Genomic DNA, 72,089 nt, shown 5'->3' with positions numbered 1-72,089 from the left:
GATTCTGTCAATACAAAGTTATTATTAAATAAAATAAAATTAATTTTAAAAAAACTGCTTATTCACATCTTTTAACCATTTATCAATTAGAAAATGGATCTTAGTCTTGTTAATTTGACTTTGTTCCCTATATTTTTTAGAAACCTATTTACTTTATTTATCAGAGAAACTTTCTACAAAAATTCCTCCCCTCTAGTTTCTAGCTATTCTTCAAATTTAAGTTGCATTGGTTTTATTTGTACAAAACCTTTTTAATTTTATGTAATCAAAACTATTCATTTTACTTCTTGTGAGCCCCTCTCTCTATTGTTTATTCATGAGCTCTTCCCCATCCATAGATCTGACAATTTTTTCCACGCTCCACTATTTTGCTTACGATATTTTATGTCTAAACCATCTGCCAATTTTAGCTTATGTTGGCATATAGTATAGGATGTTAGTTTATGTCTAGTTTTTGCCAGATGACTTTCTAGTTGTCCAGGCAATTTTGTCAAATAGTGATTCTTGCTTGAAGAGCTGGGATGTTTGAGTTGGTCAAGTTTGCTTTTATATATTGTGTACCTAATCTATTCCATTGATCAACTTATCTATTTCTTAACCAGTGCCAAATTGTTTTGAGGATTATAGCTTTGTAATAAAATATGACATTTAGTCTTGCGGATCCCCTTTCTTTCCTAATTTTTTTCATTGATTCCCTTAATGTTCTTAAACTTTCATTCTACCAGATGGATTTTGTTATTCTTTCTAGTTCTATAAAGTACTTTTTTGGTAATTTGGTTGGTATAGCACTGAATAAGTAAAATAATTAATATATTATTGTCATTTTTATTTGTGCACCCATAAGAAATTAATATTTTTCCAATTATTTTTATATCTTTATTTATCTGAAGAATGTTTTGCAATTATGTTCATGTAGTTCCTGTGTATATCTTGGCAGGTAAATTCCTAAGTATTGTATATTGTCTGTAGTTATTTTAAATCAAATATCTGTTTCTAAGTTTTCCTACTGGATTGTATTGGTAATACATATATTTAAAGAAATTGTAAAAAGAAAGCTGCCCAAATCTCTTAGAACTAGAGGCAAAGTGGAAAGAAATCCCAAGTAAAAACTCCCAGGAACATTATAACTAAAATCCAGGGCTTCCAGATAAGAGGGAAAAAATACTGCAATCAGTCAGAAAGAAATAATTCAAATACTGAGGAGACAGAATTACACATAATTATTCATGTGATATATTCTCAAAAAGGATTGAAGAGCTTGGAATATGATATTCCAGCAGGCATATAGACTTACAGCTAAGAGTAACTTACCCAGCAAAACCAAATATAATGCTATGAGGCACAAATGGATCTTTAATTAAATATTTAATCAACTAAATAAATCCAAACATTTCTGATTATCATTGCATAGAGCTACATAGAAACTTTGAAATTCAAATGCAGAAATTAAAAGAAATGTAAAATGGTTAACACCAATGAACAGTTATAAGAAACTAAACAAAGATAAATGACTCATATTCAAATATGGGGAAGTGATAACATGTCCCTCTTAACTCTATCATCATCAGGAGTTCTAGAAGGAGTCTAGACAAGGCCTAGAAATAGCTGTCATAATGGAAAAGAGAGGGAAAGAATACAATGTGGAGAAAGGAGGAAGAAAAAGAAAAGTTAAGGATAACTATCTCATAATCAGAGTGCATAAATAGACAAGGAGAAGGGGGTAGTGAGAACCTCACTTATTTGAAATGGTAAAAGGAAGGAAGAATATATGCATATAAAATTGGGTATAGAAATATATTTCATTCAAAAGGAGAATTCTAGAAAAAGAGAGAAGAAAGAAGAGGAAATTAGAAGGAGAGTAGGTTAAGGGAAGGATTATTCCTACAAAAAGTAAACATGTACAAAATATTTACATCTCTTCTAGAGATGCCAAAGGATGGGAATCTGAAAGGTACCCATAAATTTAAAAATGGATAAACAAATAATGCTATATAAATGTGATTGAATTCTATTGTACTCTGAAAAGTGGTAAAGATGATAGTTTCAGTGAAAACTTAAAAGAATTATATGCACTGATGCAAACTGAAGTAAACTGAACCAGGATAATGATTTATACAATGGCAACAATATAATAAAGACAAAAAACTTTGAAAGAATTAGGGACTCTGATCAGCGTATAACTAACCATAATTCCAGAGGACTAATGGTAAAACATGCTATCTACTTCCTTGTGGAAAGATAAAGAGTTCAGCATGCTGAATGACTTTTTTTAAAAAATATGGCTATTGCCCAAATTTGTTTTGCTTATAAAGTTTGTACAGTCAAGCAAAATATATTTCTGCATTGGACATGTCCAAAAACATACATCTTATTCTGATTGTTGGGCCTTAATCTGTCTACAAAGAAGTGGGTAGGACGGTTTATCTTTAATCCTCTAAGAGTTTCAGTGGATGATTCAGTAGACTTGGAGTCAAGAAGACCTGAATTCAAATCTGCCTCAGACATTTACTAGTATGTAACCCTGAGCAAGTCACTTAAGTGCCTTCATCCATTGGAGAAGGAAATAACAAACCATTCTAGCATCTTTGCAAAGAAAACCTGGATAGTATTGGTGTGGTCCGCAGGATCATGAAGAGTTTGACACTAATGAACAATAACATTTTATAATAAAGGTTTTTTATTCTTTCATTTTTAGCTGGGAGTGAGATATAGTTGTGAGAAAGTGGATTTATGTTTATTGGGGAAAATGCAATTAAAAAATTTTAAACTAGAAAAGTAATAAAAATGCCTCAAATAGAAATTCTGAAAATCAGAGCTAAACAAAACTGAAAATAAAATCTCTGTTGAATTTTTGAATAAAACTAGAAGGTTTTTTAAAATTATGAAAGAATACAAATGTGGGATATGCTGGCAAGACATGCAACTGATTGAATTAAGGGATAAGGGAAAGGGATAAATTGATATGATTGAGATTTCAGACCCACACGATCAGAAACAGGGTGATGTCCTTGACAGAAGCAGAAAGTTAGGAAAACACTTTAACCATGTTCCTTTTAAATAAAGCACACTCTGCCAAGCCAAATTGCTGTCATGTATCGCATCCTACCAAGGCTTAATGATTCCTATGAAATTAGATTTGCATTCTTGCTTTAAGCACTATTTAGTTCAACCAGCTTATTCACCTTACCTTGTGCATTTGTAGACAGCTGAGGCTAAGAATTTTATTATTTACTATCTTCTTGAATTAACATTGATGTTCCTGAATTACTGATTTTCTCCATTGCTATTCTTCCCATATTGCGCCAGCTGGGATTCAGAGTGGAGAAACATTCCTTGAATCCCTTTTGCAGTTTTTTCCAGGAAGGAGACCAGCCAAACCCTTGGACAGAGATAAAAATTATTTTACTATGGCAGAAATTTAAAAATGACACAATCTTGCTGAATCCTTGCAAAATTTTACTTGTTCTCTATATTTTCTGGAAGTCAGATTTCACTCTTCAGTTCTCAGTTATTCTTGATTTCTAGTTCTAGTATGGGCTACCTCCCATAGTGAAGTATAGAAACTACTTGTTGAATATGTATATTCACATCATCGTGCACTCAGTCAATAGTCTTAGATTCATAATTTCTTTTCCAATTTATTAACTTTTTCACAGACACAACTCAACTTTCAATTGTTTAAATTTACGTAACATGTGCCTTCATGAAAAAAAAGCAAAAACAAAACCAAAACCCCCCAACAGCACCTTTAAAAAATATATATCAATAGTGTTCTGCTTTTTCTCTATGTCTTTGAAACACTAAATACTTTTATTTCTGAAAAAATAAAATTTCAGATTATCCAAGGGGTAATGGAAGACACATAAATAGACCTAAATAGGTTCTAAGATACTACCAACAATGACTTCCATTGAAAAAAGTGGCTTTAAAAATATCAAGAAAATATATGTTAGAAAAGTCATAAAGTGAGAGAGAAGATATCATCTATTTTTTTATGTATTGTTGACACAGGAAACTGAAATTATAATAACTACAGGAAGGACTGGTAGGTTACTTCGGAAATATTGCAAAGCTTTGCAGTAAATACTGTAAAAGTCTTTTCTCCTACTTTACTGAGAAAAACAAGAGTATTCATTATAAGCCTTTTCAATTCTATACATCACAATCTTTCTATATCCTCCTATTTTCATCTCTTTTGCTTCTCTCACTCAAAAAAGACATGATCTTTCTCCTTACCAGGGTCAATTCCTGTATTTTTGTCCTTGAACACACCCCAACTCATTCTCCTTGGAAATTATTTTAATTATTCTCTCTTCTTTAATCTCTATCAACAGGTTCCTTTACTTCCTTGTATTCCCTCATCTACAACATTTTAAAAAACCTTTCACATGACTGCCATCTCTTCAAGTTATCATCATATCTTTTTTTTCACAACCAAACCCCTAAACAAAATTTCAATATTTAATGCTTCTATTTCTTCATCTCCCACTCACTTCTCATTCTCTCAAAAATCTGATTTTCAATCCCATCATTTTACTGAATCTGCTCTCTTCAACATTACTAGTATTCCTCTCAACTGGTAACTCCAGTAGCCTTTTTCTCAGTTCTTATCCTTATCTTACCTCTTTAAACCTTCTGATGTTGTCAACTAACCCCCATCCTCTTGAAAATCTATCTTCCTTGAACCTCTCTAAAATCATTCCTTTCTTATTAGGATGAATTCTTGTTTAGATCTTTTATTGAATCACTATGTATCTCCCATGCTTTACGCATGGGTATCCCCCAGTCTCTATCATGGACCCATTTTTCTTTCCATCTATACTCCCCTCCTTACTTGGTAATCTCATTCGTTCCCATGGGCTCAATTATCATCTCTACACAGATATATATCTATATCTATATATGTGTCTATGTCTGTCTACCTATTTATCTATATATCCATTGTCCCACTAAACTGTCCTATTTATGTTGAATAGGGAGCACAGTACTTCATAAATGGTGGAGGTGATAGGTTAAAAATGTCTACATAAGAAAAAGCAATACATACAAATTTGGGAGGGAAGTTAATGAAGAAAGAAAACTTCCAGAAAAATAAATCATTAAACTATAGTGCTACATAATTTTCAGCAAAGCTTTTCTGACAGTTTTTCAGTTTCCTGGTGAATTTGATACATGAGAGATAGTCTATTATCTCATCAATTATCCATAATTCACAGATAAGTAGAGTGTGCCTTACAATCAGAAAGAAGGAGAAAGGATTTCATTTTTAAAAATCTTGTTTGAATGGCCAAGTCAGAAAGAAAAAGCTAAATCCTAAATGAGTCTGTGTAAAACAAAGAAGAATAATGATAATAATAGTAACTTTTATATAGCACTTACTATATGCCAGGTACTGTGTTAAATGCTTTACAAATAGTATTTCATTTGATCCTCATAACAAACTGGGAGGAAGATATTTGCATTATCCTCTGTTTTACAGATGAGAAAGCCAAGGCAGACAGAAAGCTTAAGTGACTTGCCTAGAATCACACAGTTAATAAGTACTTGAGGCACTCTATTCACTAGCTTACTGAAAAAAGGAAGGCTTGAATTATCACTGAGTAATTAGAATACTGTTTTATTAAATATCTTTGATAACTTTAAGTAAATTACAAAATACCATATAAAATATTATACAAAATTATGTAAAATAACTATATATTCAGACAGAAACCTATGTTTCATAAATAAAATGAAGATTGGATCCCAAGAGTCCCAGAGATTAAATCTTTCTACTTTATCTTTTCAGAAAGAATTTCCTGATAAACGAATCATGGGACTAAAAACTATTAACACTTAAGAGCTTTATAATTGGGTTCCTCAGTTCTGAAAGGATCATGAACTCTAAGAAAGAATGATTCAGATATTCTGACATTTAAACTACATGAAGTGATGTGGGAGATAATAACAGCTGGGTGAAAAGTAATGAGACTTTGACTAAGTGTCAGGAATCTTTATCTTTGCCACTAATCTCTACTTTGTCTCATTAGCTCTAGCTTACATCCATTCAAGCCATTTTTCTCCCTTTAGTTATTGGTTTTCATGGAGCATCAGTAGATACCAACAATTACTAGGTTGGGTTAGTTTTTAGAATGCTTGTCTAGGGTAGTGACACAATAGATAGAGTTCTGGGCCTTCAGTCAGAAAGACTCATCTCTTTGAGTTCAAATCTATTTTCAGACACTAGCTGTGTGATACTCTGAGCAAATCCCTTAATCTCTATTTTTCTCAGTTTCCTTGTTTGTAAAATGGAGATAATAATAGCACATACTTCCCAACGTGGTTGTGAGGATCAAATAAGATAACAGTTGAAATGCTTAGTGCAGTACCTGGCACAGAGTAAGTACTATATAAATGGTAGTAATTAGTAGAAGTAATAATAGAGTTCTTTCTCCAATTTTCAGAACGAAGATCTCCATCATAAGTGTGCTTTTTTTTTTTTATCCACTATGGTTTTGCAGCAACTTCAAGACATTTACTAAGTGGCTGCATCAATATTTAAAATAACAGTAGAAATCTGTTCTTAAGAGATTGTAGGGCTCCAAGATTCAAAACCACACAGTGTCATTGAGAGAATGTTCAAGTTTAGAGGTTGAAATTTTGTGCCAGGGAGCAGCTCGGGGTTTTTAAAGTGCTGTACAATTTCCCAGACATAATACATCCTGCTTTCTTTCTCCTATTCAGTTCTAGGCCCAAATCATTATCCATCTGGAGTGTCTGACCTAGATTTATTGTAGGTGCTAATATACTAACTTAGGAAACTGACTGGTCTTCAAATTATCTATCATTGACTAGAATAAGAATGTCAAATACTAAGCCTCATACACCTGAATTAGATTAAAATGTAATTGAGAAATATTTTAAAAATAAATAAAAATACAATAAAATTCTCTCCCTCCTGAAAAGGGAGCAAAAATGTGCAAAAATGTTTGTAGCATCTTTTTGTGGTAGCAAAGAATTGGAAAATATGTAGATGCCCATCAATTGGGGAATGACTGAACACATTGTGATAGATGAAGATAATGGAATATTATTGTTCTATAAAAAATGAACAATCTGATTTTAGAAAAACCTGGAAAGATTTATACAAATTGATGCTGGGCGAAACAAGCAGCATCAGGAATATATTGTACACGATAACAGCAAGAATGTGCGATGATCACCTATGAAAGATTTGGCTCTTCTTAGTGGTTCAGTGATCCAAAACAATCCCACTAGACCTTAGATAGAAAATGCCATCTACATCCAGAAAAAGAATTAAAGAGACTAGATGTAAATCAGTACATACTATGTTCACTTCTTTTTTTCTGTTTTTTTTTAATCTTTGCTCTGATTTTTATTTCCCAACATGATTCATAAAATAATGTGTATTAAAAATAAATAAATTTATTAGAAAAAAAATTCTCTCCCTCCTGATCTCTCTTTTTCCTGGCTTCACTGACTTCCTTTAAGTCAACTACAATTCTATCTCAAGTAAGTACTCCCTCACCTCTAAGGTTAAATCCAATTTACTCTGTATATATCTTGGGTTTTCAAAAAGTTATTAATTTATTTTTAATTTTAGGAATAAAACAAGCATTTCCATAATATAGTTTAATAAAAAAAAAAGATTGTACATGAACTGCAAATCTATTATGTAAAACTTGCTATTCCCTTTAAATATATATTAAAGGTATCATGTAAATTTCTTTTTTTTCTTCCCCTGCACCTCACCCAATTAATAAATGGTAAGGGATACAAACAGGCAGTTTTCCTATAAAGAAATCAAAACAATTTATAGTCACATGAAAAAAGCTGTAAGCCATTATTTGATTAGAGAAATATAAATTAAAATAACCTTGAAATGTCATTTTATATTTATCAGTTTAGCTAACATGACAGAAAAATAAAATAATAAATGTTGGAAGGGAATATGAAAAAATTGGGACACTAATTCTTTACAGGTGGAATTGTGAACTGATCCAACCATTTTGGAGAGCAATCTGGAATTATGCCCAAAGAATTATTAAACTGCCTATAATCTTTGATGCAGCAATACTGGTACTAGATTTATTTCCAAAGACGATTAGGAAAAGAACCTATGTGTTCTGAGATGTATATAACAGCTCTCTTTGTGGTGGAAAAGAACTGGAAATTGCAAAAATCTCCAGAAATTCTGGAATGGATGAACAAGTTGTGGTATATGAATATGATGGAATACCACTGTGCTATAATAAATAACAAACTCAATGCTCTTAGAAAAACATGGAAGGACTTGCACAGAGTGATAAAGAACAAAATGAGCAGAACTGAGAAAATATTATATACAATGATAGTAATTGTTTTAGGAACAACTTTGAGCAAATAAGTCATTTTGACTATTGTAAAACTCAAATTAACTATAAAGGACACGTGAAGAAAGATGGTATATCCATCCAGAAAAAGAAATGATAAATAGAAATATGTATAGAATAATTTTACATATATATTGGTTTATATATACATGTATATATAGATATATGTGTTGTGTGTGTGCATTTATTTTACATAATTATCTGACAGTTGTCTCCCTCATTAGAATATGGTCTCCCTTTGTCTTGGCTTTTCTTTGTATTCCCAGACCTTCGCACAATGCTTCACACAGGGAAAATATTTAATAAATACTTGTTGATTAACAAACTGATGACTGAAAGATTATTGGAGAGATATTAAGTAATCTCCAATAAGCTACATCATATTTCTAAGGATAACATGTGAAAGAAATTGATATGAGAGATAACATTCAGGAAAGGGATGAGCATGTAACAAGAATAAGAAATGTTATATGGATGGACCCCCCAAATGTAAAAAGACCTTTTGGAAGGTACCTAGCATGTTGAATGACTCCTCTGTGGAAGATCTTTGGAAAAATATGAACAAGTATGGACAGGATAAGAAAGCATAAATATGTTGTGATTTGTACCAATGAGATTGCTCATCATTTACATATTGATGAATAAATTTATTTGTTCTGAGCATGGTTATAGAAATACAGTCTATTATCAGTGTTACTAATATATGAACTATGTAAATCTTCAATGAATCTCACTTTTGATCATTTCTGAAACTCAAATCTTTAAAAATGTAAAAACTTGGGGGAGGGGAGGCAAGATGGCAGAGTAGAATTAGCAACCTAGCCAAACTCTCCCGATATTCCCCTCCAAACAACTTTAAAATAATTATAGGGTAGCTAGGTAGTACAGTGGATAGAATACTGGACCTGGAGTCAGGAAGACCTGAGTTCAAATCTGGCGTTAGACACTTAGAAAGTCACTTAAATCTGTTTGCCTAGTTTCCTCTCTTAAAAAATGAGCTAGAAACCTAGAAAAAATAACAACAAAAATCATCTGGAAGAACAAAAGGTCAAGAATTTCAAGGGAATTAATGAAAAAAATGTAAATGAAGGTGGCCCAGCTGTACCAGATCTAAAACTATATTATAAAGCAGCAGTCATCAGAAGCATTTGATACTGGCTAAGAAATAGAGCAGTTGATCAGTGGAATAGGTTAGATTCACAGAACAAAATAGTCATTAACTATAGCAATCTAGGGTTTGACAAACCCAAAGACCCCAACTTTTAGGATAAGAACTCATTATTTGACAAAAACTGCTGGGAAAATTAAAAACTCATATAGCAGAAACTAGGCATTGGCCCACACCTAACACCATATACCAACATAAGGTTGAATTGGGTTCATGATCTAAACATAAAAAATGAGATTATAAACAAATTAGGAGAACATAGGATAGTTTACCTCTCAGATCTGTGGAGAGGGAAGGAATTTGTGACCAGGGAAGAACTAGTTATCATTATTGATCACAAAATAGATAATTTTGATTATATTAAGTTAAAAAGGTTTTATACAAACAAAATTAATGCAGGCAAAATTAGAAGGGAAGCAATAAATTGGGAAAATGTTTTTATAGTCAAAGATTCTGATAAAGGCCTCATTTCTAAAATACATAGAGAATTGAATCAAATTTATAAGAATTCAAACTATTCTCCAATTGATAAATGGTCAAAGGATATGAACAGACAATTTTCAGATGAAGAAATTGAAACTATTTCTAGTCATATTGATCAGAGAAATGTAAATTAAGACAACTCTGAGATACCACTACACACCTGGAAGATTGACTACGATGACAGGAAAAGATAATAATGAATGTTGGCAGGGATGTGGGAAAACTAGGACACTGATACATTGTTGGTGGAACTGTGAATGGATCCAACCATTCTGGAGAGCAATTTGGAACTATGCTTAAAAAGTTGTCAAACTGTGCATACCTTTGACCCAGCAGTGTTTCTATTGGGCTTGTATCACAAAGAGATCTTAACGGAGGGAAAGGGACCCACATGTGCAAAAATGTTTGTGGCAGCCCTGTTTGTATGGCAAGAAACTGGAAAATGAGTGGATGCCCATCAGTTGGAGAACGGCTGAGTAAATTATGGTATATGAATGTTATGGAATATTATTATTCTGTAAAAAATGATCAGAAGGATGATTTCAGAGAGACTGATGCTAAGTGAAATGAGCAGAACCAGGAGATCATTATATATGGCAATAACAAGACTATACAATGATCAATTATGATGGATGTGGCTCTCTTCAACAATGAGGTGATTCAAACCAGTTCCAATTGTTCAGTGATGAGGAGAGTCATCTATACCCACAGAGAACTATAGGAATTGAGTGTGGAACACAACAAAGCATTTCCACTCTTTTTATTGTTATTTGTTTTCATTTTATTTTGCTTCACCTTTTCTCTTGTGCAACTCAATAATTGTATAAATATGTATGCATATATCGGATTTAACATATATTTCTACCATGTTTAACATATATTGGACTACTTGCCATCTAGGGGAGGGCGTGGAAGAAGGGGGGTAAATTGGAACACAGGATTTTGCAAGGGCTAATGTTGAAGGATTGTCCACATATATGTTTTGAAAAATAAAAAGTTTTAATTAAAAAGAAAAGAAAAGAAAAATGAGCTGGAGGAGAAAATAGTAAACTATTACAGTATCTTTGCCAAGAAAACTCCAAATGGGATCATGAAGAGTCAGACATAATTTTTAAATGACTCAACAACAACAACAAATAACCAACAAAAAGTGGATAAGGCATTTTTTTTTCCAACTAAGACAACATAGAAAGTTGGAAGAAGAGGTCTGTGATACTGGGGTGGGAGACTGGCCTGGAAAAACACACTGCAGCAACATCAGCAATAAGCTGTGAATGTGATGAGAATGGCAGCAGCAACTTTGAAACCTTCAGCCCAGAGAGCTGAAGATGGTTAGAGAACTGATCAGAAAGAGATTACAGGAGACCCTGTGCTGGCGCTGAGCATGGGACCAGGAAACTTCATATTTAGCAACTCTCTTGCCCACATACAGGTCTAGCTCGCAGATATAGGGCTGAGAGAAGTGTTTGTGGCTGCAGGGGGATGAGGAGGGGCCTTCCTGAGTACAGACCAGAGTACAAGATCAGGAGAGTAGTGACCATACCTCTCCCCAGATCACACCACCTTGGAACCTCAAAACTTGCAGATCCCCAGAATTAGCAGTGAAAACAGCAGTGCAAAAAAATCTAAAGCTTGGGACAGTAACTTGCCCCCTAGATGAGCAAAGCACAATTTTTAGTATAAAGTTCAAAGTCAAAAAAAAAAAAAATGGCTGGAAAAATGAGCAAACAACAACAACAAAAAACCCTGACCATAAAAAGTTCTGTGGTAATGGGAAAGATCAAAAACTCCTAAGACAATGTAAAAACAAATGTAAGTAAAACTTTAAAGGGAAAAAAAAACACATGCAAATTGGACACAAGCCCAACAAGAATGCCTGGAAGAACAAAAGAAGCAAAGAAAGCCATTTTAGCTTAGTAAAAGAAACACAAAAAATACTGGAGGAAGTGACATTAAAAAAAAAGTAAAATTGGACAAATGGTAAAAAAGGTAAAAAAAAAAAAGTTTACTGAAGAAGATCATTCCTTTTAAATTAGAATTGGGTGAATGAAAGCTACTAACTCCATTAAACATCAAAATCAAAAATAGAAGAAAATGTGAAATATCAGAAAAATAGTTGATCTGGAAAAATAGATCAGGGAGAAATCATTTAAGAATTATTAAAAAGCCATGACACCCCCCCAATAACCTAGACATCATGTTTCAAGAAATTATAAAGGAAAATTGCCACAATATCTTAGAACCAGAGGGCAACATAGAAATTGAAAGGTCTTCTTCAAGATTACCTACTAAAAGAAATTCCAAAATGAAAACTCTCAGGAACATTATAGTCAAATTCTAGAGCTTCCAGGTCAATGAGAATATATTGCAAGCAGCAGAAAGAAACCATTTAAATATCATGGAGTCACCATCATGCTACACAAGATTTAGCAGCTTTTATATTAAAAGAACAAAGGACTTGGAATAAATTTTCTGGAAGGCAATGGATCTAGGATTACAACTACCAATGACCTATCCAGCAAAACTGAGTATAATCCTTCAAGAGGAGAGTAGATATTTAATGAAATAGAAGAGAGGTTTCAAAAAGTCAGAGCTAAATAGAAATGCAAAAATAAGGAACAAAAGAAAAACAAAAAAGTAAACATGAAAGGGAAATCATAAGGTATTTAATAAGGTTAATCTGTCTATATTTTTATATGGGAAGGTAATATATGTAGCTCCTAAGAACTTTATCATTATCAGTTAGTTAAAAGTTATCTAGACAGAGGGCATGAGTGTAAATTGATAATGTTGGGGTGATTTTTTTTAAAAAGTAGAAAGTGAGAGAGGGATGCACAGGGAGAAGGAAGAGAAAGAATGGGGAAAATTATCTTACATAAAAGAGGTACATAAAAAAAAAGAGCTTTTACAGTGTAGGGTAGAATGGGGGGCACAGCAGGCAATGCTTAAATCTCACATTAATTGGAATGAATTCAAAGAGGAAAGTATATACACACTATACTCAGTTATAGACATACCTAAAAAGGAAGTAGGAAGGGAAAGGAATAAGAAAAAGAGATGTATGATAAGAGAGGGCGGCAGATTAAGGGAAACAATGATCAGAAGCAAAAAAGACTTTTGAGGAGGGACAGGGAAAAAGTGGCAGAGGGAGATTAACAGAGAGAAATCACAGTTAGTGACCATAACTGTGAATGTGAATAAAATGAACTCATCCATAAAAAAGAACCAGGTATCAGGCTGAATTAAACACCAAAATTCAACAATATATTGTTTACAAGAAACACCCTTGAAACAGGAAATCACACACAAGAGTTAAAACAAGGGACTGGAGCAAAATCTCTTATGCCTCAGTTGAAGTAAAATAAACAAAAAAGACAGGGACAACAATCATGATCTCAAATTATGATCAGATAAAGCAAAAGCAAAAATAGACCTTATTAAAAGTGATAATCACAGAGAGTACATTTTATTAAAAGGTACCATAGACAACAAAGTAAATAAAATTAAATATATGTTCATCAAATGGCAGATCATCCAAATTAATAAATGAAAAGTTAAATAGTTACAGAAGGAAAACAGTAAAACTAGAGACAGTAAAACTCAACTTTCCGTTCTCAAAGTTAAATAAATTTTTTTAAAAAGGTGGGGAGAAGAAATTAAGGAGATGAATACAATTTTAGGAAAGTTTCATTTGATAACCTCTAGAGAAAACTAAATGGAAAAAGAAAATAGTATATCTTTTTCTCACCTGTTCTTGACACCTTCACAAAAACTGACCATGGATCAGGCATAAAAACTTCACAACCTAATGCAGAATAGCAAATATATTAATTAAATGCACCCTTTTGAACCATAATGCAATATAAATTACATTCAATAAAAGCCTTGGAAGCACAGATTAAAAATTAATTTGGAACTAAATGATCTATTTTTCAAATAATAATGACAGCTTTTTATTTTTCAAGATATATGTAAATATACTTTTTAACATTCAACCTTGCAAAAAACTTGTGTTCCAAAATTTTCTCCCTCTCTTCCCCCCTTCCCTTTCCCAGATAGCAAGTAATCCAATGTAGGTTAAACATATGTAATTCTTCTAAACATATTTCCACATTTATCATGTTGCACACACACACACAAAATCAGATCAAAGGGAGAAAAAAGTGAGAAAAAAAAAAACAAGCAAGAAAACAATAACAACAACAAATGTGAAAATGATATGTTGTCATCCACATGCTGTCCCCATAGTGCTTTCTCTGGATGCAGATGATTTTCCCCATTCATGTCTATTGGAATTGCCCTGAATCACCTCCTTGTTGAAAAGAACCAAGTTCATTACAGTTGATCATCACATAATCTTATTGTTGCTGTGTGCATTGTTCTCTTGGTTCTACTTCACTTAACATCAGAAACTAAATAATCTAACCTAAGGATGAATGTATCAAAGAACACATAATAGAAACAATAAATCCATTAAAGAAAATGACAACAGTGAGAGAATATATCAAAATTTGAGCAATGCAGCAAAAATATTAATTAGGGGAAAATTTATATTTCTAAAAGCTTTTATCAAATTTTTTTAAAAAAGGAAGGAAAGAACAGATCGGTGAATTGGGCATACAACTAAAAAAGAAACTAAAAAAAGAACAATTTTTTCAAAAACCAAATAAACAGCAAAATGAAAATTCTTAAAAATCAAAGAAAAGATTAAATAAATTGAAAGTAAAAAACAAACATTGAATTAATAAATAAAACTAAGAATTTGTTTTATATGGGGCGGAGAAGCAATAAAATAGAGAAATCATTGGTTAATTTGATTTTTTAAAGAAGAACAAACCAAAAAAAAGAGTATCAAAATGAAAAGGGTGATTGTACCTCGAATGAAGATGAAAATAAAGCAGTTATTAGGATTTATTTTGCCCATTTGCATGCCAATAAAACTGACAACATAAATGAAATTTGCCTAGACAAAAGGGGAAATAGAACAATTAAATAACCCTATCCTATAAAAAGAAGTTGAACAAACCATAAATGAGCTCCCTAAGAAAAAAAATCCCAGATGGATTTACCAACAAATTCTGCCAAACATTTAGAGTATAGCAATACTATAATGAATTATTTGAGAAAAATCAGTAAAGAAGTCCTACCAAATTCTTTCTATGATTAAAAATATGGTTTTGGTACCTATATTATGGACAGCAAAAAACAGAGCAAGAAAATTGTAGACCAATTTCCCTAATGAATGTTGATATAAAAATATTAAAATACTAGCAAGATGATTATATCAATATGGCACTTTTGTGACAAAACCATGTTACATGCTATAACCACATGGGATTCATACTAGGAATATAGGGTTGATTAATAATGAGAAAACTATAAATGCAACTGACCATATCAATAACAAAAGCAGCAAAAATCAAGATTATATTAATAGATGCAAAAAAAAACTTTTGAAAAAATGCAACACTCATTCCTATTAAAAAACACTACAAAGTATAGGGATGAATGGAACTTAAAAATAAAAAAGATAAGTAGTAAATCTCTAAAACCAAGAGTAAGCATTATTTTTAATGGGGATAAATAAGAAGCCTTCCCAATAGATCATGGATCAAGCAAGAATGCCCATTATCACCATTACTAGTCAATAATGTTCTATGCTAGACAAAAAAAAAAAAAAAAAAAAGAAAAAAGAAAGAAAAAATTGAAGAAATAACAATAGCCAGTGAAAAAACAAAACTATTTCTCTTTGCAAATGATGAGATGGCATACATTGAGGACTTAGAGAATCAATTAAAAAGTACTTGAAATAATTAACAACTTCAGGAAAATTGCAAAATATAAAATTACATAATCATTAGCATGTTTATGTATTATCAATAAAACCCAGCAGCAAGAGATAAAAAGATCAACTGCATTTAAAATAATTACAGATAAAGTAAAATTTTAAAGTAAAATTTTTTCCTGTTAGATCTATGGATAAAGGAAGAATTTATGACCAAAAAAGGGGTGGAAGTGATTATGGGAAATAAAATAGATAACTTTGATTATGTGAAATTAAAAATTTTTTGTTCAAACAAAACCAATGCACCCCAAATGAAAAAGAAAGCAGAAACCTGGGGAAAACATTTTACAAAAATAACAGAGCCAAATTTATTTTTTAAAAAATCATTTTCCAATTAACAAATGGTCAATAGTTATAAACAAGCAATTTTCAGAAACTATCTATAGTCATGAAAAAATTGTTCTCAAATCACTCTTGATTAGAGAAATGTAAATTAAAACAATTCTGAAGTATCACTCATACTTATCAGATTGGTAATATGACAAAAGAGAAAAATGAAAAATGCCAGAAGGGGTATGGAAAATTTAAGATGCTAATTCACTTTTGGTGAAATTGTGAACTGGCTCAACTATTTTGAAGAACAATTTGAAACTATGTCCAAATAAAATTGAGCATAGCCCTTAACACAGCAATATTATTAGTAGGTCTGTATCCCAAAGAAATCAAAGGAAAAGGAAAAGAACCTATGTGTACTTGGAGCAGCTCTTTTTGTGGTGACGAAGAATTAAGAGTTGAGTGCATTCCTATCAGCTGGAGAATGGCTAAAAAAATTATGGTGTATGATTTTGATGGAATACTATTGTGCTATAAGAAATGATGAGCAGTACGGTTTCAGAAAAACCTAGGAAAACTTATAAAAATTGATACAAAGTGAAGTGAACAGTACCAGAACATTTTATAAAGTAATATCAATATTGTAAGATTGATCAACTGTGAGACTTAGCTATGTTGATCAATCCAATGATCCGAGACAATTCCAAAGGAGTCATATTGGATAATGCCATCCAGAGAAAAACTGGCATTCTGAGTGCAAATTAAAGAATAATTCTTTTCATTTTCTTTATTTTTCTTGCTTCCCACCCCCCCTCATCAGGACTAATATTGAAATGTTTTTCATGATTTCACATGATATGATTGATTTCATATTGCTTGCCTTATAAATGAGTAAAGGGCTAGAGTGAGAGAGAGTATTTGGAATTATAAAACATTAAAAAAAATTTTAAAGCAAAAACTTAGATATATCACAGAGATAGACCATAAAAATAATAATTAAGATAAATGACTAGTTGAGGATTTTTTTCCAAATTTCAAATGCAAACTCATTAGAGTTTGAAGAGAATGAGAATAAAAATGGCAAAATGTAAGAACAAGTACTATAAAACTAAATGAAATAGGCCTAGGGCAATTATAACATGGCTTTCAAAACTACGTTCATTTTTAACTGAAGGGTGTAACTCATGAAAATTATAGGTTTCTCAAGGCTATGCAAAACTCTTGAGTCCAAATATCTAGCTGTAGTACAGATTGGGAATTAGGTCTGAAGTGTTCTATTATTCTAAAAGAGTGAAGTTTTCATTTTAGGAAGAAGCATTTAGGTTCCTGATATGTTTATTAGAATCTGTGCCAGGCTCTACAAATCTCAAGGCAGAGGATTTTCTCCTGTATTTAGACTTAATTGTGCCTCAAGGTAATGGTTTCCATATTTAAACACTAGTAATTTTCTCCTTTTTTATACCTTTCCCTCCACCTCCTGACACTTTAAATAAAATGATCCAAGCAATAATTTTAGTGCATATTTTATTAAAAATATGAATTTACTATAGCCTTATAACTCAAAAAAACTTTAAACACTCCTATTATTAATTTTTTTATAATCTCATGTTTTATAATATAAAAATGATTGTTAATGTGATATTTTTTCAGTGCCAAGATTCTGCAAAGTTCTTCTCACCAGTGTTATTGCTACTTGTAATTCTTTTTCAGTCAGTAATTGAGATTGATATATTGATATATTTTCTGCTCTAGCAGAAAAACATTTTACAAAATAAGACATTTAAGTAATAAAAACATTGTATTGTTTTATTTGATAATCCAGAAAACTTACTATCACTCATGTTAGAATAAAATCAAATCAAATGTATCATATCTTTCCTATGTTAAATAGATATGGAAGCATATTTAAAATATTTTAGTTCAGCTAAAAATATCAAGAAATAATATTTTTTCCAATCTAATTTTTTTTTCCCTTTAGAGAAATGGGTAGAATCAAAACTGAGGTCTTTCAAAGGGAAAAAGATTAAAGGTAATTTAAAAAAAAAAAAAAAAAAAAACTTGCTTGGATAAGGTCCTGATACTGTATTCACCTTAAATGACTGATTCCATGACCCACCTGACGGGGGTATCCTCTTGAGTAGTTAAAGTACAGATACTGATAATAGAAAGGAATTATTTTTCAATCTCTAAGTAGAGTAGGGGAAGAAAGAATCAAGTACTGACTATTCTAGAATGTTAACTCAAAATTACATTTTTGCAAGTTGTGGATTTTTTCCTTATTTATATTCCTATATTTTCTGAAATCAATTTGGAACAGTCATGTTGTAAGGCATGGGGGACTATGGCAGTTTGGATATCTCTCTTAACTAGAAATGCTTGGATATTAGATTGCTAAGTTCTTTCTGATAGTTGAGAAAAGTATAGTACATTATCAATATTAAAATTTTTCTTTTGATACAGATTTCTCATGCATTCATATTTTAAAATACCTAGGTCTTTAAAATAAGATGAGAAAATCATATGTAGGCTGATTGAATGGTAAATAAACATTTATTTCTTGCAAGACAGAATTTTTTTTAATTGAGAAATGTACCAATTTCCTACATTATATTATTTTCATTTTTAAAAATTCATTAATCATACTGAAAATTTCTCGATGTGGCATTTTAACCAATGTTTGCAAAGTTATAAATCTTCAATATCAGTTTCAAGAGAATATCTTATGTAAGATATGTAAATATCTTTCACTCCATCGTTGCTTCATCTAGTTGCAATACAAAATAATAAAATTTTTGATTAATTAACTGAAAAAGATCTTCAGGCAAATTAGCAATGCTTTCTATTAAATTATCTGTAAATTGAACTATTCCAAGCTGCTTTGTATGTGATTGGCCCTATCAATGAGCTATGTGTAGCATCAGATTCATCTTAGCAAATGAATCTTTTTTTACACTTAGCAATTTGATAAGCAAATTTATATGTGCAATATTTCAATTTTTTATTTTTAATAGCTTTTTATTTACAAGTTATATGCATGGGTAATTTTACAGCATTGACAATTGCCAAAGCTTTTGTTACAGTTTTTCCCCTCCTTCCCCCCACCCCCTCCCCTAGATGGCAGGATGACCAATATGTGTTAAATATGTTAAAGTATAAATTAAATACAAAATAAATATACATGTCCAAACCATTACTTTTGTGCATTCTTTTTGATGTTATAAATGTAGTTGTTTAGAAAGTTTGTTTTTCCTTATTAAAAGCTCAAATCAACTAATATGAAAATGTTTTATATGACTTCACATGTGCAATCAATATCAAATTGCTTGCTTAAAGAGGGATGGGAGAGAAATTGGAACTCAAAAATTAAAAAAAAAGTTAAGATTTTTTTACATCTAATTCAGAAATATTTAATGAAATAAATGAAAATGTATTAAAAAATTAAAAAGCCGATATCCTTTAACATGGATGAGAGAAAAATCCAGTCGAGGAATAGAGATCATAAAAGTTACAACAGATTATTGCTATTATATGAAATTGAAAAGGTTTTGCACAGAAAAAAAATCCATGCAATTAAAATGACAAAAGTAAGTTTTCTAGTAAACAAATTTCTCTGTCTAATATCCAAGATGTAGGTATGTGTTTTCTTTGAAAAGGTCCTTTTTGTCATTAGTTCCATGTATATATATATAAAATGTGTATGTTAGGGGGAGGGCAGTATGGAACTAATGACACTGCCCTCCCCCTAACATACACATTTTATATATATGTATATGTATATGTATATATATGTATATACCACAAAATTTGGAAAAGCTGTATGAACTGCTTGCAAAGTACAATGAGCAAAAACAGAATAGATCATAAAAGAAACAACCATATAAAGGAAAACAACTCTCTGATAATGTTATGGCCAACTATGACTTCAGGACCAACAATGGACCCAAGGTGCAAATTGAGAAATATATTTTTGGACATAACATATGTGTGGATTTATTTTCTTTGATTGTTTGCAACAAGGATTATGTTTTTCCTTTTTTATGTTAGGTGGGGAAAGGGACAAGTGTGATTTAAAAAAAAAAAAAAAGGAGATTAGCATAGTTTAAAACAGAAAATGGAAGGAAGTTCTGAGGAAAAAAACAGAAAAGTTATGAAAGTGATAGTTTGAGTATATATATATTTAAAAGTAAGCTGTACATATATATATATTTACCATGTTTAACATTTATTGGATTACATGGCATCTAGAGGAGGGGGTGGGGGGGAGTAGGGGAAAAAATTGAAACAAAGTTTTTCAAGGGTCTGTGTTGAAAAAAATTATCCTTGCATATGTTGTGAAAATAAAAAAAAACTTCAATAAAAAAAAGCAAGTTGCATATAATACTATGCTGTTCCCCTAAAAATTCCTTTTTATGAACTTAAATCCCTTGGCCCCTTATCCTGTCACCTATAAAGCTTTACCAAACCCTATTCATGGGGTGCTGAATGGAGCTGGAGATAGAAAATTATGGTGACTCAGTCTACAACAAATGTAAGTAATATAATCTTGACTGGACCCTCACTGCAGGAAGACAATCTTTTTATAGGCCCTAACCCTCATCCCTCCTTAAATCTCCAATGGCCCTGGCTCCTCTTCCTCTAACCCTCTCAGCTAAGGACTCCAACTTGTTTTTCTTTTGATGAAAGTTCCCTCTTCTTTCCTCCTCTTCATCTCACATCTTTTAGAAACATGCTTCCGTCATATCCTCCTTACAACTGTTTTCCATGAAGAAATAGCCCACTCCTAGCCAACACAAATCCCTCTATGTGCATCCCGGATCCCTTCCCCTCTCTAATTTAAACTTTCTAATTTTCAATCTCTCCCTATCTACTAAATGTTTCCTTGTTGCCTACAAATCTGCCCATTTGAAAACAAACAAACAAACCCCAATAAACAATGAATAACAAAACAGCTTGTCTTTTCAAGAAGGAGGAGAGGAGGAAGGAAGGAAAGAATCTAAAACTCAAAAGTTTATCTTGCTTTATCCTACTTCTCCTGCTAGTTCTCATCCTCTCTCTTTTTTGGTCAATGAGATTGAGAAAGCTCAACTGATATCTCTATTTCCCTTTTTTTTCTCTTCTAAAACCTGTATGGTGTCAGATTTATTTATTTATTTAAAGTAGATGAAAGAGGAGATTCTTTGTCACAGTTGCTACCTGGCCTTAATGACTAAATGGGTGCAGCCTCAGTCAAACTGAGACTTATTGAAGATTTTAGCTTAAAAAGGCCAAAGTCTCCCATTTCATCCAGGGTTATCTCCAGTCGTCCTGATCTATATCTGGCTCCTGATCCCAGATGGCTCTGGAGGGGAAAGACCTTGCCCAGCCCTCCCTCACTTAAATCCAATTCTCTTGCATTTCATGACATCATTTCCCTGATGTCATGGTCCTCTAGGAAGCTTCCAACTTCATCATTCAAATGAAACTTCTCTCTCCTGTATGATCAATGACTTCTTAATTGCCAAATAGAATGGTCTTTTCTCAGTGACTTTTCTGAAGCTTATGACACTATTAATCACCCTTCTCTTTCGAGAGTCTCTTAGTTCTCCTCCCTATGTCAATAAATATTATGAAGTGCCTACTATGTGCCAAAAACTGTGCTAAGTGTGGAAGATATAAATACAAATTAAAAGAGTTCCAGCCCAAAAGAAGCTTAAAACCTAATGGAAGAAGGCAACATACAAAATGAATTTGAAAAGCAGGTAGGTGAGGAAAGGTACCTGGCTCAAGGGAATGATGTAGCAGTTTAGCTGCTGAGAAATGGAGAGAAGATGGGGTCCCCTCCTTAAAGGCGTCTGCTATGCCCTCCTTATAGGTCCAATCAGAGGGGCAAAGGGGGACCGATGAGATGGGACTGTCAAGGCTGAATCTCTCGTGAGACTATGAGAGTTCCCAAAGATGAATGTCCTGGGGAATGATAATATAACCAAATCCAAAAGTAGCCTGGTTGGTGGGAGATAGGGGCTGTTAATTCTCAGGCTCATTGGCTGGTTCTTCATTCTGGGCTCACCTAGTAATCATCAGTGTCCCTTCAGCAAGGCTCTATCTGGGGACCTCTTCTCCCTCTGTACTATTTATCAGGGTGATCTCATCAGCTCCCATGGGCTCAATCATTATCTTTACACAGATAGATTTGCAGATTTATTATATGCAGCTCTAATCTTTCACCTGACATTTAGTCATATTATCAATTGCTTCTGACACTCCAACTTTGATGTCCTAAAGATAACTCCAATTCAATATATCAAAAACTGAACTCATGGTATTTCCCCTAAAAATTATCCTCTTCCCAACTTTCAAGAGCTCCACCATCTTTGGTCCAATCATCCACAGTCTCAACCTTCGTGTCATCCTCAAATCCTCCTTCATATTTACTGCACATTTGCTGCCAAGTTTTGTCTTTTCTACTTTCAAGACATCTCTCCCTCCTCTATGTCCCCTTCTCTTCCTTCCTACAATCTTTCATCAGCTATGCTCGGGCTATTGAAATAGATTTCTGGTTAATCTTCCTGCTTCCTCTCTCCCCACTAGATACCCCTATTTTCAAACTGATTTTAAAGCATAGGTCTGAACATGTTCTCCACATTGCTTAATAAATTCTAGTACCTCCTTATTTCCTCCAGGATCAAATAAATTTCTTCTGTTTGGCTTTTAAATAATTTTCCAACCTGATCCTTCCTAACTCTCCAGTCTTATATTTTACTCTCCTCCATTTCCTTTGTGATTTAAAGGATTTGAATTTTTTTTGCCTGGCATTTTTGCCAGTTACTCATACCTGGATGCTCTACTTTCACTTCACCTCTTTTCTCTCCTCACCTCCACTTTCTTCTCACTTCTACCTCCTTATTTTCCTTGCTTTCTTCAAGACAGCTCAAATTCTACTTCAAGACCCTTTTGGGTCCCCTGTCTAGTAATAGTGCCTTTCCTCTGGGATTACTTCTCGTTTAGAGTGTCCGTATCTTATATGTATGTAGTAATGAGCCTTTAATCTATTCCATTATGTGAGTTTCTTGAGAATTAATGATTACCTATGGAATATTCTCATTCAAACATTCAAAGGTTTACTAAAATCAGAATTTAAATTTTTTTAAAAGCATCTATTCATGATTGCACCCCAGGATTCTGTCTAAGACTCTTTCTTCTCCCTCGACATGAGGATTCTTAGCCTGATATCTACACATACACAGTCAAGGAGTTGGTGGATCAATGTAAGGGTGCTTGTGATAATAAAAATTACTTATTTCCATTAACCTCTGGCTGAAATTCAGCATTTCTTTCAGTTATGGACAATAAACATTCTTCTGAGAAGAGTCTACAGACTATACCAGACAGTATAAGGGGACCATATCCTAAAAAAAAGTTAAGACCCCCTGCTCTATACTCTCTCTTTGGTAATGCCCTATGGTTTAGAATCAGACTCTAATCTCAAAAGCATAAAATTTGGAGGAGAGAGGATAGCAAGTATTTTTCTTAATCATGACAAATTATTTCATTCTTTCTGGAAGTTCCTTGCTCAAGTACAAACTCCCTTTACTGTACATTTGCTGCCAAGTTTTGTCTTTTCTACTTTCAGGACATCTCTCCTATATGTCCCCTTCTCTTCCTTCCTACAATTTCATAAAGCCTTGAAAAGTTGTTTGAGTCACAGATAAAGGTGCATGGGACAATAAGAGGTTAAATGACTTGTAAAAAAGGATCCCACAGATAGTATGTGTCAGAGACAAGACTTGAACCCAGGCCATATTCTGATGACAATGCTTGGTATCCATAACATATTATGCTGCCTTGGAAAGAAGAGTCTCATAAAAGACAACATCTGCCTATGGAGCTGGGTTGGTCCCATGATGAAGTTCAAGGTCTAATTGCCCAAACACTACATAACACATGTAGAAAATTAAACAAACCAACTAACCCCTGAATAGGCCCTCCCTAGTACAGTTACAGGTAAACATGGACAAAAAACTACCAAGGGGAGAGAACATGGATGAATTGCAATTTGCCAAAATGAAGGGAAATGAAAGCCACACACTTTAGTTTGGAAAATTAAAATCTCATTCTAAAATTAAATTAAAAGTCACGATCATGATGACCTAGACTAGGATAATCTCTGATATTCTTTCCTAGAATTCTTGTAGGATCTCACTAGTCATCTTTACATTATGTACAGTTTTTTTTTTTTCTCAACAAAATTTGTAGAAGACTAGATTTATTTCTTCCCTATTTTAGGAGATGTTGCATTAAGTATTACTTTAGATATCAATCTTGTGGGTACAATTACATATTTTATTCCTTTCTTTTTTTCCACCTTTCCCAGCCATATCGATTTTTTCCCCCCCGAAATCTCATCCATCTTTTAACCTTTCTTTCCTTTGCTTATCTCAACCCTGGACTATCACAGTAGCAAATAATAGGTCCTTTATAAATATTTTTTCAGTCCAAATGACTTTCTAAATGGTTTTCTTCTCTTCCAGTGTTTACTGCAAGCTCTGCCATTATTTTACCTTCCTAGAGGAATAGCGCAGGGAAACAATCCTATGAGGAGCATAATTATAGACAGAAGAAAGAAAGTCCCTTGATACCAGGGTTTATAGAATTAGATGCGGGCAGTACTCAAGGACTGGCAGACATTTTTAAAAACACTTTTATGTTAACATGTACATGGTTTTTTGTTTGTTCGTTTTGCTATTTTTTCCCCCGAGAGGAAATTTATAACAGCCAACTATTAGTGTAACAGAGGAGGAAAGATGAGGGATAGTAGAAAAGAGTTGGGGAGAGATCAAAGAGGAAACAGTGGAAATGGCAAGACGTGCAGGATGCAAAGGCAAATGCAGCACGCAAAACCAAATGCGGCATGCATGCAAATGATCAAACCACTTTCTTTTTCTGGAGCTACATTCACTAGCGGGTTTGGGACTTGGAGGGAAAAGGAGATACGTGGGTGTTAAGTAAAAGGGGGCTGCGGATGCTACGAGATTCCCAAATTATATATGTAAACATTCATCTTCTAATTGCAAACAATTAGGAAACGAAGGCTGTGCCACGTGTCGGACCGTCATCTTTTTCACGGATTCACAGAACCCAGGCTGTACCGCCTGCAGCAGGGCCAGAAGCCCGCGCTTTATTGCGGTAGGGGGGAAATGAAAAAAAAGAAAAAGGTTTCTTTTGCTTTTCCACTCTTCTGGCTCAGTGCAGCCGCAGCCCCAGGCCCGCGCACAGCTCGCCTCCACAGCTGCAGCTCCCGCCGCCCACAGCGCCCACCCCTCCCGCCTCCCGACTCGGAAGTGACGCAATGGATCCCCCCTCCCCCCTCCGCTAGATCCGCTGCTGCTGCTGCTGCTGCGGACCGAGCTGCTTTAGGTGGCCGCGGCGGCGGCGGCAGCGGCAGCCGAGGGAAAATGGCGGACGGTGTGGATCACATAGACATTTACGCGGATGTGGGAGAGGAGTTCAACCAGGTACGTGTGGCCCACCCCCTCCCCCCGGAGGCCCGCGCGGCCGAAGCAGGCTGCGTGCAGGCCGGCGGGGCTGGGGCCGAGGCCGGGGCTGGGCCCGCCCGCTGCGGGGGCTGCACCTTGGCCAGCTTCTCGGGCCGCCCCGTTCCCGGCCTTTCTCTCCCGCTCTTCCCGCCCCCCCCCCCTTCCCTTCTCCCCGCGCCGCCTTCTAGGCTTGCTCGGCTCCGACTCCTCTTTCCCCGCCTCCCCATTATGGGCGACGCCCGGGTCCCGGGGCTTCCCGCCTAGGCTTAGGCCCCGAGCAGCGGCGGCGGCGGTGGCAGGGCCGGGCCTCGTGTGCGCCGGGGGGCGGGGGCGGGGGCAGGGGCAGGGGCAGGACGGTCAGGGCCCGCCCTCTTGCCTGGCCCGGTTCGGCTCGGCCTTGTGAAGGGACCCGCTCCCCTCCCGCCCCGGCGACCCCTCCCCTCCTCTCGCCTCATGGAAGCCTCCGTTTCGCGGCCCTTTGTGCCCTCCTCGCGCCTCGCTCTCCCCGGACCCCGCCTGCTGCTTGGGCCACGGGTCCCTTCGCCAGCGCCGCCTCCCCAGGCCCCGAGGCCTGGCTTGGCAGTCGCCGCCGACGTGCTGGGGCCTGGTCGGGGAGGGGGAGGCGGCGGCCTCCGGGCGGGAATGTCTTCCTCACACCTGAAGGACCGGGCGCGCCAATCGGACACCGAGTGAAAAAAGGGGCCTCTGCATCTCTCTTCCAAACGTACAAATTCAATATCTATATTCGTCCACACATTGTAATTCGAAATTAAAATGATCTCCCTCATTTCTTTATGTCTAAATGCACCGCGTCCTTTGACGCCGCTCGGCCCTGGGAGGCTTTGTGGTCGCCAATCCCCCCACTCCCCCACCCCCGCTTCGTACCCCGGTTCTAGCAGGGCTTGAGCGGTGGGTGGGCGGTCCCCCGGGGTGGGGGGGAAAGGGCTGCCGGGAGCTTCGGAACGGGAAGCATTTAGTTTAAAAAATACTCTTTTTTTTTTTTAACGCATTTATTAAGCGCCTGCTCAGACCACTGGCTTTGTGGGCTTAGCGCTAGCGGGAATACAAAGAAAGGCCGAGGGGGGGCAGGGGAAGGTTCCTGCCCTCGAGGAGGGTCCCAATCTCCTCAGCCCCTTCCGGAAGAACCGAGATTCTGATTCTGAGGGATGGGGATTCTTTTGCAAAACGTCTGCCCTTGCTGTTGGAACGGGAGCCGGGAGGATGCCCTCGGGAAGGAAGCGCCCGCTTGGGAGGGCTGCCCAGGGCTTGGCACGGGGTTTTTCTTTGCTTGGGCTGGTGGCTTCGGGGGTGGGCTGGGGAGGGGGCGGCCTTTTGCCTCTGGTACCTGGCTTTACTAATGCTTATCGAAGGAAATACCTCAAAAGGAGCAAAAAACCACTAGCCCCTGCTCCGGGAGCTCAGCGTCCAAACGAGAGACCACCTGCAAACCGATGTGTGCAAACGAGATCTAGACTGAGTCAACTGGAGAGAATCTAGCTAGCTTGGAGGGGGCCTGGGAAAGCTCACCGAAGCGGGGTTCAGTTGAAACTTGGAAGGAGCCAGGAGGTGGATATCGTGTTTTGTTCGATGACACGTATCGGGGGAGGATGCTTGTTTTGGGCTCGGTTTTTGTTTTTAAAGAAAGGTTTTGGTTGTGGAAGGTGGGATTTTAATTGGAACTTGGAAGAAACCAGAAGGTGGATCAATGTATTTTGCTAATAGTCCATATTTGGGGATGCGTGGTGGGGGTTTTTTGTTTATGGATTTTAGAGAAGCTCCTTTTGGAAGATGGGATTTAGGTTGAAATTTGGAAGCCAGGTGATAGATGAAGTGTGTTTTTGTTCAAATAGCACATATTGAGAAAGGGGGTAGAAGGTTGCAATTTGGGGGGTTATTTTTTTTTCCTTCCCTTTAAAGGATTTCTTTTAGAAGATGGGGATTTAGTTTCAAATTTGGAAGAAGCCAGAAGATGGATAATGTTTTGCTTGATAACACATGTTGGGGAGGGAAGGTGGTATTTGTTGGTGGTAGTGGGTGTTTCATACATAATGTGTTTATTTTTTCCTGTCCCTGGGAGAAAGGAACTTTATAAATTTTCACAATCTGTGTTTGTTGGTTTTTATTTGAATGTGTTAATTGACAGAATCCAGATTTGTTTTTCCTTAAAAATTTACTTTTTATGTATATGTGGTAGTAGACAAAATTGCCACGTTTTCCTATTCCTTTAAGTGCCAAAAATGTTTTAAATATTAAGCTGTGAATGATTAAAGCATCTTAAAGTGAAAAATGTTTTAGATACTTGTTTGTATTTCAAGCCTATCATCTCAAAATTTATATATAGTTAAATGTCTTTTAAACTATTAAAACTAAAACTTTTTAGTATTATAAAAAATAACTAGGATGTCAGAGCTTTTTTGCACTTTCTAGTTCTTTTATATGCACACGTGTGTAATAATTTTTAAAATACATGGAATGCTAATATGGCAAATTGTCCTCATAGTTTATTCCAGTTCAATCAATTAAATGTCTTTAAACTATTAATAAGAAAATAATATTTTAGTACCATAAAATAGGTTGCCATTTTTTTTTATCTGTCTAGATTAGAGGTTTTTAAAACTTTTTTTTTAGTTATAGGCCCCATTAGGGTTTGTAGTTTATATTGAAAGCTTATTTGTACTTATTAAGTTTATATCACTTAAGTCTCCTTAAAAGTACAAGTAAGCACAAAACTTTGGAGTATCACATACAAATAGAACATCAAAGATTTTTTAAGGGTTTTCTGGGCCTTATATGGATATTCATATAATATATTTTTAATATTTGCAGTGTTCATATTACAAACCCATTGTGCTTAAAATATCTTTAAACTACTAGTAAGAATACAACATCTTTTAAGAACCATACAAAAATAATATATTTGGTCCAGTTGACAAAGCCTTTTTTTTTTTATTCTTTTTTAAAGCATTTTACAGGAAGGGAAACTGCTAGTGAGGATTTTCTTCCAAGAGGGCAATGCTATATATTTTCTCAGTCCTCAATATATTTTAGGACTGAATGCCAGGATGAATGTAACATTTATTCACTTTTCCTTACAGGAGTTTCTGTCCTTGGCTTTTCGATCCCTCCCTACAGAGGAGGTATACTTTGGGCATCACTTAGTGGTCAAGTCTTTTTTCAGTTTTCTTCACTTCTCAGAAATACATCAAGGCTATTGCAGACTTGATCCTGGAGGGATGTTGCCTTTGTTTGTAATGCCAGTTGGTACTGTAATTATGTTCATTGTCTTCCTGCAGCCTGGGTGAGAGAAATATTGTGGATTTCATCAACTACTTTGACAGTCAACTTTTTTTTTTTTAATTGAGAATTTTTCTTTAAAATCAGCCAGGTAGCCTATGTTCAAATGACTTTATTAATGTCCTATTTAGACTTTGAAATTGATGAAATCAAATGGTACTGTTTTTTGTTTGTAGTTAGATTAAATGATAGCTTTGATTTTATATTCTGGATATCACTGACCTCTGCTATTTTTACGCCTGCTTTCAGCAGTAATTCTTTTCATGAATCTGTACTTTTAAAGTATATAGTGTTTGAATGTCCAAAGAGATAATTCTGTGTTTGCTATATAATTAGTTATGTGAACTTTTATATCTATTTTTTAAAAAGGTATAATTAAGCATGTATTAAAAAGTTCAACTCTATATTTTCTTATTACTATAATGCGTTTTTGGGGGGTGGGATGAAAATTCCTTCACAGATCAGATGAATTTAAAGTGATGAGAAAAGGTGAGGGAGGGAAAAAAGCACAAAGGTCTCTGCTGTTTTGTGTGGAGGTAATTCTTGATGTCTTTAATTGGAGGTCCATAGATACACCATCAAATTGGGAACTGTTACTTTTTTGAAGACATCATTTGGGCTTTTCTTTTTTCAATGCTACTTGCATCCTCTTCCTCATCCTGCTCCACTATGCACAGGTACTGTGTTTGGATTTGGGAAGAGAACAGCACTAGAATAGCTGCTAAAGCAGTTTGATTTCATGCTAAGATTTATAGTTATTGATTTAAAATTTTATAATCGAGCATCTTGACTCTCTTTTTTCTCTTGCCTCAACTACATGAAAATCAACCCAGGTTGATGTGTCAAAAAGTAGACATCTTGATGTTATTGTGAAGTATGTAGTCACAGAAATAGATGTGGAATTGGAAAAGACTTTGAAGAGCAGAGTCCATCTCCCTTATTTTACAGATGGGGAAATTAAACCATAGAAGAGTGTACACATACTAAATATTCTAAAATAGGATCTTACTGACTTCAATAGATTCTAATGTGAAACTAGCTTCTTTTTTTGTTTACATGGGACTATGTGAGTTCTGTGATTTTAGGGACCCATCTTGCAGCTTTAAAAAGAAAATAATTATTTAGCTAGAGATTTAGAAAAAAAATTTCTCACTTTTATTTCTTAATCTGGTACTACTTTGTATCTTTCATTTTCCCAACATCATTATCTATTTGGATGATGAAAGTTAGTTTTCCATTATATGGTTAAACTATTATTGTTCTACAATTAAATTGCTTGTTAATATTTTTATTGAATGAGATAGGTTTGTTTTTGCTGAGCTTATTGTTCCTAGAAGACAAAATGAGGATTTCTGCTCAGTTTATAAGAATAGCAGTGTTAGCTGGGCTAAGGTCTGTGTATTGAAAACTACCTAGGAGAGATTGAGTATAAAAACGGTTCCTAATTCTTTCTTTTTCATCAACTTATTTTCTTTCAACGTACATCTCTATTATCACTAATTTGAAGAATTTTTTTGGTGGCAAATTTTAAATTATTCATGCTATATGAATTCATACTTATGCTTTATGGGATAAAAGACAGCATATCATAGGATAGTGGAAGAATTCTCCCATAAAGATGACCCTGGTTCAAAATCTGGCTTCACTGTTTGTTTAGAAGTATTGTGACCTAGGGCAAATTACTGAATCTCTCTGAAGGTGGTTTTCTCATCCAGGCAAACTCAGAGGATTGTTGTAATGATCAAATGAGAATTAGAACTTGCTCTTAATTGTAAAATGTCATTATAAATTGTTATTAAAAAATTCTAATCAAGTGATTATATTAAATTCTTTTACTTAAGAATTCTGATTTTTCTTTATTAACTTAATTTTTTTTTTTTTTAAGCTGAAGGCCAGTTGTATCAGTTTGTATGTCCTTGGGACAGTTGTTCTTATTTTGTTTTTGAAAGATCAGAAAAACATAGAGGAGTGAGCATTAACCAGAGTAACAGGACTACAAAAAACAGTAGCGTACTTAAAGACTGCCAGGAGTGACTTGAGAGCCCTATGTTGACTCTCGATGAGTATATATGTCTATTACTTTTTGCTGATTGTCGTGAATGAACTGTCCACAAAAACAATAGCTCACAGAAACCTATCCATGATATTTTACATTTTATTTTCTAAAGTGTTTTCCCTAACTTACTGTTAAATAAAAATCTTTTTAGATCTTGTCTTGTACAAGTGTCTAGTCAGTGATTTGCACTGCTTTAATATATTTTATACTTTACAAATTAGGGAAAAGTTAGAAAAATGAACTTGATTCTTATTAGCAACAAAATAATAGCTTAAATTTATAGTTTTCTTCTGGGTCAGTTTCCATTTATACAAAAAAGGCATTTAAGATGAGCCAACATTTTATTGTCTGAAAACTTTATTAGAGAACAGAAATCATGATATTTGCTCATTTTTGAATGCCACAAAATATTCTTCAAGAATGATAATTTTAGTAGAAATGAGACCTTTTGAGCAGTAGTGCTTGTCACTTTTTATTTGAAAAATTTTTGTGTTATTTTTAAATTTAAGTTTTAGGATTCACTGTGCCCATGAATAAGTTTATGGATTTTTTGAGTGTGAATGTAAGCTTTTCTGAAACAACATTCATTAAGATGGTAATAGAAAGCTGGCACTATAGATGTTTGGGTAGGTGGTATGGGCTGGCCTTAAGATAGACACAATTGACACTATAGTGGGGCATATGCTTTGAGTTTTTTTCCAGTAATGGCGATAAATTTGTTCAAATTCATCCACATTTTCTTACCGAATCCAAATGGCATACATTTGTGAAACGGCTGGCCTTGGCTAGGAGTGCAATCTATGACTTTGGAACAAAATGAAGCTCTAGCTACATGGAGGTCAAACCCAGGACCATGGTCTCATTAGCATCATGCTTCAACCAATTGGAAACAGTACAACTACCAGACAAAATGGCTGATCCTAGTATTGGTAGAACCATATCAATGTGGAAGGATGGGTTGGTGTCAACATAGAAATTCAAGAATGGACAAAAATAGTAAGTGGCTTGTAAAATACCAGGTTAGTGTAGAATGTGGTTTTGTTTACAAATTGTTGTTTACTCATTGTTACTATATTCATAGACAATGATTACTTATAAAAAAGAAGTGGCTTGGCATGTTAATATATTTTTTTGTAAGTGAAAGTGTTAACATATCTTTATTTTTACACCTGCTATTAACCATTGCATTCTTTTTTACTCTCCCTTAGACCCTATGTTGTGGTTATACTTTCTGCAGAGGAGAATGGGGACACAACTTCTTTTGAGTAATAATAATTCTACTTGCTGTTAAGAGCCGGATTGCAAGAGAGTTTACTGTGCCCTCAACCCCTTATGATCTGAAAATGAAGGTTCGAACTTGTGATCCCCTTTCCTGTTCCATGTGTGGAACCCTTGTGCTGCAACTACAAAACGGGAAGCTTCAGCTCATGCTGAAACTTCAAAACAAAATTCCCACAAATTTTGTTATTATTCAAGATAAAATATGAGCATGTTATTCTGTTTATTTGCAACTATCAGCATAGCAGAAATCTACATTTTAAGGGGGTGGTCATTTTTTTTGTTATGCTACTGTACAAAATTAAATTGTGAATCTAGAACCCTTATTAGATTTATAAGTATGCCCCATAAAGATAGAAACTTTAATACAAACTCCCATTTATATATTGGATTAACTGATGCAGTACATTTACATAAGGTTAACTTCAAATATTGTTGTGCATATATATATATTTTTTCTATTACAGATGAAATCCTATTATAATGATATCACAGTGATATTTCCGAATAACATTTCCTTGTTTTGGGGATCCACATTAGCGGTGTTTTGTTGTTCTGGCTACTGTTATACCAAAAGATTCTCTGGGAGTTTTTCATGTAGCTGCATATTCTAGAACCAGTAACTATATCTCTTATTTGCTTTTCTCAGTAATTTTTATCATAGAAAAATAGTAAGAAAGTTAGCTTTGTCTTCAGATTTTCACAGCTCTCTTTTTTAGCATTTGTCTTGAATCTCTAATTTCTTGCCTTCTCAGATGCATCTGACTACAATAAAAACACATAGATTCTAGCAACTTAGGAAAAATGGATGTTTGTGATACTTTATTTCCATTTCAGTGAGGTTAGATTACTTATAGTAAAAGTTAATGGTTAGCACTTCAGAGCAAGTCCCTCTCAAATAGAATTATTGGTGAATTTTTAAAATTTATTTTTCCCCTTCATGAATATGTTCTTCCTTCTTCCCTGGTTTTTATTATTAAAAATATTTTTTCCTACTTTCACTTGAAAAATATGTAGGAACAAGACTAGACTATGGTTTCTTCAAGTTCTGGATCTTTCCCCCTTTTTCCTATGTATGATAGGTGAACTATAAGTATTCATTAAATAGGTTACTCTATCTATGGCCTTAAACCACTACTATGGTCTATGTTCACAATTCTTTTGCCACTTCAGAGAGAAAGAGAGAAATCAATTTCCTATTGACTGGGAATGATTTTATAGCAGTACCTTTATAAAATTTTCTTCAATATTGTTTAATCTGTGACAGTTGTGACAGAATTTTACTTATACTTCATCTGTTGTTTATTTTCCCCAACTTTTTCATTTACTACTACATTTTAAATAATTTCCTTTCCTATTTTTCCACATCTCTTTCCTTTGGCCCAGATTGATATGTTCATTTGTAAAAAAACAAATAACCCCCCAGCAACTTTTTATTAAGAGCTAAGATATTGAATTTGAGCAGCTAAAGGAAATTATTTGGAACATTAGGGAGGATTTGAAAAAACTTGGTGATTTCTGGGTCTTATTGATATATGAAGTTGTAATTGTTGGGTTTTCCTTTTCAGTGTGTATTGTTTCAAATGTTAAAATGGCTTATCTGTTTTGTATTCATGTGTTGCGACTCTATACCATGATTGTATCAAAATTTTATTTTTGTATTTTATTGTCTTCATGTTAAATTTTTCCAGAGGAACTTATCTCCAATTTTATAATAGAAGTCATTGGGAAAATAAGATTCAGTATACAGAACTTTGTTTTACAGGCATCTTTCATGAATGCATCTATCCCATAAAGTTGAGGTAACAATTGTATTGAGAAGTTTGGATCCTTGACTATCTTCTGTGAGATTTAAAAAAAAAAAAGTTCAGTATCCTTGTATTTCAGTCTTTAGTAGTATTCTGAGTATTTTGTAATCTAGAGCATTGTTTCTGTATCTCAGGAAGCTGAATATGGTGGGCATGATCAGATAGATTTGTATGATGATGTCATCTCTCCATCTGCAAATAATGGAGATGCCCCAGAGGATCGCGATTACATGGATGCTCTCCCACCATCTGTTGGCGATGATGTAGGTAAAGGATCAGCACCCAATGTTGTCTATACATATACTGGAAAGAGAATTGCATTGTACATTGGAAATCTTACATGGGTAAGTGCCTGTTCCTCTGGCTATTTATTAATTCTGAATTCATGTCATTGAAATTTTCTTGCAATTTCTTAGTTGTTTAAAAATTCAATTGTGAGATTTCTTAAAATTTTCCCCCCTACTTTTATTCCTGAATAGATTGGTGGGAGAAAAGAGTGGAGAAGTATTATTACTATATATGATAAAACTTTATAAATTCACTCTACTAATTTGTGATAATTTAACCTGAGTTAGAGGAGATTTCAACCAAGTGCAGGTCAAGAAATTTTGTTAAGTTAAAATATTAAGTGATTACCCTTTTACTCCTTTCATATCTACTTGATTTACCTCAGACATTTCATTCCTATTCTGAAAAATCAACCTCATTTCTTAAACTAATAAAGAAAGGGGAAAAGCATTTTTGCTTTCTGATTTCAAAACATATACACACACAAACACGCATATATATATATATATATATTTTTTTTTTTTTTCTAATTTTGGGTGGCTCCTGTCCATGTCCTGTAGGGTTCCATCTAGTGCTCTGGAGGCCTTCCCTTAGATGCTTTATACTATGTGGGTACCATTGCCCCATTCAGATTATCAGTCTATATTTATCTTTTATTATATGATTAGCCCAATTCTTTTTCTAGTTGTAATGCTTTAATAACTTTGTGCATCTTATTTTGTCATTGGTAATTTGCTCTTGCCTATCTATACCCACTATGAATCTCTCAGGTGTTCTCTGGGTGACCTGCAATTTTGAGATTGAAGCATTTATTCCATGTTTTTCAACATTGCTGTAAAAATACTGGTTTTAAAAATTATGAGGTTAATATTTTAAGAAGCAATTTAGGGTAATTGAAAATATTATCCAGTTTTGTAATTAAATATAGCCTGTGCTCTTTTTCCTGTTTAATTCTGGGCCCAGTTAATTGTTCATCTGTGTTGCCTACCTAGAGTAGATGTTCATGGACCAAATTTATGTTTATCTGGATAATGGACTGACTTTCTCTGCTTTTATACCTATTATTATTATTAGTTAGGACTATGGATCTTATTTAGAAGTCTGTGAAATGACCTGGGCTTTGATATATTGAGTCTGTACAATATCCTCTAACATCACCTAGAGGAATCTCACTATCTAAAGGGGGAACCCTCTATATTGTATTCACAAGAAAAATGTGTTAATAATGCTTCTGCAACAATTGTGCTCAATGTATTTCTAAATTTCAACTTCGGGGAGGAAATCATAGGTGGACTCAGAATACAGCAACCCTCAAAAATCATTCTGACATAGAACATAAGTGTCCTGTGTGGTATCCACATGATTCCAGTGCATTTAATGTTCTCTTCACATAACTGGGGAAGAAAGGGAAGTACAGGATATCTAGACTGAGAAATTTGCAGTGATTCTCAGGGATTGAATTTCATGACGCACTGATATTGAAGAAGATGTCTAAAGATTATTTTGTCCACCATTGGCAGTATATATATATATAATTTTTCAATAAAACACTTGATTTTTCCTTAAAAAAAATCATCTTCCAAATGGATTCTGTTAAGGGTAGACTCCATGACACTAGCAAATACCTGCTTGATCCTGTGATTTATATCTATGAAATAATCATAACTCTGTTGGATCTTTCAAAAAAATCCTATAAATCAAATGCTTTTTAAAAATTTCAGCAAAGGAATCTTTTACTCATTTGAGTGTTTGTTGGACATTAGAAATTATTTTTTAGAAATAGTTTATTTCTCATTTTGGGTTGCAAAAGTCTGCATGTTCTCTTCTAATTTCTCATGCTTTGTTATGTTTGGATTATCCAAAACCATTTAAGGCATAAGAAAGTAATCAACAGTTCTGCATATCCTCAGGATTACCTTTTTGTAGGGATAATAGCAATGTTTTATTTTATTTTTCTCCCCCAGCTGTTTACTCTTGATTGTGCCACTTTGTTTTGTACCTCCTCTATGCATACTTAATATTTGGTCCAGCTTCTTTTCCTTTTTTTTGTTGTTTTGTTTTGTCTTCTTTTCTTGAGTTCCATTTCTATTTTCCTAAGGATTATAATGGAATCTCAGTATGATATTTCCATTGTTGTTGATGGAGTAAGAAATGTCTTATAAGAATTGTGACAGATTTTTTCCATTTTTATCAGTTTGTTCTTTTAGTTTTATTAATTGCTTTTGGAATGGTTATTTGACTTTTTTGGATCTTAAATTTTCTGTAAAATCTTTTTTCTTTTAACACTTAGTGTTTTATGAAGTGTAATATTACAAGTATTACAAATGAGGTTCTAAATTGGTGGTCATTCACTGTGTCAAGTAAGTTGAGGGGGAGAAAGTGAGTGAGTGAATGTGAGTGAGAGTGTGTGTGTGCGTGTGTGAGAGAGAGAGAGTAGGGAGAGAGTAGGGAGAGAGTGCACCAGCAGTACAAGAGCAGAACATATGTGCAATTTTTATTGATGTCTTTTTTGCTTTTATATTGTATGCATTTTTGAATATATTCCCGGTCTTTCAATCTTTGCTTTGTAACAAAAATGAGTGATTGGGGGTTGGGGAAATTGGTTCAGTAAAAAATAATGGATACTTCTGCATGTGACAATAGGTGCAGTGTTTTATACTCAATTCTTGCTTTTCCAAAAAGAGGGGGGAAATAAAGAGATTAGTGGGTTGAATTATTTTCTAGGCTTTTGCTCTGTTGTTGGGGTTTGTTTACACATTGGTTAATCTCCTGTCAGAAATAGTGAAAGTCTAAATCATTGTCTGTTCCTTTTTCCATTTTCAATTTTTCAGCTTCAGAAGCTTATTTAAATATGTCCATTTGGATGTCCTCATTTTTATTCTAAATTTTAATCTTTAGTTATACAGATAGCTAGATCAGCTTGATGACATAATGGACACAGTCTCAGACCTGGAGTCAGGAAAACTCATCTTCCTGAGTTCAGATCTGGCCTTCTAGCTATGTGACCTTGGCCAAGTCACTTAACCTGTTTAACCTTAGTTTCCTCATTGGTAAAATGTGTTGGAGAAGGAAACAATAACCCCCTCCAGTGTATTTGCCAAGAAAACTCCAAATGGGGTCACAGCAACAGCAAAGTACAGCCAGCCAATTTGGAATGACGCCCAGGTTGTTAATCATTTATTACCTGTCTGTTAAGATATAATCGCATGTTTTTTGTGCTATTTAATGCTCACTATGGCTATTACCTCCTGACTCTTGAAAGGCCACCTGTGCTATTGAGACATAAACTTTTGGTGTGACCTAACAGTGCTGTTTCTTGTTCCTTGGTCCTAACTTAATCATTTTTTACCTTCTTTCCCTATTCATATTTGTATTAAAGTATGTGTTGATATTACACAGAAAAACAATTTTTAACATTTTCTCTTAAGTTTTGGGTTCCAAATTTTATCCTGGAAGGTTCCTCCCTCTCTCCCACCCCCTTAGATGGTAAGCAGTCTGATATAGGTTGTTGATATGCAATCATGTAAAACATTTCCATATTAGTCATTTTGTGGAATAAAACTAGAACATAAAAAAAATAGTGTGCTTTGGTCTGTATTCAGACCCCCCCATAGTTCTTTCTGAAGGTGGATAGCAGTTTTTTGTCTTTGATTATTGTGTTGCTAAAAATAGCTAAGTTATTCATAGTTGTTCATCCTACAGCATTGCTGTCACATTGTGTACAAGGTTCTCCTGGTTCTGCTCAATTTACTCTGCATCAGTTCATATAAGACTTTCCAGGGTTTTTTTGTTTTTTGTTTTTGGTGTGTTTTTTTTGGAGAGCATCTAGCTCACAATGTCTTATAGCATAATAATGTTCCATCACAATAATATATTACAACTTGTTTAGGCATTTCCCAGTTGGTTGTCATCCCCCTCAATTTCCAAATCTTAGCCACTTTAAAAAAAAAAAACTGCTATAAATATTTTTGTACATAGAGAACCTTTTCCCTTTTTTTGTGGATTTTTCCCCCCGTCTTTGAGATAGAGATCTAGTCGTGGTATGGCTGAGTCAAAGGGTATACAGAGTTTTATAGATCATTGGCATAGTTCCATATTGCTCTCCAGAATAGTTGAATAAGTTCACAACTTCACCAGCACATTATTATTATTCTAATTATTATATTCTCTCCTACAGTTTCCTTTTCCATCATATTAGCCAATCTGATAAGTATGAGATGGTATCTGAATAGTTTTAATTTATATTTCTCAATAGTGATTTAGAGAATTTTTTCATGACTATATAGATATCTTTGATTTCTTTGTCTGAAAACTGCTTGTTCATATTCTTTGACCATGTATCAGTTGAAGAATGACTTGTATTATAAACTTATTTCTCTATATATTTGAGAAAGGAGGTCTTTATCAAATACTTATAATTCTGCTTTCTTCCCCCAAGGTATTTACTTTTCTTTTAATTTTGATTTCATTGCTTTTGTTTGTGTAAACCCTTTCTAATTTATTGTAATAAAAATTATCCATTTTATCTTTTCTAATGTTATTGTTTGGTCCTAAATTTTTTTTTTTAATCATAGATTTGCCATGCTCTCCTAATTTGCTTGTGGTAACAACCTTTATGTCTAAATCTTTTCCATATATAATTTTGATTATCTTTTTCATTTTTTCATAGAATTTCTTTACTCCTCTTCTGATGGTTCATAAGCTACATTTAACTTCAGAGTGACCTTTTTGCTTAGCATTACAACTTAGTGTCTCATGAAATGATACTTCTTCTTTGACTACATAATAAAGCCATATCGTTTAATTGCCTTTCCAAAAAGAACCTGTAAACAGTCTTTTTTCAGTCTATCTTTTGACAATATTTTTTGCAAGAATGTCAAGAAGATCTTCAGTTTTTCCAGTTTTGTAGACATTTTTTAATATTTGGATTTCATATTTAGAGTCTTTTAGTTAATGTTGTAGGATATCTGAAAATTGATTCTTAGCATCTGCTGCTCTCTCTGCTACTGTCACTGCACAGGAATAAGGGATATTTTATACTTTTTTGTCTCATAGGTTGCTATGGACAAAGAATCTATTACTTAATTGCTTATTGGCGCAGAATCTCTGTGCATAACTGGAATAGGCTTTAGAAAACAGTTGGTGTGTCTCCAGGACTCCACATAGGATTGCTATGCTTTAGGGGCAAGAGGAAACTTGTATGACCTTTATTTTAACCAATGAGGGAAAAGGATATTTAATTATACTGCGCCTAAAATCATATCCTTTATAATTTGTACCACAAAACATGTATATGTAATACACACACATATATAAAATAGCATTCTTGAAACAGTATCATTTTTTTTTTCTTGTTCTGTTTAACATGTAATTTAGAGTTTATGTTCCACAAAATTGTTATTTCTAATTCTTGATCTCTAGTCACTAATTATCATGTTTTTATGGAATATATGAAGAGAAATAATTTCATGTGGTAAAAAAAAAATAGTATCTGTAAATGTTTAGATTTTATTTTTACATAAAATTTAGAATACCTTTTACAACAAGCAACGAAACTTTGAGTATATTTTTGTTGCTGAATTTTAAATTTAATGCCTTGCAGTGGACAACTGATGAAGATTTAACTGAAGCAGTCCATTCTTTGGGAGTAAATGATATTTTGGAGATTAAGTTTTTTGAAAACCGTGCTAATGGCCAGTCAAAAGGGTAAGAATTTTTTTGGCCTAACTTTTCCCTACTATATTATTATTGATATTTCATTGAGCTAGTGATGTTAATACTGATTCAGATTGATAGAGAAGTGAAGTATTGTGAATAATCAAAAGCATTTAAAATACCAGCTATGTATTAGAAATGCAATTTAACAAATGAAATAGGACTTGATTTCAAGGAGCCTATCTTTTTTTTTGTTTCTATGTCTTTGTTAATTGTAAAATGGTAAAGAATATCACTTAATATACCACAAAAACCTTTTTTGTTCTCTCCTGATGCACTCATCATGGTAGGGAAGTAGACATATGGGTTTGTAGTTAATATTCTCTTGATGACATTCCCCTGCATTAATAAGGTCCAAGATTTTTTCCCTGCTTTGGTATATTTCTTTTCAAAAAGAAACAAAAAAAGAAACAAAAGTTTGTGTTTTGTTCTTTTAACACCTTCACAATCTACCAAAGCTCTCCCATAATTGTATTTAATGTAATAAGACTAGTTGTGGGGTTTTCATTTCTACTTTCTTTAAGCAATCTCATTGACTGTAATGTTAACAAGTATAGTGGGTAGCACTGTCCTTTAAAGAGAAAACTTATTGAAAATTTTTTGCAAATCTTTTCCTTTTTTTTTTTTTTTAATCTTACTTTCATTTTAATCCTTAAAGGTTCTTGTAATAACTTTACTTATTTGAATATCTTGGCAAGTTTGCTTTCCTCCCTGTCTGCTCTATGAGATGATATAGCTAGTTATTGCCCGTCTTTTTTTGCAGAACTTTGCAGATTAATTTTAGGTCAGTTATTCGATGGTTAATATGTTTGCTGAGCCCTTTTGGTCCGTCGTGTGACATTTAAGTTACATGATTGAATCTTTCTATGAAATTATCATAGAACTGGTAAAACATTTTTGTGTAAACACAATTGCATTTTTACGTTTACATTGGTGTACTCAAAATATTAGTCGTGTGTGAAAAGAATTATAAATGTTACTCGTATGTCCTTTAACTAGAGCCTACATGTATCATTTAGTGATAGTTGATATCTTCTTCCTTTTCAGGTATCAATTTATTTATGTATTTAATTTTATGTATTGGTTGCATTTTTGGTGCAGAAATGCCCTTTAGAACATAATAGGGTTAATTAGTCATTTGGAAAGCATTTATAAAGAGTTTGTACCAGGTATTCTGTAGGGAATTAAGATGTAAAGCCCAAAAAATGTAACTTTCTTCCTTCAAGAAGCTAATACTCTGTTACTTGTTCCCCTAAAAATTATGTAGTCAAGTCTTTTCCAAACAAAATGTTCTTGAATATTTTTTTCTTTTATTTGTGGGAGTCTTAACAGATAGCATTTGACTTTAGAGCCAAGGTTTTTGGAGGCATTATAGGAATTTTACTGAACAAATGTTTACTATCTTTGAATAGAAATTAATCATCATCAAGTTTCCCAATTTTTAAAATGGGATTTATTTAACTATAAAGGAGAATTTTTAAAAGTTGAAACAAACTTACTACTCCTTTTCTTATTGAAAAATATTGTCCTTTCATTCTGTTTCATGAGTAACTTCAGTAATTTATATATAGGAGTCTCAAAGATAATCAAGGACTTAGATTGATAATATTCTGCTTTCCTCATTTTGAGTATAGGAGTATTAACTTAAAATATTTTCTTACTCCATGAAACAATCCTATCTGTTCCCAGTTTTACCGCACACTTTTAACTTTGTACCTATCATATGCTCTAGCTAAACTGGGCTACTTCTGCATCCATATCCACAGATGTGCTGATGAATGTTCAACAACTGACTCTTAGAGGAAAGGAAGAGTATTCTGGCATACTTTAAAAGTTTAATCTGCAATATTACCATTTTTCTATCATTTAAGTTTAAGTAATCAGAGCAACAAATCTGTTCCTGACTTGAAATGTTTGCCAATTTCAAAGATGAAAATATTCACATTGAAAGCCAGTTCTAGCTGGCTTCCCATTTCATATCTGGGGCTTGCTATACTTGACTTGGTAGAAATAAGAGCAGTGGATGGAAATTGCTTAGGGACAGAGTTAGGCCTTTTTCATGATATATGGAGTTAATTTGGCCAAAAGTAAGATGGCTGATCTTTAGAGAATTCTTCAATTCCCAATTCATTGGAAATTTCCAAGCAAAGAATCACTTTTTAGGGGTTTTATAGAAGGAATTCCTAAAAAAGAATGATTACCTCCAGGAACTTAAATGGCTATTTGCTATACTTTTCATGTAATAGATTACTATCCTTTTTGATTATTTCATGTAAAAGTAATATTTTTTAAAATGTGAGAAAACTTAATTCATTTTAAGTACAAAACATTCTAAAATGTAATAAAATTTTCTCTTTTAAGATCTCATTTATATAGGGACATGTGTGTTTTATCCTCAAAAACCATGGGAAAATAGGATTAATACATAAACTTTTACTTTATAAGCAGCTTTTTGCAAAGTGAAAATATTGCTTTGTGTGGTAGAGAGAGAGCTGACTTTGAAATTGGGATGACCTGGTTCCTTCTTTTGACATACTGGTTGTGTTTCAGTGTGTCCTAGGCAGCTTCATAATACTGTAAATAGAGGAGATTACCCAGTGAGGTCTTCTGATCCATATCACAGTGCTAGAATTTCTTCTCTTTCTTACCAGTAGTAGAGAAAAAGCAGTCTTAAGTCTTATGTTCTTACCAGCAGATGTTGAAGTCATTTACAGTGAATTATGGCTATTCTGCTTGAGAACCAGAGTGCTCCAGTAGAAAGAACATTTGACTTGGAAATAGAAAACTTGAATTTGAAGCCATTTATGATTGGCTAATTCTTTATTAAAATGAAAATACTACTTGGTTGGGTTGTTATAAGAAAGGTTGCTTTGTAAACTTAAAAAACACTATGTAATGGCGATTATTTTGCTAATATATGAGCAATTTCCACTAAAAGTCTATTCAAGTGCTTTAATTGTGGTAGGGATGTAAACCTGGATTTAGATTAGTAGAGAGTAAGATGTCTGGAAGTAAATACTACTGAAATTAGTAAAAGGTCTCTGGAGTAGTGGAGAAGACCTAATATTAAATGCTTAAATTTACCCATTTTTAAATTCTTGTTTATACTAGACAGCTGTAGCTAAGAGGGTATTCAAATAATATTTAGAAAAATTGACACTTTGGCAATTAAAAATTAATGTCTAGGCATTTCCATTTTTTCACAAAAGATTGATCTGCCTAACTTATGAATTCCTACAGCATCTTTGAACAGTAGTTATTCACTCATACAACTTCTTAATAATGACAATAAAAAGTTTGTTGATCAAGGATCTTGTTGACATTCTTTATGTATGGTAGATTGAGCCCTAAAAAAAAGAGTAAAGATTTAATAGCTGTTGACCTTGATACTGTTGTGCTTTTCTGATTCATTGTAACTAGAATCTCAAGTATACTATAATAGCCACAAGCCTATTTTTAGAAATATGTTTTAGATATTTAATACCTGAAATTGCAAGCGAAGAAAGGCATTGCTGAAAGGATCATAGATCTAGAGCCAGAAGAGATCATCTGGGCCATTTCCTTCATTTTACATCAAGGGAAGGGAAGGTACTGGCCCAAGGTAGTAATAATACAGGTAAGGTAAAAATGCAGATAGTAATTATCAGATTGTCTGGCTTGGAGAGTGAGAGTGCTGGGAAGGAGGGCCAGAGTCAGAGGACCTGGTTCAAATCCTGACTGCCACTTATTGACTGTATGACTTTGGGTAACCTGCTATTTTTCTGGGGCCCACTTTTCTCACCTTGGAAAAGGAGCATGTGGACTACATCATCTTTAAGATTCCTTCTAGCGGTAACTCTTATGAACTTGTCTAACAATGTAAGAAATATTTTCAAGTGATCATTAGGTAATTAAAAACATTTAGAAGAATTCCTCTTATTACACTCAAAGCTTTCTAATTTCCTTCTCTTTTCCCTCTCTCCCTCCCGTTCCTTTTCTTTTTTCTTTTTTTTTTTTTCCTCTTTGTTTAGGTTTGCCCTTGTTGGTGTTGGATCTGAAGCATCCTCAAAAAAGTTAATGGATCTGTTACCTAAAAGGGAACTACATGGTCAGAATCCTGTTGTGACTCCTTGTAATAAGCAGTTCCTGAGTCAATTTGAAATGCAATCCAGGAAAAGTAAGCACAACTCTAACCTCCTTGCTACCTCCATCCCTTTAAATCCTTAAAATAATATAGCATATTTTGTAGACTCTTAAGGTGATGTGAAATCTTAACACTTAAGTTGTCAGTGAGATATCTGAAAGCAGAGTTTATATATTCTTCAGGATGGCTTTAGCCAGTGATTCCTTATATCTTTCTTAGTACTGATAGCTACCATGTGAAGTGTTGTTAGTCCTTATCACAGGAGGTGTCATTACTGCACCTTAAATAGACATTATGCAGTTACAGAATCCTGTCATGCTTGTTGGTTTTTAAGTAATAGAAAAAGAGTGTTTTTGTATACTTTATATGTAGAAAGAATTGACTTTGAAGCGGAAACAATTGAAGTATAATCAGTTTAACATTTAAAATGGTTTAAAGTTAATCTTTTTTAGTAACTATTTCTTGATCTGCCACTATTATTGTTATACATGGTAAAATGAATTTGGCATATTCTACCTTCTCAGTGAACCTGATCTAATTGAGGAGACATGAAAATTAAATATGTAGCCAACATAGAAAAAATTTAAATGTTTTATCATTTTTTTTGAGAAGCTCTTATGTTATAGAACTTTTTATAAAATTGAGTGGTTTGTACAACTGAAATTCTTGGCTGCTGCAGAATACTTGGTATTTTGAAAGTAGGTTTTGCATTTCCTCATTGGATGTACCTTAAATCCTGGATTCTGAGACTTTAAGAAATCACATGGATATGAACACCTACTAAGCCAACACTTCCACGCAATTTGCACAGGCCCAAGGCATCTACAAGTTTAAGTATATTATGAATGAAGATGGGGAGGGGGAGAATTTACTCCTGACAACAGTGGTTACATTTCAGTGGACTGGTTTAATAAATGCTATTTATGAGTATTTGGATATTTGCAGCTACACAGTCAGGACAAATGTCTGGGGAAGGTAAAGCTGGCCCTCCAGGAGGCAGTTCACGTGCAGCATTTCCACAAGGTGGTAGAGGACGGGGCCGTTTTCCAGGGGCTGTTCCAGGTGGGGACAGATTTCCTGGACCAGCTGGACCAGGAGGGCCACCCCCACCTTTCCCAGGTAAAAATTTTCTCAAATTACCATGGATAAACTTGACTTCCCAATACCTCTTTTCCTTTTCTCTCTTTTTCAAGTTATGCATTATTAATGTGACTTACTCTCCTTGTTATGCTATTTTTGGAATCCAGGAAATTTGATCAAGCATCTTGTTAAAGGAACTCGGCCTTTGTTCCTGGAAACTAGGATTCCATGGCATATGGGGCACAGCATAGAGGAAATACCCATTTTTGGCCTAAAAGGTCTTTATTTTTCTCCAAACTTGCTTGACTTTATATATAGAATATTTACATCCGTCTTATTTTCTTACCTCTTTAAAAAAAATCCTTTCAAGACCATTTTTCCTCGTTTCACTTTCTAGCTTGGCATCAGAATAGAATTTAAGGTGGGTGATTTCACTGTAAGAAGTGTATATACACTGAAAGGTAGACATTTTAAAAAAGCACTCTTGAGTATTGTAATCCTTTTTACTAAAGTTTTCGTTTATTTGAATAACATCTTTAAGAACTATATGCTTTAAAAAATTAAATTTTATGCAATTATGCTTTGCCTTCATAGTTAATATAGAATTTAAGTTGTGGGTTATATATTAAGAGGGATAATCTTGGCATGATAGTGAGAAGTATCTTATTATTGAATTTTTTTTCTCTCTCTCCTTTATCCTGTAGCTGGACAAACTCCACCACGTCCACCCTTAGGTCCTCCAGGCCCTCCCGGCCCACCAGGCCCTCCACCTCCTGGTCAGGTTCTTCCTCCTCCATTAGCTGGGCCTCCTAATCGAGGTGATCGCCCTCCACCACCAGTTCTTTTTCCAGGACAGCCTTTTGGGCAGCCTCCATTGGGTCCACTTCCTCCTGGTCCTCCACCTCCAGTGCCAGGCTACGGCCCCCCTCCTGGTCCTCCACCTCCACAGCAGGGACCACCTCCGCCTCCAGGCCCTTTTCCACCTCGCCCACCTGGCCCTTTGGGGCCACCCCTCACACTTGCTCCTCCTCCACACCTTCCTGGACCACCTCCAGGTGCCCCCCCACCAGCTCCACACGTGAACCCAGCTTTCTTTCCCCCACCAACCAACAGCGGCATGCCAACATCAGACAGCCGGGGTCCACCACCCACAGACCCATATGGCCGACCTCCTCCATATGATAGAGGCGACTATGGGCCCCCTGGAAGGTAAGTTGGATTGGAAGTGTTTAAAAAAGCAACATGTTTTGATCTGTGGAGGAAAGAGATGTTAGTGGCTTGTTTGTGCGTTTTCATCTAATTTTAAATATAACCTGCTTCATAAACCTCTTCTGTAAATATATCTTTAACCACAACCTCAGCTATTTTCATTTGTTTGTTTTGTTATTTCTGCCACCCCTGGCTGTGAGAAGGTGGTGAGGCATGGGGAGAAAAGAGCACCTTAGACCAGGGATGCAGGGTTTGCTAGTCTTATTCTTTCTGCAGTGTCAGCCAGCTCTGATCTTCACATCTTTGGATGTTACAGTAAAGGTGTTAGACTAGATGGTCTTAAACGAGACTCCTTTCTATATTCTTGAGTCTGTGAACACATTTGAGAGCATGCATTTATTCCATTCACAATTTTGAGAGTTGAGTTTGTTAGCTTGACATGTCTAAATCTTTTACTTCTTTACTTGTTCATGCATTTGATTGCTTTTATTTTTAAGTCAGCCGATTTTAATTTTGTCTTAAGGGCATTGAATTTTTTCCTCGTTTTCATAAATAAGCAAAGCATTCTGTATAATTTGTAAACAAATTAAGCAGCTATTCATTTTAAATTAGCTTCCCTCTTTGGAATGCTTCTATATATCTGTAACAGAATGCTAAGTGACTTGGTTTAATAATTACCTAAGACTTCTTCGCTTGTCAGTTCTTTTGTATTTTTATAACACTTAGAAAGTGTATAAATTATTTTGCTGCAGAGATTTTTATGTAAAAGTATCATTGTACAGTCATATTATTGGAACATTATTGGAACGCTTATATTCATGTTATTTGTATTTTTAAAGCATTAAGTGAGCCTCAGAAATCAAAAGTACTTCATTTAAAGGTCCATCTTTGATTTAATGTAGTCTCTGTACCCCTGAGCTAGTTGTTGAAACTCTCAGTCAAAGGATTGTCAATGAACTAGGGATCTGCTAGTGTCCTTGATAGTTTCCTCCTCACATTTATACACTTGGTTAAACTGGTTTTTTTATAGCACAATTGAAAAATGCTAACACTTCCATTTGTTTAGCAGCACAGTATGGAACAAATACTTGTTTTTTCATCATGGTTAGGGGCAGAATTACACTAAGTTATTTATATTTCTTTCTACTTATTTTCTACTACTTCTCTCAGTCATGTTTGAGTTTTTGCTACTTTCAGAACACCATACATGGCTACTATGAAAGAGGGCACCAAATAACCCAACAGCTTTTTGTCAAATTCCCAGGATGACTTTTTTTTTTAAGCCTCTCTGAAGAGATCCCTTCCAGTTTCAAAAAATATATTATAAAGTTCTGGATTTTTCATTATGTATTGGCTTGTTTCTGTTTTTGTAAAAGTTTTGTTAGTTATAAAGACATTTAAGTATTTGAGTATGGCTGTGTTCGTCATGTCTCAAATAAAAATTTAAAACAGCCAAGGTTTTCTCTATATTCAAAATAGTTTTTCAACTCTAGGTAAATTCTAGTATAATTCATTTGAATTTGATTTATTTTGGGGGGGAAGAATAGAACATTATATTGCTTTTCATTCTGGAATAGAAACAAACTACTGTAAGGCTGAAAAATGGTAACTAAAGTCTTTTGGGGGGGTTATTTGTTTATAGTGTTTAAAATGGAAAGAATTTCCTCATTTGAAAGGTGCAATTTAAGGTTTATTTTAATTATTGCAGAGAAATGGATGCTGCAAGAACGCCATTAAGTGAAGCAGAGTTTGAAGAAATCATGAATAGAAACAGGGCGATTTCAAGCAGTGCCATTTCAAGAGCTGTGTCTGATGCCAGTGCTGGTTAGTATTTCCTGGTTGAAATTATCTTCATTCTTATCTCTTAGCAGTTCCTGAAAATCATTAGAAAAATAAACTCTAGTGAGCAAATTATTCACCTAGGATGATTTTTGATCTTTTTGTGATTTTAAAAAACCAAAACATATAATTAAAACTCTTGGTCATTTTATAAACTGGTTGCTTTTGGAAAATTATTATTCATAGATAGGGCTCTGCTATATGGGTTACATGGTATTTTTAATCAAAAAAAATGGAAAAATAAATTTTACCAGAACTTTATTGACTTCTAATATTTTTTTGTTTGTTTTAGGTGATTATGGGAGTGCTATTGAGACATTGGTAACTGCTATTTCCTTAATTAAACAATCCAAAGTATCTGCTGATGATCGTTGCAAAGTGCTTATTAGTTCCTTGCAGGATTGCCTTCATGGAATTGAGTCCAAATCATATGGTTCTGGATCAAGGTAAAACTTTCCTTTTTTAGTTCCATTTAAAATCACTAGTTTACATATAGAAAAGTTATTGCAGTCATTTTTAGGATTTAAAATTTTGATTTTGCTTGAGATAAAAGATGCAGCATATCTTTCTGGATTAGTGTATCCTAAGAGAATTTGGCTGAACCTTTAGTATTGCAGTGGAAAGAATCTAAGCTTTAGCTTCAGAGTTCTTGAGTTCTCTCACTTAGCTCTTCACCCTCTATATAACTTTGAGCAAAATGGTTATTTACCTTTCAGCCAGGGCTTCTTCCTCTATGGAAGGGTCTTGAATCTTAAAATCAACCGTGCCAATTAAGTGCCTGCTTTTAATGCCAGGTGCTCTGGGATATGCCTATAACTGTGATTATGTGCATGCTGTTTTCTTTATTAGACAAGGAGCTCTTTGAAAGCAGGGACTGAGATTTCCTCCTTCCTTTCCTCCTTGTTCCTCCCTCCCCTCTTTCTGTCCTCTTTCCTCTTTCTTTCCTTTCTTCTCTTTCCTTTCCTTTGCCTTCCTTTTTCCCTTCTTTTCCTCTTTCCTTTCCCTCCCCTTTTTTCTCCTTCCCCACCCCTTTGCTTCCTTCTCTTCCCTTTTTCTTCTCTCCCTTCCCCTCCATCCTTACTTTCCCCAAGCCTTAGCAAAGTTCCTGTTATGTAGTAAGTCTTTTAACAAATTTTTTTGACTTACATTTTATGTCCAAAGTAGAAATTCTCATTTTGGAAGAAAGTGACTTTTGTGAATTAAAGTTTTTTGTGTGTGCCATAGCAACAGGTGAGGAAAGAACTATTAGCAGTTCACATAAGTGTTCTCTTTAGCTTTTCATGTTCAAGGAAAGTTTCTTTCTTGATAGGATTTTTAATGGTTAAAAGTTTGCTTGCTGATTTGATTTCTTTGAGGGGAGGAAAATAAGACTATATATTGCTGCCCTTTCTGGAATAGAAACAATCCTAAATGTTATATATACTTCTGGCATATAGCAGTCCTAATTGTAAGTCAAAAGTTTAACCTCACACAACAAACAACATGATAATATGCATTGCTAATTTGCTCTTCTCATTCCCTCAGAAAGTCAGTCTGTTCTTGGTCTTCAATTGGTTTTCAATTGTAATATATATATAATAAGTTAATTTACCAAAAATAATCTTAACATTTCTTTTATTTACAGATCCTATAGAAGTTTAGTTGTCAAATTAGTGGAAATTGTAGTCCTCAATTATAAAATGTTTAGAAAGTGTCATTTACCTTACCTATGAGTGGTTTTTTGATAGTGTAGTAGAAAAGCTCTAGAAGCTGGAATAAAAAATATTTTAATATTAATCTTGATTAATGTACTAAATAGTAAAACTGCCATCTTTCAGAAGTTTTAAAGAGAACACATTTTAGATACCATGGCTGCAAAGCAGAAGCCACTGACCCATCTTTTTATTGTAATAGACGCATCATGTTAGTAGTAGTTGTCATGTAGTAGTGTTGTCAGTAATGGAGTCATTTGTTCAGTGCACAGAAGCAATATGACCTAGTAGTCCAAGGTTGATACTTAACTTGGAGTCTAAAATAACTGGGTTTAAATCCCCTCATTGTTATTTATTGTCTGATCTTCGTCCAATTACCTAAAGCTTCAAAATTTATAATGTAAGTTTATTATGTTTACTAAAGAGATCTACACCAAAGGAGATTAATAAGGTTTAAATAAGGTAACAAATGTAAAATGTTTTGCAAATACAGTGTTTTGTGCACTTTGAGAGCTGGTAGCCTAGTAGATAAAAGCTTTAGGCCTGCAGTCAGGAAGACCAGAGTTTAAATTCAGTCTTAAATACTTAATAGCTGTGTAACCCTGTCTGCCTCATAATAATAGCACCTGCTCTGCAGGATTGATGATATGATATGATGTGATATATATAAGTACTAGCCATTTTATAGAGAGTAAATTGTAGTTCGTATAGATTAGAAGCCTTGTTTGTGCTCATCAGCATTAAATTTGGATTTTTTTTTTTTTTAAATCAGACTCTATGTCCACCATTTTATCTTTGGTAGCATAAGGTATCTGCAGTAAATGGAAAATGGACTAAATGGGGAAAAAATAATCACAGAAAAGAAGGAGGGTTAGATTAGAAATAACAAAATATTTCCAAAAATGTTTTCCTTTTGTCTTTGGAACATAATTTATCCTACATATGTGACCTAGAACCATGGAACTTGAGAGAAAAATGTTTAATGGTCATCTAGTTTAACCCTTTACAGGGAATGAAACTAGAACTTTAAGAAGTTAAGTAATCTCTCAGCTCAAAATCATCTCTGGAAAATATGGTTAGAATTTAGCAATGTTTATCATCTGATATAGATAATCTCTCATTCCTTCCTGCTTTAAGATTTTGTGCCTCTTTATTCAACTCTTATAAAGGATAACTAGGTGGTACAGGGAAATAGAGCATTGGGGTTGAAATCAAAGAGACTCATCTTCCTAAATTCAAATCTGACATCAGACACTTAACTTGCTTTATGACACTGGGCAAGTCTGTTAACCCTGTTTGCCTCAGTATTCTTATCTGTAATATGAGCTAGACAAAGAAATGACTAACCACCCGAATATCTTTGCCAAGAAAACCTCAAAAGAGGTTACAAAGAGTCAGAAACATTTAAATAATAGCAAAATCCAACTTTTGTGAACTTAACATTTATCTAAAAATTATGAAGTTATCTACATAGTCCATAGACCAATTGAAAATCTCTTTCCTAGATTAGTTTAAAATTTTAAAACTAATGCTGTTCCCCATGTGACTAAGCACCCATTCTTAAAATTACTATCCTTTCAGATAGTCCTAAAAGAGCATTGTTTCTTTGTGCATGTGCATGAATGTTTTCTCATGAACTGCTTTTGATATCTTTTCATGTATTTCATTTTTGAACTAACCGATAAACAATTTATAAAATCTCTTTTCCTCCATGTCATTAATGTACAAATGGAATTTTGTCTTAGATTAATAGTTTTGCATCAGAACAGTTTGATCAGCGATGGTTCAGAATGAGAGGGAGAACCCTCTTAGACTTTCACTATAAGGAATATTTATTGGAAGAGTGAATGTTCCAGGTTTCTATTAAACTCTTGATAACCCAAATCATCTTTCTCTTTAATAGAATCTGTACTGTACTTGAGCCAAGTATAATTCTTAATATTTGCTGAATTGATTTATTGGTAATTTGTGTTAGATTGTGTAGAATGTTGCCTTACTGTTTGGATAGCTTATTTCATGGTGTGACATAAATAAAAATATAATCTTACCTTGTTCTTGGTGATAAAAGAAAAAGGAAAGGACAAGATAGAAGATCTAAACTATTTGAAAGGTTTTTGTGTCTTTCTGGAAGATTGCTTGCTCTGAGATATATGTTGGGTTTTTTAGAGACCTGGTTAAGAAGAGTATTAATCCAGTAATTTCTTTTAGAAGACGTGAACGATCAAGAGAGAGGGACCACAGTAGATCCAGAGAAAAGAGCAGACGTCACAAATCCCGTAGTAGAGATCGTCATGATGATTATTATAGAGAGAGAAGCAGAGAACGAGAAAGACATCGGGATCGTGACCGAGACCGTGATAGAGAACGTGATAGAGAGCGAGAATATCGCCACCGTTAAGAGAAGGTGGGTATTGCTGGTTCCTTTTGTATGTCAGTGTCTGTAGTAGTATTAACATTAAATATAACTCCAAGGCTATTGTTTATACAGTAAATACCTACATATTAAATGGTCCCGCTACATGTGCAGGATTTGTTCTTCAGGAAACACACAAGACAATAATGCCAGGTAAGCAATTCAGGTAAAAAAAAATCCATATTTCTTCTCCTCCCTTCTTTTAAATATTCTGTACTGCATGAACATGTTAATTTGTATGATATGTGATTGATTCTTTTTTAGGGAAAAGAGGAAGATATTTTAACTACTTTAATCTAATCAAGAGTGCTCATTCTCCATTACTAAAGTCTGAAATTTGTTGTCCCCGAATCATTTTCATAGTTTTCATTTTCAATAAATTATAAGAAATTGTTTGAAATTTCCTACATGATTATAAATATATGTGCACTAGATTTTCTTTAAAAGATTTTGCCCCTATAATTGTTACTGTCTATCATGGGTAAGCATATACTTTTGTATTATTATTAGTTTGAGGATCAGCAAATGGTTACTTTAAGATTAAGATACTTTTTGATATGAAGTATACAATTTTACGATCGCAAAACTTGTTTGAATCATAAAAAGATATTTTCATAATGCAAAATAAAAAAATGACTCAATACTGATTTGTTTAGGATGTCAGTAGATAACAAAACTTTTAAAGATTGAAGGTCCTTATTTAATAGTTTGAGATAAAGCCTTGGCCAGAAATCAATTTGCTTCAATGTGTCATTCATAAGCCATAACCATTGCTTGTCTTTATCTTTTTTCTGTACTTTAAAACAATTTCTTCTGTATGTGTTAATATTAATAGAAGAAATGTCTCTGTATAATTCATTTTCATGTACAATTTGATTTTATATTTGTAAATAGCATTCATAACATGAGAAATGGGGAAAGGTATTACATGGCTTATGCATGTGACATAAAGGTTACTTTTTTGTTATCAATAGCATATTTGCCCTTATGTTGATGGTTGATCCATATTTAACTAAACTAAGCCCTTTCGTATCTAGGGCTATCCTTTACTTTTAGTAGTAACTTGGCGGAACTAGGAAATTTAATCACCATTGTCTTGATGGGGGTATCATTTTAAATGTTCAAGTTTCAAATTTTATCCTGTATAGACAGCTAGAATAGGTTTTTTCCTAGCACCTCAGATAGTTTTTGCATTTTAAAATAAGTAGTTCATGAATTATACTGCTCTGTAGAAAGTAACCAATTTAAATTGAGTAGTGGTTACATATTTTCAACACATTAATGGTTATAAATTTTGCCTAATTTTAAGGTTTTCCTTTACCTTTTAGTTTCACAATTACTGAAGATTCAGTTTTTCATGAATTCATTATGTATGTGTATATATAATAGTTAAAACAACCCCTTTAAGGGAAGAGAAAAACAATTTGCCAAGAGTTTAAAAAAATATATAAATCTCTTATATATAGAGAGATTATAAAACTTACTTTTGATATGATTAGGAATTGAATGTTGTAGCATCTTGAAAGAATCTGTATCTTAAGAAATACACTTCTTTTGCCCCAAGTTTAAGAACTTGCCAAATTGACCAGGAAAAATCCCACTATTTACTTTGCCAAGAAATTATTGAAGTAAATTGTGATGATCATATGGCTTGTTATCCTTAATGATTTGAGTTTTGTCGATCTCATTTCAAGAATCATATTAATAACCATATATTTCACTTATGCTCAGCTATAGGTTCTGTGTTTTAATTGCTTATTTAGACTTTGTCAGTTAACATCAACAAGCTTCTAGTTAATGAAAGTTTAGCAATAATAAAACTTGAACACTTAGGATTTAATTCTTAAATTTGTTGATCCTCATATTAGAGGCCTTGTGCCTGGTTACTTTCTCTTTGTTCTTAAATATATGTTTAAAGACATTTTGAAAATATACATTTGTTTGGGCAAAAATTACTGACATGTAAAAGCCATTGTAAATTTCAAATACTTTGATATTACATTCCAACGTTCATCACCTAGGTATTTCATAATGAGTTAAATTATATTCAGCAATTAACTATGAACTGGCAAGATGTTATTGAGATCTTTTTCTTAAAATTCTGATGTATCATACCAAAATTCCTTCATTTTATTTTTGTACATTAATCCAAACTGAGTTGTAATATGTGCCTTCATCTAAGGAAAAAAATTGCTTATGAATTTCTGAAATATATTGTATTTTTTGCTGTACCAACATTATTGATTACGGATGTAAAAGTAAATTAAAAGGTTGTGGAACAGAATAAAATATTTCAACTAAAGAATCTTAGAAAGCACAATTTAAAAAACCCAAACCTTAATGATAGAAGTGAATGCTGACCCACTAAAATGCGGTGTACTGCTGACCCGCTTTTGAAGCTTTTAAATTCATGAATCCTCTTGAGCTTTCTTGTACGACTTTAGGTATATTTAATGGATCCATAGAAGTCTGAAAGCCAAATGAATGTCAGTGAAAATTGTGTATGCAAATAAAGTAGCAATGGAATTTTTATTGAAAGTGACACAATTAATACAAAAACAGGCACGTTCTTAATTGTTAATTTGATGAATGTCAACAAGTTGTTATTTGTGTGTCCCATCTTAATTTTTTGTGTGTTCAAACTGTTGGTAACATGTTAAAGTACATTCACTCATTTCTTAAAATTGTGTAAATATTTTTTATAAAGCTTAATATTTTGAGGGGAAGACCTCTAATATTGTAAATTTTGGTATGTAACTGCATTGTGCTTCATTTTTTTTGTAATTTCTTCATCAATATTCTCAAACCATTCTAAGCAAAATATAAGTAGTATAGTGCTTGCTTAATATAGTTTATTTTAAAATGAGTTGTTATTAATAATCTAAGTTTCCCTTTCTTTTCTGGATGTGAATTTTTTTTTATCCTCATAAGAGAAAGTATGGTGGGTGGTTTAATTTTTTCTTTTGTCCCTATTCATTTTCTTGGAAACCTCAGAAGCGATTAGCTTTATCAAGTTGAGAAAAATTGAACTATTGACATATTTTCCTCTTGAAAGATGATTAAAATGAAATTTGACCTGAAACTCTTTGTTTTAAAAAGAAAAGAATTAAAACCTGAATGTGTGGTTTGAGTGAGCAATTTTCAGCCCTTTTGTACTCTATTAATTCAATTAATTCACACTATTAATTGGGAATATGGGGTCATTTATTCTAAGCTGGGCTGAATTTTCTGTATTTTATTTGTACTAGGTGTGAAAAACAATCATGTTATAAACAAGATTATGGATTGTAGTTTATTTTCTATGCAAACACTTCATATGATCCATGCTTTTGCTTTTTAACAGTAAAAATGCTGATGACAAATCTGAATTATTCTGGCAAAACCTCTTTCTGGTAACATCCCTACATTATAGAATATCTAAATGTTAATTTGAGCTTTATGTGCTCAAGAGTAGTAATTATTGATGTCAAATTCTGACTGATCTTTGCCCTTCCTTCCATTGCTCTGAATCAGTCTGGGTTTTATCTCATTTCAGTAAATGTGCACATATTAAATGCTATATTTATAAGCATGTTATAGGGGATAGAGCATTTAGACTTTGAGTCATGAAGATTTACTAGTGCTGTGACTTTGAGCAAGGCACTTTTAACCCCATGGGGAATCTCAGTTTCCATATATATGGACCTTTAAGGTGCCTTCTAGTTATAAATTTATGATCTTAGATTTTTGTTTGTTAGTGTTTAGACCAGATGATTTTTAAAATTTCTCCTGTTATAATATTCTTTATGGATCCATACTTGTACAAAATTGCTAAGAACATAATAGCATAGTAGAAAACGAAATGTCCAGAATATAGCTGTAGAAGAAGTTTGAAAAGAATTAAAAAAAAAAAAAAAAGACCCTGGTGGTTAATGGGGGGAGAAACAAATATTTTTGTATGCTTTGTTAAAATTTCATTTTTGGTATTTAAAATTTTAAATTGTATTCAATATTTTTAAAGCAATTATAATACATAAAGCACTCTGCTAAACAAAATTTTTCAGCTCTTAAAAGCACATTAAAAACTGCATAATCTAGTCTTTGTGTTTCTTTTGTCCTCTCAGTGTTTTACCTTTTATGGTATATGCTTTTGGTTCCCTAAAAGTAAAAGTTCTGACCAATTATGTTTAAAAGTATATCTGTAATATTCTTAAATTTAGGAATGTATAGATATCTTTGTACATTATTTGTAAAGTGATTTGCATGAAAGTATTGTAAATATTTTGCTTATGGTGGTTTGAGAATAAGTATAATTTTATTTAAAAATTCATTGAGTTCCCTGTTTTTATACTATTTCTCAGTGACTGGGTTACTGCATCTCACCTTCATTTCAATGTGAAACTTACTTTCACTGTTTAGTTTGTAAACTAGACTCTGTAGTTTTGTTTGAATGAATGTTTCAAATTAACATTGAATGAATTAGTTAATACTATTCAGAAAACCTAATATTCAGAACAAAACTTTGTTTTCATAATCTGAAAGCTTGCCTGAAGGGTAGCACATTTTTAATTTACATAATAGTTTTTAGTCAGTTGGGGGAGAGGTGAAACTACATGTAAAGAGCCTTATTTGGGTATTCGAATTAACTTAGAATATGGTTAGAATGCCAAAAAATTAGTCTGCTGCCATTATGAGGTAATATAGAATACCACCCTGTAACTTTAAAACTAAAGAGGTAAGTACTATTCAAGGGCCAAGAGGGAAAAATCTTTAAATTATTCTAATAGTGGAATCTATATTTTTTTGTATACATCTACAATAAACAGAGAATTTTTTTGTGTAGTATTTATTAATGTATTAACTAAGAATTTAGACCTACATTCCTTTTCTATTTAGGATGCAAATAACAAAATATAAGTACCCATTGTTTGGTGTCCTTATCCTTTTCTACTAGGGAAAAGGTTTAGTCATAAAAGAAAGTTTTGGTTCTATTGAGTTAAAGTCCACCAATAAAATGCTTTTCTTTTTTTGCCTTACCAAAATCTTGTTAGCCTTATGAAATTGCCTTATTTGTTTAAATCTGATGGATTTGTTGAGATTTTTTTATACTGAAACATTCATAATTTTTTAAATGACATTGTTAAATTGTTGTGCTTTTCATTACCAAAAATGTTAATGAATCTTGTTTCTTTGTGCATGGACTTTAAAATATTTGTTCATTTCCATTTACAAACTTCTCTTATTGATTGATGAATTCCAAATTTTTCCCATGGTTTTTATATTATAACTGCTGTCTTCCTAGCTTTTGTAGAAGATTAATGACAGAGTTATCATGCATAGTATAGTCATTAGCTATAAGATAATAAAATTCCTAAAAGCACGGGACGTAGAAAATATTTGGAATCTCTGTGCTCTTTTATAATTCTTTGTTCATGTAGATGTCTACTTCTGAAAAGCTGTTGAATGAGTTAATGGAAAACATTTGTAATTATAAGTTGGCTTTCTTCTGAGATATTGTGAAATTTGTATTTCTAAGTGACTAATAAATATGTGAAGTGTTTAGAAACAAAGATTAAAAATTATATTGGAATGTTCCCATAATTTTATGTTCTGTATGATTTTTTTTTAAGGGTTCAAGTTGGGTTTAAAAAAAATTTTTTTTACAAGATGATGAAACAACCCTGTTTTATAAATAGAAATTTGTACTATACATTTTAAAGGCCTTCCCAGAAAAATTAAGAAATAATATGTTTAAAAACTGAAAAATATAAAATGCTAATGTATGTGATAGTGTTGTGTGTGTGGAGGGGTACGAAATATTTAATCTTAGATGTTTTAGTTCCCACAACCCCCAAAATTGATTTTTGTTATATAACATGTTGTTATATTTAAACCTTTGCTTTACCTTTATACTTTGCATTGCATTCCTTTAACACTTTCTCTATCCAAGAATATGCAATGTGAAGAATATGGTGGGGGGGGGGGGGGGAGCCAGAGAAAATCAAACTACAATTTTGGATTTAATTCAGAACTGATAGTTCTCTCAAAAGCTCAATAATTAGAAATGCAATAAAATAAAATACTAGAAATTCTTTAGTATGTTTTTTCAGTTGGAATATAAAATCTTCAAAAATAGTTCTGAGGATTTGGGAATTATTTTAGAGAAGAAAGAATAGTTTTCAAGCTTCAACCCCTCTACACACAAACACACCTATATTTCTATAGTCAGACTCATCATCATCATCATCATCATTATCATCAAACGTTTATTCAGTGCTAGCTGTATGGAACGCACTGGGAGGCGAAAGATGAGATACCAATCCTTACCTATAAGATCTTCCAAATTAATTGGGAAGATAAAAAAACAACCTATTTATGAAACTTCTCAATATAAGAGCAGGGATTCTTAATGCATTTTGTATATTAATAGTAAGTTTAAGTTTTGACTTGAGGAAATTCCACACAGCAGAGTATTTCAAAACAGACTACCTTTTTACCATCAAGTATGTCTTACGGTTACTTAAATTTTCTTCACTATTGAAGGAGTCCTTACAAGAACTTTTGAATGGTCTTTTATGGAATTATCTTTTAACTATCTGGTGTTAAAATTACAAATTATAATTGTTACTGGAAAAAATTGCTTTTAGTACTTATGAAGTTGTTGGATGTTTAAATTGTGATTACCTGAAATATGCAAATTATGTAATGGATTTTTATTAACTTTTACATTTTATCATTATGCCATTTATTTGTGAGCTTTTAAAGTCAATAATTTGAAGTAAACTTTGTAGATTTTTAAAAAATTAAATCATGTCTTATTTTTAGCCAGTAATGCTGGTTTAGAAATTTGGGTGGAATGGGGTGGAAATTCAAGTAAATGTTTTCCATTTGTATTATGTCTAAAAATTTGTATTTAGATGTCATCATATTTAGTTATATTGCCCATTTTGATCTCTACCTACTTACACTTTTTGTAACATGGAGCAGCATATGATTTATGATTACAGATATTCTTTCTGTATGTTATTAAATAAATATAACTAAGATGTAAAGAATCATTTTATTTTCAGTTCAGTCTTTTAATTGTTAAATGAATTAATTTAGAATTGGTTATATGGGTGGATGAAATATACAGTCAAATCATCCAAGCACTCATTCATTTATTTTTGTAGTATGCCTTCTTTAGGAAAAGATCTAAATGTTTCCATCATCACAGAGAGACAGTAGCTGCTTTGTAATTGGTGTATATGTTTTTTTAAGCCACTAAAATTTCATTTAGATGGGGAAGGAGAAAGAATGTAATATGGGTGAAAAATGTAAGAGGTGAAATGATTTGTTGATTTGAGCTTTTCTGCCAACAAACAAACAGCTACTGTTTCCATATTGCTTATTTTGTGTTAGATTACATGATGGTGAAGTAGATGCACGACTTGTGTCTGTATAGTTAAGCCAACATTTTTTCTGTGTATTATGGGGAATAGCAAAATCTACATCACAAATTTTGACACATTACAGCTGAAGGAAGAGGAACACCTTGCAAGACAAGAAACATTCTTCATGGGGGAAAATGACGCTTGTCCAGCAGTTTGCTTCTTGTGATTGAACTGAACCTGTAAGGATTCATGGATAAAATGAACAGGAATAGATCTGAATAAAGCAAATCTGCATAAATGGTAACCAGTAGCTCTACTTTTACTTTTTATGTTGCTTAACTGTTTTATTTGAAGGAAACCTGTGTGATTTAAAAGTTATAGCTTTTGCAACTTTATTACTGGTTATATACATTTGGCCATTATAATGTGCAAGCAATTGGAAAAAGTCAAGTAAATGCTTGTTTTTATAGTAGTTTGTTCTTGTTAAAATGTTCATATGATAATGTCTGTAAACAGCACCACTTTGATTACAATAGATGTAGTGTTGTAATAAACTGTTTAATGGGGCTGATGTGTAAAGCTGTTCAAGTTATTTGATGTTTACACCTCAGGGAAAGTCTTGTGTTCAGCAATATTTGAAGATAATGTTATTATGACAACATTTATACTGTCCTTTAAAAAAAAAGCATCGCAATAGTTTTTGGATATGCATCAACCTAATCTTGCGTTCAGTGGATTAAACATACTAATTAAGTGTCTCTTGCACTTGATTTTGATATTAGAATAGGTAATTACATGGAGTATTTAATATTTCTATATCCTGCTTTTCTAGCTCTTTTTACCTAGTTGGCTTGTGAATTTACTAAATGGTATGTAAAATTGTAAAACTGCAGTTTGACTAACATTGTGATCCAAGTAATCCAGTCTATGTTAGGGGTCAAAAATCTTTGGGTTCAACATCTGTATTATTTGCCATGGTATGCAACTTAATTATAACACGAATGTATAAAGGAACATTTCATTGTAAACCATTAGCATTGAAGAAACATCTTGGCAATTGAGGTGCTGCCATTGTTTGCAGATTATATCTGAAAAGGTGCTTTTGGTGTATTTTGAAGCCATAGAGAGTATGTATACAGCTGTGCACCAGATAAGTGTGAGTAAAGAGAGCCTTAGTTTTGATCTTTCAAATAATGTGGATTTTTCACGAACATCTTTTCTTAAGATAGTAGATTTTATTCTCACCTTTTTCTGTTAATATGTATATCCTCCCTTTATTTAAAAAAAAAAAAAATTGATCTTTGTATTCATGCAACTGTTGGTTCATGCTACAAGATTCATCATCTGAGGTTTTTGCAAGCCTACTTTTTAAAAAAATGTTATGTGATTAAGGTATGTTTTTAAAGCAACTGGCTTGCATGGCCTATCAGTTTTGGAAAAAGGGCAAAAAAAAAAAAAAAAAGACCTTTGTTCTGCATTTACAGAATGTCACTTCAATTAGATTTTTGTTTACGAAAATCATTCCCTAGTATATAGTATAAATCACAATTTATCCAGAAATGTCTTTTCTTCAACATGCCTGAGTGTTAGCTTTTGTTTTTAGCATAAATTTTAAAGCCTCAGAGGCTCAATTTAAAAGAGGGACTCTCTCCAATGACACATATTCTAGATAGTTTTTACCAAGAACTTGGGTAATGTACAGCTGCAAACCACTGGCTTTGATTCTTTAACATCAAATCATTTCCTCCCAAATAGCCTTTTATTTTGGGAATTGTCCAAATATTTCTAATTTTTAAAAGAGTTTTTTGGTGACTGGAATGTTCATGCATGGGATCATTGATGTTTGTCAAAATTTTGCTATCAGAAGTAATTTTTATATGTTGCTTTAATTTTGTTTAAAGTGATGCTTCCTTTTTAAAAAATGTAACTTGGAAGTTGTATTAAGGTTTTGTGATTTTTATTTTCCTAGTTTGTGCATAGGAGTTTCAAATAGTTTTGATGTTTCTTTGTTAAAATATCATTCAAAATACACAATGGGAATTGATATTCAATGTATACCTGTTGCAAGGGAAGTAGTTAATATTAAGAGAACAACTCACAGGTAAGTTAAAAGTGTCCGTAAAAATAGAATTTTGTCTTAATGTTAAATGGAATCAGAAAGATCAAGACATTTTACAAGCATTTATGTGGAAAATTATACATATTTTAGACTTTATTACCTGTTCAGCAAGAAAGCTTTGCTAATATACTACCAGTTTTCACCCCCACTTTCTCTAATATGACCTCTGTGCTGTGGGCAGAGTGTACCAAAACTTGTTTCAGAATTGCTGATTCATTATATTAAGTAATTGTTGCTGGAAAGAAGTCCAATTTAGTTTACAGTTGAATTGTGTCAGTTGACTCCTTTACTACCTAATTTTTCATGAATGTATGGGATGAATTTACCCTCTTTAATGTTCCCTCCATCTCCCTCTCAAATCTATTTATGGCCTAGTCAGATTATTTTATCAACTCTAGTGTTACTGAAAATTGTTTTCTTGTTTTTGCATTACTAAAAAAAAAATCCAAAGAGGTCAGCCCTTTTATAGACACCAAAAAAAAAAAAAATATTCCAGAGCCTTTCATTGTTTCTTGATTCATAATTGTAAAGAATGTGGTTTCAAGCTTTAGTTTAATTTGAAAATAATAGTGCTTGTTAATCTTAAATAGAAGGCTATTGGCCATTTTCATTACTGTTGTAGCACCTGGATGGTACCTTATTTGCGTAAATGTGGTAAAATTTTCAGGTTTTTTTTTTTTTTTCCAATGTCATCAAATTGCAAATGCTTGTTGGCTTATGGAATTTAGTCAAGTAAAATATGTGTCAAAGGGTAACATTCATTTATACTTGTATTCCATTCTGTGTCCTTTTTAACAAAGGTGGTTCTTAATTAATTGAAATTCTGAGAACCATTCAAAAAAAGATATGTGAAATAACTAAGATTATTTTTTTTAATTAGTCTCCTGTGGAGAATGTTTCTTTACTTGTCATTAAAGGTCAGTTATTTCTGAATAAATGTGGAGGCTTTATAGAAAGCTGCACAATCTTATATCATGAAAGTGGGGTGTTCAAAGGGGAAAGCTTCTCTCCTCTATCCCCACTGTATTTAATGTGCCAATAATCTAAAAATACACATCATTTTACAAGAAAAAATGCTGCTGATAGGCCTTTCTGTTGAGAATACTTTCAACATTTTGGCTGTCATACCTAAATGATCATTACATTTTCTGTACTTTGTAAGATAAGAGGTGTTTTTTGTTTTTTTTTTTTTTTTTTTTCTGTTTAAGCTCCAGCTTAAGTTATTTAAAGAGGACATTTGTGTTGTGATTTCATTTTTTGACACTACATTGTTGATGTTCTCACAGGTCTAAGAAGACTGTATTTTTAAAATTGGTTATAATGACTAGTTGCATCCCTACATCCTCTGTAAATGTTTTTCCCAGTTGTATGTGGATAACTACAGACATATATGTTGTATATATTTGCCATTTCTGGTAAAAGTATATGTAGTGATTTTTCAGAAAGAATTTCTGATTTCCTATTCTTACAATAATTAATGTATTTCCTTGTCACCTTTTCAAAATAATGCCTTTAAAATTTTTTTTTATACAAATTGACTCTTGGAAGCCTTAGACTAGTTTCTTATAAAATGAACACTATAAAAAGAAATTGAGTAAATTGAGATGTGGCCTTAAGTATAACATTTATGTTTCTGATGTAAAACTTCTGACATAGACCAAGTGAAATATTCATTGTAAAAAGTTCAGAATATCTTTAAAAGTGGTAGAAAAAATGAAGAAACAATTTTGTCTAGGCTTCTAGGAGGAAATTCTTATACTTGTCTTTCCTAGCATTGGGAAGAAGCAACGTGGATTTTTATGAATATTGAAAATATTCAGGTAATTGTGTTACACTTATCCTACTTGGATTGATTTAGTGTTTGTCTTAACCATTGTTTCTTATTTAGACCTTTGGGTGGTTGATGTTTGCTATTTCAATGTGCAACACTTGAAACTGCTTGTTTTTTCTATGTGGGAAATATATACTTGGTATAGACTGAGAATACTAGAATTATTTCCTACTCCACTGGGCATTTGTGAAAAGAAATCTTTAGAAATCTGACTTCTGGTAGAACCAATTTGAATGAAGTCACAAAAGTTCCCCCAAAAGGCCATTTTTATTGTATTAAATAAGACCAAGTTTTCCACATGAATATATCATATAGCTCCATTTTGAATTGATGTCTTATTGTTAAGTATTTTATAAATAGATAGATGCCTGCAATTAGTATAAAGGATGTTTTTGAACACTGGTTTTTATTGTCACATTGTTGCTGCATAACACTCTGGCGTTCCATGTTACATGATTTGAAAATATTTTGAAAAAAATAATGGTAAATTCATTTTGCTTGATGGTGTGTTTCAAGGAAAAACTATAGTACTCAGGTGGTAAATAAAGGGAGAGAAGATTCTCTGTAGTAAATAATCATTTTAAAGAATACATCTAACATTGATGACTAGCCTTAAAAGTTACTTGTTTATCATTATATTGTCACCTTGGCCCAGGTTGTATAGAAAACTGATAGTGGTACTGTACAACCATATCAAATTTTAGTGTGATTTCTGTTACAAGTCCCCTAACAAAAAATTGTACCCCATGTAACCAGTGTCTATTTGAATTCCTGAATAAGAGTTTGTAAATAATAATACCAGCAGGCCAAAGAAAGTCATACATCTTTAGCTATTGAATATATGGTGACTTCATAAGATGTCTGTGCAAAGGTAAGGTGGTATTTGATAAAATGGACATCGTTTTAATGTCCAGGTGAACTAGACTTTCAGATTTAGCTTCTTTGAAATCTCATTCCATTTTTTAAAAAGTGTTTGTAGTTGGAATTTTGTGTTAATGTCCACTTTCCATCTTTACTTTTCTTTCTTTTGCATTTAGGTAACTGTTGAGCAGTTTGCTATATGGCCTTTGTTGGCCTTAAACTGCAGTAGTAACAAGCATGGTATTTATCTTGTATTGAAATAATAAAATACAGTTTTGATAAATACTTTGCAGTCTGTCCTTTTTAGTTTTTCTTGTAACATTTTATAAAGTCATAAATCATACACTATTGGCATTGCATAGTAAAACTATTAAGATTATATGCTGTATCAGAAATAAGACTATTTCATACTAGGAAGGTATGATTTTCTCCTGTGCTAATGCCAAAGGCCATTTGGCATAGTAGTTCACTGGATTAGGAGTTGGGATACTTAGGTTTTTCTAGTCCTTGACTTAATACTAGTGAATTTGAAGATGAATTTGAAAATCATAATATTCTGTATCATTCATAGCTCCTTATCACTTTTTGACTAAAGTAATTATTTGGGGAGAAAGTGTAAACTCAGTTTTATTCTGTTTTAAGTAAACACTTATTTTTATAGATTATGTCTGTGAAAATCTTTAAAGAATTCAAATTATGAGTTTGGTTTCAGTGAGCTTTTTTTTTTTTTTTCTGAGTCAACTTGGAATAAAAACTGGGATTAGACTCATAAAATCCCTCTCATCCCCTACCAGATTTATTTGTACTTGATCCTTTGTATAAGAACTAACTGCTTAATGAATCCAGATGAATTTTTGTAAAGGCTTTGTTGGATCAGAGGTTGAGAAAAAAATCTCCAAAACAAGTAGCCATATGCCAGGCTTTTTGGCAGAGTTTATAGTAGTATGCTGTTCTTTGTTTTCCCAGCAGTTTCCTTCTCCCATTCACTCCAAGGACTCACTCCCTTTATTCTTTGTCCATATATAGAGCCAGTTAAGTGGTTTGTTTGACAATTGCCTTATAAATTACCAGAAGGTGAAAAGTCTTGTAATAAATTAATTCAAGCTTCCTATCTCAGGAATACTGAGGATTTTTCATAAATTATTTATCTCCTCAATTTCAAAACCCACTTCTATTGTTGCTGGCCAGATAACATATTAACACTAACATAGGATTGACTATTAGTAAGAGCACATCTAGGATTACTTCTTTGACCTTCAAAAGTAATGAAAGAGAAGTTATCTGGTATAATCTTTCACCAACTTTTACGACTTCTGACTTCTCCAAAACATTGGAATCACAAGTCTATTTTTTTCTCATGTTGTCTGAAGTCTTCAGTTCCCCTCAAAAAATTCCTCACATTTAAGTTAGGAATAACTATAGATAAGGCTTATTCACAATTAACCCCAGAAGGACAATTTGACCTTGATTCTCATGAACTATTTCTTCAGAGATGATGCTTAAATCCTTTCTTCTTTACTCATTCTCTTGGAGGCAGATAACTTGCCCTTTTATTCATGACAGCTAGCTCTTATCCTCCTGGTACTTGCTTCCCAAGATTATTTCCTCTTAGAAATACAATAATTGTTCAGAGTTATTTTGAGGGAATATTTAAATTAAGATTATATTTTTGTATAGTACTTTTCAGACCTTAAATATGTCAAGTATGGTTATACTGTTTTTATATTAGACTCATCAGTATAACTAGAATCCACATAACTGGCTGTGCATGCCAGTGTAAATCAAGTGCACCATTGTACTTTTTGTTCAAGTGAGAAATCCAGTGGTTATGAGTTATTGAAAGGAATCGGTAAAGTTACTTGTTAACTTTAGGTGCATATCCATTGATGGGAGAAAATTTGAAGAAGAAAGCTAAATTTATGAGTTTCAGTAGATTGTAAAACCACTATACCAATATTTTTTGAAATATTTAAAAATGCCATCAAGATGTTATAGTAGCAAAAGTCTAGATTAGCCAAGTAACCTTTAATTTTTCTCTCTTTATTTTGAAAACATTGGATATTCATTATATGGTTCTTTAGTAAGTATCTTTGAACCTGTCTTTTAAGACAATAAGATATCTGTCAGTAAGTAGGATGTTGGATTGAATTTGTACAGAAATTCCTGCAAAAGTAGTCTTTTTTTTTTTTTTTTTAAATCATTCCCTAATAGTGTTTTCTTATTTGTTTAAGAAAAGAAATTTGATAATTAAGGATTCTTAATAGGTTCTTGTTAAGGTTTTATTGTGATATTTAAATGTTGAAAGTACTGTTAGGAGTATGTTAAGAGGCAGTGAGGGGAAAATAATGGATTTGATAGAACCCTGTCTTGGCTTCTTATCACTTGTGTAACTTTGGACAACCTAAAATTTGAAAAATGTAATTTAAAAGCAGGGCCTCTCTCTGGATCTTCTGATTCAAGGTCCCTTTATTTTCTATGATTGTAACCCAATATAATACTTATTTTTCAGAGCAATTCAATTTTTGTTACTTGAGGAAATTTGGAGTTTTTAAACCTTAAAAAGTCATTGTGAGGTGAACTTATCCCCTATATGTTTTCACTCTGGTAGCTTCTACCATAGGTAGTGGGATTATTAGAAAAACATTTCTTTAAAACCTAAATTCCACAATAACTAAAACTAGGTTTTAAAAATTGATTTAAACATTGGAAATGGCTTTGTAATCAGTGAAAAAAATCAAGATAAGCAATTTAGCTATATTACATTTTCCCCTCTACTAGATGATTTCTGATACTTTGTATATAATTGGCTAGTTTGTACATATTAGCATTAATTCTTGTTTGTATATCACAAAATGGTCTTTTCATAATTGGATATTTTTTTCTTTGTTTAAGCCTTCTGAATAAACTTAAATTCATTCAGTTGTTTATACCTCACTTTTCAAAAAGATTTTTCTTAGTAAAATGTAAGTAGGATGTTTTTACAACATAAGGTCTATAGACCAGCAGCTATTAGCAAATCACACTGGTTAGCACTTTGTTAATAAGCAAAAAGTCGTCTGCGTCTTGTTTAATTGATTCCTGGTCCCTCTCCTGTTCTCTGAGTTATCAGAATACAGAAGTGCTTCTCAAAAGGGAATTTTCTTATCCATGGTATGGTTGGCAAGGCTATGGCCACTAATGGTTAATTTTTAAAACTGGCCTTTTTGAACAGGGGAACATTTAATATAAAATCTTTTTGCTTCCATAAAAATAAGACCATAAGTTAAGTTTTACATGGCAAGAAATGGATTTTACATCACTTATTTAGACTTGACTCTCTCTCTAGAATATCTAGACATCTTCACTTTTTGCTCTTGAACTTCCAAATCAACAATCTTTAAATTGAGTCTCCCCATTTTACCAAAGCTGGAAATATAAAGGACACCCATAAGCCTGATCTTAATAGTAATTTTTTTGAGAGCATTGTGCTATTGTTTCTGACCAGGGCCAGTTTGCCACTCTATAGAGACAATTAAGGCCTACCTCCTTAGAGCTCACTGATGTTGAACTTCATGAAGATTCTGTTAGTGTGGAATTTCCATATTGAGAGATTTGCCAGTCTCAGCTTTCTTCCTATTTGGGATCACAAGTTTTCATTGTGTTCTTGATAGGTCCAATTCAATTCAGCATATATGAGATACTATACATGATAACAGATTGGAATTTAGCGTAACAGAATTAGCAAAATAATTGTTACATAGTAAGTACAAATAATGTGGAAAGATTACTTCGGTTATGAGAGAAGTGAAAGAATGCTGTAAAAAATGTGTGCAGATGATGAGTAAAGAGGGGAGTATTCAAGGACAGTAGTGCATTGTGGTCCAGGAGTAGCCTGAGAATGAGACTAGCTTGAGATTGTTGGGTGGCAAAGGAGTGACTTTGGCTCAGGAGAAAACTGGGAACTTTTGAATAATGTTGTGATATATATATATATGATTTTATTGTTATGGGAGTGCTTAAAATTATATATATGATTTTATTGTTATGGGAGTGCTTAAAAAGTTAGTTTGGAAGAAAGGAGTAGACCGCTTAAGCTTTTGCAGTGATGCATTTAAGTGGTGAGATTAGACTAGAAGAAATTTGAGTGAGATGTAGGATAGACAAGAAAGATCAAAGGTAAGATTACAAAAATGGTGAATGATATCAGGGACAATTGAAGTTAGAAGATCAAGTTTAGGATCTTTATCTATGGTTTTAGATTGTTGAGTGAGCAGGATCTATTAAACATTTAAAAGAATGAAAAATATTAGATTGGTTTTCTCCAGGAATGTTTTAATGTTAGGAAAATCATAAATATAAGCAGAAAGAAGAGATCAATAGATTTGAGAAAAGATTTGAAACAGTCTAACCGTCACTCCTGAGTCTTTCAATAATGTAGTAAACTGTCTAAAAGAGATTAGGGAGATTAGATTAGGTTAGCATCTACAATTAATTTTATAGTATCTGCTGAAATTGTTAGAAACCTTTGAAAAAGATCAGAAACAATCCAAAAAAAGATAATCACTGTAAATCAATTCATTATAGTTCTAAAAGTGTTTAGAAAGCAGTAAGCAAAATAGGCAAAGGGGGGAAATGGCTTTTTTGCAATTAGGTTTGAGAGAAAGAAGCAAAAGATTATTCAAAACATTAAATTCATTAAACAATATAAAATAACACTCTCCTTCCCCCAGCAGTCAGCAGGAAGTGATGGGGGGGGGGGGGGACATTCAAAATCATGTATAAAATGTCTAGTAATCCAGCTATTAAGATATAGGGATTATAAATACAACTTTAAAAGTAACAAAAATTGTTCATAATTGACTTGTGTTAATATAATGAACAATGGTACTACTTAAATGGTTTTGCAAATTTATTGATGTACTAAGCTAGATTTTCTAAGTGTTAATTTATGGAACCAGAAAAGGTAACAACAGAATTCATCATAGTTAGAAAGAACCAGTACCAGCATAATTGATCCATCAAAACTGTTTGGTATTGGTGAAACCAGAAAAATATCAATAAAACATTTAGTTAAACAACATCCAAAAGCTATTAAACATAGTGTTTAATAAACTCAAATATGCACAAGTATTGGGTAAAAACTATTGGGGAAAATGGAAAACTCTCAGATTGACCAACATTTTGTGCAATATAACAACGTAAGTTTAGATATGTGACTTAGGTTTAAAAGATAATATAATTAAAGAAAAGATGATTCACAGTAGATAGTTCTTGATCTCTAGATAGAAGTGACATTTTGATTATAAAAAATTGAAAAAATTAGTCGGGGAGTGGGGCAGAAGCCTGTGCATCAAGCTCTGATAAGATCTGATATCCAAGTCACTGAAGGAAATGATTCAAATATAAAAGAACAAGAAGCAATTTTTTTAATGGATTGATAAGCCAAAAGGATATAAAAAGTTTTTTACTAAAACCCCTATAGCAGTAATGCTCTTAAGCATGCTCCCTTCTCCCCCCTCCACCCCCCCAAAAAAATGCTAAGTCACCTAGTATAATGTTCAGGCTGACTTTCTGGAGGACCGCAGGACCAGCCTTGATCTTAGTGCAGGACAAAGGATAGTCACCAAGATAGAATATCTATCTTTCAATCCTCAGCTTTTATATACCTTATTGTAATTGCATCATTACAGCATACTGATTATGTGTGAAGTTAGAAAACTATTACATCACCATACTAAGTATTCAGTATATATGTGAAGCAGAGAACCATTATCTCATCAATTCCACTGAGTTAATAACTTGTTTCAAGTATCCTTCTCCAAAGTTCTAGCCCTCTCCAGCTTAGAACTGCAAATTAAAGCAATGCTGAAATTCCACTTCACATCCATCAGATTGGCCAATATGACAGAAAAGGGAGGGCCACAATTTTGAGGCCTGTGAGAAGAAAAGCAGTAAATAACATTAAGTGCTTATTTTATATCAGGCATTATGCTAAAGCACAGGATATGAAGAAAAGGCTCACAGTCCCTGTTCTTTAGGTCACAGTTAAGATAACATCAAATGATTACAAATTACATACTGGATAAATTGGAGATATTCAAAAGCATTAGCATTGAAAAAATTGGGAAAGGATATAGTTGTAGAAGGGCAGGTTTTTGAAACTTGTAGGGTATTTGTCTACTGAGATGAGGGATAGATGGGAAATAGTAAAAATAACCTAGTCAGATTAGATAATCTAGTGTATTATTAGACTAGCATAAGGGGAGGTAAGGTGAAAGAATAGTGGAAAAGTGATAGTGGACCAGGTTATGAAGGATTTGGATAGCTAAGTATAATTTTATATTTGAAGTGAAAGGGAGCGGCCAGAGTTGATGGAATAGGGGCAGAGGTGAGGGTGCAATTTGTGTGTATGTGTGAGAGACATAGTTGACTTTGTTATAAGAGGGAAAAAGGGCAATTTGCTGGAGAAAACAGGATGGAATTGGGATCATTTGGCAAGGAGAGATGGATGGAGAATAGTGGTAGAAGGCATATCTTCGATATGAGCGAAGGAGGTATAAAGACGCTATATGCTCAGTGAGCAGAGAGATGAGTATAGTGTAAAAGAGAAGGGGCATTTGAAGGTCACATATTGGGTGTTGGAAGGTCTAGGGAACCTATAGAATGGCAGTAGATTTTACTCAGATAAGGGAATTTCACACAGAGTCCATGAAAAAGCGTGGGTTGATTGTAGATAATGGCAGTATCAAAGCGTGTGTGCCCTTAATATTCCACTGGTGGAAATATTAAATTCTTGAACACAGTTTGGCAATATGCCCTAACCTTCACTAACCTGGGTATACATTTTGGACTCAGGGATGTCCCTGATAAACATATCCCAAAGACAAGAAAAGATTCCACAATGTAGCAGCATTTTGTTGTAGCTAATGAGACATCCAGAAAGAGATTAACAATAGGCTTTGGGAGTGTTACATGAAATAGATTAGTCAAAATGAACCATATTGATTTAGGGTTGAGGGGGCAATCAGTTCCTTGAATTTAAATTGAGATTTCCTAGGGAGAAAATCATCCCTTGAAGAATGCTCCTAATTAAAGGATCAAAAAGAAGAGAAGCAGAGGAGCCATTGAAAAGGTAAGATAATTTTGAGAAAATGTGTGCCTAAAGCTTGGGGAGGACAGAATATAATGATAAAATTTAAATTATTGCAGAGAATTTAAGGGGAAATGAGGCCTAAAAGTCTTCTTGATTTGGCAACTAAAAGATTATTGGTAATATAGATATCATTTTAGTAGCGTGGTGGGTCAGAAGCTAGATTGGAGAAGACCATAGAAGCATTAAATGTGGATAATTAAATAAAAGAATACAATGAGAAAAAAAGAAATTACCTGGGGTTTATTGTGGTATAAGCAAGTTAAGTGGGAAAGATCCAATTGTTCCAAAATGAAAGTTATATGAAAGGGGGACTACTAGAGGAGGTGGAGAAAATGAGAAAAAGGATA

At 33.4% G+C, this 72,089-nt stretch overlaps 1 protein-coding gene across 8 annotated transcripts; it reads left to right on the top strand.

Annotated features, from left to right (window-relative positions):
• Window positions 1–25,494: 25,494 nt before the first annotated feature.
• Window positions 25,495–64,895, top strand: CPSF6 (cleavage and polyadenylation specific factor 6). 8 transcript variants are annotated; one of them, XR_007954344.1, is made up of 12 exons: window positions 25,495–25,632; window positions 34,224–34,433; window positions 39,980–40,083; window positions 44,103–44,248; window positions 45,161–45,334; window positions 45,463–45,573; window positions 46,000–46,504; window positions 48,213–48,328; window positions 48,636–48,789; window positions 52,243–52,438; window positions 52,523–52,600; window positions 52,712–56,521. XR_007954344.1 is itself a non-coding variant. In XM_052001452.1 (11 exons), the coding sequence occupies exons 1-10, from the start codon at window positions 25,573–25,575 to the stop codon at window positions 52,430–52,432; spliced, it is 1,770 nt and encodes a 589-aa protein (XP_051857412.1). In that variant the 5' UTR covers window positions 25,495–25,572; the 3' UTR covers window positions 52,433–52,438; window positions 52,523–56,521. The 8 variants fall into 8 exon arrangements, 7 of the variants coding, with proteins under 7 accessions (XP_051857412.1, XP_051857413.1, XP_051857410.1 ...); XM_052001452.1 differs by having other exon boundaries at window positions 52,523–56,521; XM_052001450.1 differs by lacking the exons at window positions 52,523–52,600; window positions 52,712–56,521 and adding an exon at window positions 59,942–64,895 and having other exon boundaries at window positions 25,496–25,632.
• The last annotated feature ends 7,194 nt before the right edge of the window (window positions 64,896–72,089 follow it).

This window comes from Antechinus flavipes, chromosome 5, assembly GCF_016432865.1.
Source record: "Antechinus flavipes isolate AdamAnt ecotype Samford, QLD, Australia chromosome 5, AdamAnt_v2, whole genome shotgun sequence".
NCBI lineage: Eukaryota > Metazoa > Chordata > Mammalia > Dasyuromorphia > Dasyuridae > Antechinus > Antechinus flavipes.
Note: the sequence above shows the minus strand (reverse complement) of the source record. Positions and strands in the feature narration are given on the sequence as shown.

What these genes read in the sequence shown, in the direction of transcription:
- CPSF6 (XM_052001450.1), top strand. Translation starts at nt 25,573, where the DNA reads ATGGCGGACGGTGTGGATCACATAGACATTTACGCGGATGTGGGAGAG. An exon ending in GCTAATGGCCAGTCAAAAGG is followed by an intron (nt 40,084 to 44,102) that starts GTAAGAATTTTT and finishes CTCTTTGTTTAG; the next exon opens with GTTTGCCCTTGTTGGTGTTG. An exon ending in TGAAATGCAATCCAGGAAAA is followed by an intron (nt 44,249 to 45,160) that starts GTAAGCACAACT and finishes GGATATTTGCAG; the next exon opens with CTACACAGTCAGGACAAATG.